Consider the following 72,089-nt stretch of genomic DNA (forward strand, 5'->3'; position numbering starts at 1 on the left):
AGGTTAAGGACCGTTCAACATTAAGCAAACGAAATTTGATAAGATGATCACTAGGAAAGTAAGTAAATGAGCTCAGAAATTCGAGAGTTAAAGCAGGGTAAGATAACTCGTGGAGCGTGAAAAGACCCTGTAACCCTATCTCATTAAACATGCCATACATAATGTCATCGATCTTCAATGTGCGCAAAATTTTCCTATCAACACATCGAGTGGCACTCATAGACTTAGTTAACAGATACTCAAACCTGTCCTTTTGTGCTTTGTCACGGAATTCGATGAATGGGTAATCGTCCAAAGGAGACAAATCATCCTCTGAAGACACAACCTCTTCGGGAATCACCTCGGGTTGTCGAACCGGGGCTCTCCTTTCTCTAACCCTCTTATTTCCTTGCCTAGAAGTCGAAATTATCTACATAAAAGCAAGTAGACAATTAAACTTCAACCTTAGCATAAAAACAGTCCCGTTTTTGGCATAAAGGGGTCTCAAAAATCAAGTTTTAAGACTCAAAATCATAATTAAATCATCCAAAAACTTAGGGGAACATGAGTATATATCAAATAATGAAGAATCCAAGCATAAGAACACAATTTCTAACCAATTTAATGCATAATTTCTACCCGGATTTTGAAGAACCCTAATTCCCAAATTAGCAAATTAGGCATGAATTTCAACAATTAAGGGGCTAGAAAGCAAGGAAATAGCAATTGTACCCTAGCAATGGAAGATTTAATACAATAAACTCAAGTTATAAGCAAGAAATTTCAGAATTTTGCGAGACAAATGAGACGAATTCGTGACTTACCTGAGCAATAAGAGCAAGGAATCGCAAAAATAAGCACAAGAAAGCGATGTAAACAAGTAGTAAGCAATTAAGCACAAGTAGTAAGTGAGATTTGATGATGATTTATGATGAATATAGAGAGAAAGAGTGATAGAGGAGGAAGAATGCAGGAATGGGTCACGATTAGAAGAAAGGAAGTTAAAGAAATTAGAGTAATTAGAGCATAAAACCGGCGGAATAAAAACGCGGAACCCGGTTCAATTTGGATCCTCGATCGAGTCGCAGCTAGCTCGATCGAGGAACCAATTTCAGGACTACCCAACTTTCGTTTTAAACTCTTTTAATTTCTTCACTGGTTCCTCGATCGAGTCGCAGCTGACTCGATCGAGCTGATAGGTTCCTCGATCGAGTCGCATCTGGCTCGATCGAGGAAGTAGGCTGTGGCTTCTTCTTTCGTCATTTGTTACTCATAGCTTCAAATCCCGTCAAAATTCCTGCAAAAGATACTTGAAATCACATCAAGCACCCTCTCCTCACCTGTCAAAGTTCAAGGAAACATAAAAACAAAGACAAAACTTGAATTTAAAATCCTAATTACAAACTAATAATTTACAAAATCCGAGCTGCCTCTCGGTAGCGCTGGTTTTTGCGGTCCCGCACGACCGTAATTCTTCATCAGTAAGAAGAATCAATGGGGAAGAGGTCAAGAGCCTCTATTACTCCCACAAAAGCACCTTCATAGTATGTTTTCAAGCGTTGCCCATTTGTTGGGGTTGGTGTCCTTAACAGTTAGTGCAAGGACTTATAAACCTCTAAAAGGATCAAAGGGCATACTTTTGGTATTATTATCAGTTGATCCACGTTTATCAATAACGGTTGGCTTGCTAGATAAGTTTGACGTTATTGTCATACAGATGGCGGTGATCAACTGGTCCCTAAAAGTCACACCTATAGGATACGTTCGAGAGACGTGACGGTATGAAAATACAGTCATGTAGATGCCAAAATTGACTAACCAGTTAGTCCGAGTTATTTGACTAGTAATTAGTCAAATATGTGATGTTGAGATATTATATTTAATACGGATTAAATATCATGGGCTAAGGCGAATTAACCAGTTAATTCGTAAAATTAAATATACGTGATTTATATTTAATTAAATGTATATTAAAAATAATTATACAATACTGTTTTGTCGGACACGTATTAATAATTCAGCTAACCCGTATTATTAGCTGATGCCTTAATTTCCGATAACCGATAACAGTTTATAATACAAACCCGTCATATACATTTTAGTATTTAACGAACCGGACCTCGAGTTAAAACCAAGAGGAAGTGGAAGCCCACTTCCCCTTGTGGGTCACGGTTTTGGCCGAAATAGGAGAACAAAAGGAGACCTCCTCCTTCTGTTAAACCTAATGATCATTTGAAACAAAATTAGGGTTTTGAAGAGTATTCTCCTCTGAAAAACCTGAGATCTCTCATCTCGACAAAACTCACATCAGTTCTCCCTATATTGCAAGGCAATCGGAGAACACTGTTCTAGCACAAGGGCATATCTCGGACAAAGTCTTGGGTGTAACGATTAGGAGGAAATCGCTTTGATTTGTTCTTTACGCCGCAATTTAAAGGACCCGAGGTTATTTCTTGTTCCTTATCGTTTTTATCGTTTTTATGTTTTATGACTATATTCACATGTAAATTTTACGTTATAGTCCTACAATTAAAGGGGTAGTATACGGATATTCACCCACAAGTGGTATCAGAGCGAGGCCACGTAAAATTTTATATGTGTTTTTCATCAAACGATTGTTGAAACGATGAATTATGGTTAAAAAATGTCACGGCTCACATTTTTTTTCACTAAGCACCCATTTTTTTTACTCGGCAGAAATTTTTTAATTTCTTTGCGTTTTTTTTGGTTGCATTGGGGACCGTGTCTTGTTTACACGATTGCTCTTGTTGTTGTTTTGTCTCGAAAACCAAACCGTGCCATGTTTTACACGGCTGTTTTGTTTCAAATTACATGTTGTTTTTACATGTTGTTATTTTATACAGAGATTATAGCAACATGTCATGTTTTTGTCAATTGTTAAATTTTGTTTTGATGCGTTTTTGATCAAAATTGCAATTGATTTTGTCTTGACAAACTGTTTCACGAGGGTTTTGAAGTTTCAGCCATATAAGCATTCGATCGAGCGTATTTCTACTCGATCGAGTGCTGTTCTGTCTTGTTTTTGCTCGATCGAGTCCCCTGTTGTACTCGATCGACCTTTTAAAACCTTTTGCTCGATCGAGTCCCCGTTGTACTCGATCGACCGCTTTCAAAACCCCCGCTTCGATCGAGTTGTCCTCGTACTCGATCGAGTAGATTTGTCGATATAAGCTCGATCGACCCCCGTTTAGTCGATCGAGTGCTCCTCGATTAGCATACCCCTCGATCGACTTGCAGTTGATCGATCGACCCTTTTAGTTCCTCGATCGAGCACTCATGTCCTCGGATCGAGGGATTTCGTCTTTAAAAGCTTTGGAAATTTGTTTCTTTTGATTTAAATTTTCTTTTGGCTTCAATATGTACTTTATACGGATATAGTACACTCGCTTAATAGTGAATCAGTTCACTCACGTACCATATAGTTGTTTTAAAGCGTCTTTAAAATGACGGATTATAATGGATTAAAATTAAATGATAGAAGCGGTTTTATCACATGAATTTTAATCATTAAAAGGTGGTTTGGATAAATTTAACATAATTACGGAATTATGTCACGAATGAATTTTTTTAGTTGATGCATTTTTATTTATCGTTAATTTATGAATGCCGTGAATGCCTTTTAATTACGTATTTATTTTTACAAACGGTTGTAACTTAGTGTGGCCTTAGTAGAACGTGTTACCGTAATGATGGAACACGGTCTTGGTTGTATTTTGAGATCTTGTATCTCCGTTTTGGATTTTTCACTTGTAATTACAGTTTTAATTAGAATGTAAATAGGTTTATATTTTGTAATTATAAATTTGTAATTTTTGAGAAGACCAAAGATGGAGACCAGATGCTCACTCCCGCTACTTGGATCAAGATGGAACATCAAGACAAGCTTTTCGGGTCCAACGGTGGATTCCAAAGTTGTATTATGTTTTTTACTAGGTTAGGCCACACTAGGAAATTTTTTATTTACGTATTGAATTACTTTATTTATTCATTGTTACGATAATTTGCATCATATTCCGCCTAAAAACCAAACCACCTAATTATGACATGAAAACTGACACATATAGAGGTCACGAGTTAGTTTTCTTTGACATTCGTATGTCACACGATCATGTTAAGCCATCACCCAAATTAATTCATTCACGCAGACGCTAGTTATTCGTTCACTTAAAATGAATTATAATTTAGTTGATGGGATCTTCCTCGTATAAACAAAAATTGAGAACAGTCTTTATAGGTCAAACTCCAATGAGTCCCTTCTTCGTCGGTAGGCATACTATGACCCCTTCTACGTCGGGTAAGTTGGAACCGATTGACCTATTTTATCTCAACACTATGGTCACTCGTACGATCCTGTGACTATGGTGGACTATAGATAGGATTTACGGAAATCTATCGACCAAGAGTTCTTCCGGAAGAATTAGCTAAACAGTTGGCTTATCGTTTACGAAATTGAGTCTTGGGATCACTTGTATCATTCTTGAGGGAGATCAATTATGCAAGTGGGAGAGTCTACATGTTTAAAATGAATTTTAAAATAGACTTAAATCACCTCGATGAGTTGCTTATTTCGTTTTGTTTTTCTTCTTTTTCAGTGTAGATCACGTATTAAACTGCTAAACAACAAATGGCTGGTTCAAGTGATAACCCAATGCCAAGTGCCACATTGGACCGTGAGTCCTGGCTTAGGATCTTCATGAGTCGGGATGAATCAGTCTACTCGATGAAGAATGACGGATCCAACTTCGCGGATCGGGAGGCAAAGATTACGGAATGCTGCCGCTGGCGACGGAAGCTCGGATATCCGCTTGAGCCCATGCCGTTAAACCCAGGCCCCACTACTGGAATTAACGAAATCAACGAGTATAACGATTTCGCTTTAGAAGCGGGTGCGGTAAAGAACGTACTTATTTTTGCAATGGAACCCAATTTGCAGAAACGCTTCATAGCCCAAGGTGCAAACAAGATTTTCACCACGCTCACTAAGGAATTCTCGAAAGCACCGAGAATCGTGACCTATGAGCATACCACTCGCTTCTTTGATGCGAGACTCCAGAAGGGCCAACCGGTTAGCCCACACATTCTCAGCATGATTGAGAATGTCGAGAAACCGGAGACCTTTAATCGTAACATCGAGAATATTGTTATCGACCGTATTCTTCACTCACTCCACGATGGTTATTCGCAATTCAGAGCGAATTACTATATGAATGATTTGAAGAAAACTCCCCATGAATTGCACTCCCTCCTCGTACATGCACCGAGAAGGACATGAAGTTCAGTGGGAGTTCGAAACAGGATGTTCTCGTTGTGTCAAACAAAGGGAAAGGTAAGGGCAAAGCTCCGGCAAACCTAACGTGAGAGGTAAGGCGAAGTTCAAGAAGTCGGGTTCAGGGAAGAGTGGTCCTGGTGAGGCGAGTAACTCATCGGGCATGACAAAGAGCAAGAGTGAAAACATGGAATGCCATCATTGCCACAAGATTGGGCATTGGAGACGCACATGTCCTGTTTATCATGAGGACTTAAAGGCAGGTCGTGTTAAACCCGTTGGTATGTCTTCTCTCTCTTCTACTTTTATTCACATGATTGAGATTAACCACGCAAGTTACGGAACTTGGGTACTTGATATTGGTTGTGGTTCTCATCTGTGTAATCATGTGCAGGGGCTCCGAAACATCGAACCCCTCGTAAAGGGTGAGGTGGACTTGCGTGTTGGGAATGGAGCAAGAGTAGCTGCCATCTCCAAGGGGACATATGTAATCCGACTTCCAAGCGGATTTGAGTTGTCATTATATGATCGCTATTATGTACCTAGTCTTTCCAAAAACATTATTTCGGTTTCTGCGCTTGATAAACTTGGTTTTTCATTTGTAATAGAAAACAATGCTTGCATTTTCTCATTACACGATATGATTTCTAAAGGCGTTTCCATGAACGGAATTTATGTTTTAGATCGACCTCGGAAATATTACACATAATGAATAAAAAGTTAAAGGTTGGTGACAAAGATCAAACGTATCTATGGCACTGCCGTATGGGACACATTAATGAGAAACGCGTAAAACAGCTCATCAAACATGGAGCTATCTCGGCCTTTGATTTTCAATCATTTGGCACGTGTGAATTATGTCTCATCGGTAAGATGACTCGGATTTCCTTCAAAGGTGTTGGAATGCGCGCTGCTGACCTATTAGGGCTCATACACACGGATGTATGTGGTCCTATGTCAATCACCGCACGAGAAGGCCATAGGTATTTCATCACTTTCACGGACGATTTGAGTAGATATGGCTATGTCTACTTAATGAAGCACAAAAGTGAATCCTTTGAGAAATTCAAGGAATACCAAAATAGGGTACAAAACCTATTAGGTAGAAAGATTAAAACACTGCGTTCAGATCGTGGTGGCGAGTATCTTTCTCACGAGTTTGATCAACACCTAAAGGACTGTGGGATTGCCCTACAGTTAACTCCACCTGGAACACCTCAATTGAATGGTGTGTCCGAACGGAGAAATCGAACACTACTTGATATGGTTCGATCCATGATGAGTCACACGGTTTTACCTGATTCATTATGGGGTTATGCTCTATTGTCAGCCGCTCTAATACTTAACCGAAGTTCGTCTAAAGCTGTTGACAAGACTCCATATGAACTATGGAAGGGAACGGTCCCTAACTTGTCCTTTATACGGGTTTGGGGCTGCGAGGCTTATGTCAAGTGGAGACTCGAGGATAAGCTCGGCCCGCGATCGGTCAAGACATACTTTATAGGTTATCCTAAAGGATCACGTGGTCATTACTTCTATTCGCCAACCGAACAACGTGTTTTTGTTGCGGCTAGTGCGACATTCTTAGAGAAGGAATTTCTCGAGAGTGCAAAGAGTGATAGAACCTTCGACCTGTCGGAGATTCCAGAACCAAACACCGAGCAACCATTGGAGGAACCTATTCCTTCAATCCCGCTGCATGTGAACATTCCGAGGAACCTAGGAGGTCGGGAAGAGTCTCTATTCCTCCGGACAGATACATTGGTATGGTCGAGGAACATGACATAGATGACGTTCTACTCTTAACGAGTAGTGAACCCGCAACCTATAAAGGTGCCATGACCGATTCGACTCAAAGCTATGGCTTGAGGCCATGCAATCCGAGATGGACTCCATGTATGAGAACAACGTGTGGGATCTTGTTGACTTACTTGCTAAGGTTCGTCCCCTTCAATGCAAATGGCTTTACAAGATAAAGCATTCTGTGGAAGGTCAACAAGATATCTACAAAGCACGACTAGTTGCTAAAGGTTTCACCCAAGTGCCAGGTTTGCACTACGATGAGATTTTTGCACCCGTAGTCATGCTGCGTTCCATTCGGATTATCTTAGCGATCGCCGCTTTTCATGACTATGAAATTTGGCAAATGGATGTGAAAACCGCCTTCTTAAACGGCTTTTTGGAGGAAGAGTTGTACATGGTACAACCCGAAGGTTTCATCGATCCCGAACATCCTAAGAAAGTATGCAAGCTTAAGCGTTCCATTTATGGACTTAAGCAAGCATCACGGAGTTGGAATCATCGCTTCGACCAAGTGATAAAAGAAAATGGATTTACTCGATCGGTCGAGGAACCATGTCTATATATCAAGTCGAGTGGGAGCAAGATTGTCTTCCTAATATTGTATGTTGACGACATACTCCTGATTGGGAATGACATACCTCTCTTAACTTCGGTGAAAGTATGGTTGAAAAACCATTTCCAGATGAAAGATCTGGGAGAGGCACAAAGAATTCTAGGCATCCGTATCTATCGAGATAGATCACGACGGATGTTATCTCTCGATCAGGAATCTTACATAGACAAAGTCCTAGAGAGATTCAAGATGACTAACTCCAAGAAGGGGTTCCTTCCCATGGCTCCAGGGGTGCATTTGAGCAAGTCTCGGCACCGAGACACCGGAAGAGAAAGAGCGCATGACACGGATTCCTTATGCTTCGGCTATAGGATCAATCATGTATGCCATGATATGCACACGTCCGGACGTGGCATATGCATTGAGTATGACAAGTCGATTCCAAAAAGAACCAGGTGAACCACATTGGTTGGCTGTCAAGAACATTCTTAAGTACCTCCGGAGGACTAAAGATTGGGCATTGACTTATGGAGGCTCTCAAACGCTATGCGCAACCGATTCTGCAGATGCTAGCTTCCAAACGGATCGTGATGACTCGAAATCTCGTCGGGATTCGTTTTTACTCTTAATGGCGCTGCAGATCACTGGAAGAGTTCGAAACAAACTGTTATAAAGCAGATTCTACGATCGAGTCCGAGTACTATGCCGCGTCCGAAGCTACAAAGGAAGCGATATGGATGCGTCAATTCTTACATGGGCTATCCGTAGTGCCTAGTTCGAATGACCCGATCACCATCTATTGCGACAATAGTGGTGCCATCTTCCAAGCTAAGGAGCCTAAGTCTAGCAACAAGTCTAGACATGTACAACGGAAAGCTCATCTAATCCAGGATTACGTGGAGCAAAAAAGATGAGTGATAGAAAAGATTGCTACGAGATGACAACATAGCAGATCCTCTCACTAAAGCATTACGACAAGATAAGCATGAAGGGCACGTTAATTCCATGGGAATTAAACGTGTTCCTAAGTTGTAGTACTCTTTTATGGATCGGATTCATTCTCTCTTGTACTCTATACGACATCATCGTTTTGATATTTTATATATATATTTTGTTTTTCATGTGGAATTGTACGACGATTTTGAACACCACAAAGTGAATCGAACAAACATCATATCTTGTTAGTCCTTAATTGCCCACATGAGCTGATAACTCGGCAATTATTTTGTGACGTTGGTTGATGGTGGGTTCAACGAGCCATAAGTCAACCGGTTGGCTGACCAATCACAGAGGCGATTTATACGGATATTTCGTAGGACACCATTGTGACATCGACGTGGAGTCCTAAATGTTTTATAACATTCGTTGCCCGGTCGTGGATAGGACTTCCATGGTGATCCTTAGAGTCGAATCTCTTGACTATCGACTGTCTCTTGAGACTACGGCAGATTTTGGGTGACTTTGGTTTCTTTCTCACGGTCATCCGTAACTGGGGGCCAAGTAGATTTTTTTCTGGGTCATTTCATGCTTGCTTAGATCGGAAGGAGTCGAGTTGAAGGAAATATTCAGCCTTTATCAGTTACTCGATATTTCTCAGGGCCACTCGAGGAGTCAGAATCGAAATGCATGGCCATGCTCGGATACGGATTCGTTTTATCGGTTAAGTTACTCTCTAGTCGGGGAAACCACTCTAGATACGGATCGATTGTAAAATACGACCTTTGTGGATCCAGATCTGCAAATTGTTTTACATTGAGTGGGAGAAATTTTTAAATGAATATGAGAATCGGTTATCGCACATACACTTGTACGGACAAGTGGGAGTTTGTTGGAGCTTGTGTCCTCCAGTTAGTGCGGATAACGTCATTGCACATACACTTGTACGGACAAGTGGGAGCTTGTTGGGGTTGGTGTCCTTAACAGTTAGTGCAAGGACTTATAAACCTCTAAAAGGATCAAAGGGCATACTTTTGGTATTATTATCAGTTGATCCACGTTTATCAATAACGGTTGGCTTGCTAGATAAGTTTGACGTTATTGTCATACAGATGGCGGTGATCAACTGGTCCCTAAAAGTCACACCTATAGGATACGTTCGAGAGACGTGACGGTATGAAAATACAGTCATGTAGATGCCAAAATTGACTAACCAGTTAGTCCGAGTTATTTGACTAGTAATTAGTCAAATATGTGATGTTGAGATATTATATTTAATACGGATTAAATATCATGGGCTAAGGCGAATTAACCAGTTAATTCGTAAAATTAAATATACGTGATTTATATTTAATTAAATGTATATTAAAAATAATTATACAATACTGTTTTGTCGGACACGTATTAATAATTGACTAACCCGTATTATTAGCCGATGCCTTAATTTCCGATAACCGATAACGATTTATAATACAAACCCGTCATATACATTTTAGTATTTTAACGAACCAGGACCTCGAGTTAAAACCAAGAGGAAGTGGAAGCCCACTTCCCCTTGTGGGTCACGGTTTTGGCCGAAATAGGAGAACAAAAGGAGACCTCCTCCTTCTGTTAAACCTAATGATCATTTGAAATAAAATTAGGGTTTTGAAGAGTATTCTCCTCTGAAAAACCTGAGATCTCTCATCTCGACAAAACTCACATCAGTTCTCCCTATATTGCAAGGCAATCGGAGAACACTGTTCTAGCACAAGGGCATATCTCGGACAAAGTCTTGGGTGTAACGATTAGGAGGAAATCGCTTTGATTTCATTTCTTTACGCCGCAATTTAAAGGACCCGAGGTTATTTCTTGTTCCTTATCGTTTTTATCGTTTTTATGTTTTATGACTATATTCACATGTAAATTTTACGTTATAGTCCTACAATTAAAGGGGTAGTATACGGATATTCACCCACACCATTCACTTTGAAGGTCTTTTCTGTGTCAGAATGCAGTGTAACTGACCCAAATTTGTTCACATCAGTAACAGTGAACGGTCCAGACCATCTACTCTTCAATTTACCTGGAAACAAGCGCAAACGAGAGTTAAATAAGAGAACTTTCTCACCAACATGAAATTCTCTTTGCAAGATATGCTTGTCATGCCACTTCTTCGTTCGCTCCTTGTATACTTGAGCACTATCATAGGCATGCAGTCGAAATTCATCTAGCTCATTCAACTGCATCAGTCGTTTCTCACCCGTCAGTGAGGGATCCATATTCAGCTCTTTTATGGCCCACGTAGCCTTGTACTCAAGCTCCACAGGTAAATGACAGGACTTGCCATAGACGAGACGGTAAGGTGAGGTTCCAATCGGCGTTTTGAAAGCAGTACGGTAAGCCCACAAAGTATCATCGAGCTTCCGACTCCAATCCTTTCTGTTCTTGCTTACTACCTTTTCCAAGATCTGTTTCAGCTCTCTGTTGGAAATCTCCACTTGTCTACTGGTTTGAGGATGATAAGCCAATCCTCTTCGGTGTGTAACGCCATATTTCTTCAAGAGAGAATTAAGATGACGCTCATTGAAATGCTTGCCTCCATCACTGATCACTGCGCGAGGCACTCCAAACCGTGGAAAGATAGTCTTCTGAAACGACTTAACAATGATTTAGCATCACAAGTGGGGGCGGCAATTGCCTCCACCCATTTAGAAACATAATCTACAGCTACTAATATGTATTGGTTCCCAAAAGATGTAGGGAACGACCCTTGGTAATCAATGCCCCAAACATCAAAAATCTCCACTTCGGAGATCCCAGTTTGAGGCATCTCATGCCTTTGCGAGATGTTGCCAGTTCTTTGACAAGCATCACAAGAACGGACAAAGTTAGTAGCATCCTTAAGGATAGTAGGCCAATAAAAACCCGATTGCATTACCTTAGCAAATGTCCGAGAAGGACCATGATGACCACCATATGAAGAAGAGTGACAATGAGAAAGGATGGCACGTACCTCACCCTCTGGGATACATCGTCTGTATATACCATCGGCACACTCTCGGAACAGATAGGGATCGTCCCAGAAGTACCTCTTCACATCATGCATAAATCTCTTCTTCTGCTGATAAGATAAGTCAAGAGGAAGTGTACCTCCTACCAAATAATTGGCATAATCTGCAAACCATGGGGTATTTGCAGCTACAGCTAGAAGATGGTCGTCTGGAAAAGAATCATCGATGGGCAAAATCTCTCTTCCTGAGAATCTCAATCTGGACAAATGATCTGCAACAACATTTTCAGCACCAGACTTATCACGGATTTCTAAATCAAATTCTTGTAACAATAAAATCCATCTAATGAGTCTAGGTTTAGCCTCTTGTTTGGTTAAAAGATACTTTAAAGCTGCATGGTCAGTGTGAACAATAACTTTAGAACCAACAAGATAAGCTCTAAATTTGTCTAAAGAATAGACAACTGCAAGAAGCTTCTTCTCTGTAGTGGCATAGTTGATTTGTGCATCGTCGAGAGTCTTGCTTGCATAGTAAATGGCATGTAACACCTTGTCCTTTCCCTGCCCCAAAACAGATCCAACTGCATAGTCACTGGCATCGCACATAATCTCAAAAGGAAGGCTCCAATCCGGAGATCGGATAATAGGAGCTGAGATAAGTGCTTGTTTGATCCTGTCAAAGGCTTGAATACACTTGTCAGTAAACACAAAAGTAGTATCCTTATGAAGAAGCTGAGTTAGAGGTTGAGCAATTTTAGAAAAATCCTTAATAAAGCGGCGATAGAATCCTGCATGACCAAGAAAACTACACACACTTTTAACATTAACCGGGTACGGGAGTTGCTCAATTACCTCAACCTTAGCTCTATCCACTTGAATGCCCTTACCTGACACCAAATGACCGAGTACCACCCCTTCAGTAACCATGAAGTGGCACTTCTCCCAGTTGAGAACAAGGTTGCTCTCCTCACAGCGCTGCAAAACCTTAGTCAAGTTTCTCAAACAAATATCAAAATCAGTACCATATACACTGAAATCATCCATAAACACCTCCATGATAGACTCTATGTAATCAGAAAATATGGCCATCATACAACGCTGAAAGGTAGCAGGAGCGTTACATAAACCAAAGGGCATCCTCCTATAAGCAAATACACCATATGGACAAGTGAAAGTGGTCTTTTCCTGATCCTCAGGATGAATGGGTATCTGAAATAAACCGGAGTAGCCATCTAGGTAACAGAAATAACTATGACATGCTAATCTCTCTAACATTTGGTCAATGTAAGGAAGTGGGAAGTGGTCCTTTTTAGTGGTCGTGTTCAACTTCCTATAGTCTATGCACATCCTCCATCCTGTAACAAGTCTAGTAGCAATCAATTCATTCTTATCATTTTTTACTACTGTAGTACCTCCCTTCTTAGGTACAACTTGGACAGGACTGACCCATTTAGAATCACAAATAGAGAAAATAATACCAGCATCAAGTAATTTCTGTACCTTTCTTACCACCTCCTGCATTGGAGGATTTAGTCGTCTCTGACCTTGCGCAGAGGGCTTGTGGCCCTCTTCCAAATGAATTCTATGCATACAAAAGTCAGGACTAATACCTTCGAGATCATCAATGCTATACCCAATTGCCTTTTTATGAGTTCTCAAAACAGTCAACAAAGCGGATAGTTGACCTTGATTAGGCTAGCATTGACGATCATCGGGTTCATTTCACATTCATCAAGAAATTCATATTTGAGATGAGAGGGAAGAGGTTTTAATTCGGTTTCTTTACCTCGTTACCTTAGGTGTGACACCCAAATCGTATACCTTCCGATGTAGGCATTCTCTCCAGTTAGAAGCCTCTCAACTCGATGAACTTCTAGACTCCATGAACTCGTCGATCACTGGATCCGTGACAAGGGCAATCTCTAGAGGATCCCTGTCCAAACACATAGGAAGACACTCATCAATAGTAAAATCAACAACATCTATACTATGACAAGTTTCTTCTATCATGGGGTTTTTCAATGCTTTTTCCAAGTTAAAAACAATCATATCATCCCCCACAGCTAAGGTCAATCTCCCTTGCCTAACATCTATAACCGCCCCGAGTATGTAAGAACGGTCTCGCCCAAGATGATAGGGATTTGGTTGTCTTCAGCCATGTCCATGACAACAAAATCAACGGGGATGAAAAACTTCCCAATTCGAACGGGAACGTCCTCTAACACCCCCAATGGGTGTTTAACAGTTCTATCGGCCATCTGCAGTGTCATATTAGTAACTGTCAACGGACCCATATTCAAATAGAATACGACATGACGCTAACACTAGCTCCTAAATCACAAAGAGCTTTACTAATAGAAAGATGACCAATTTGACAAGGGATAGAAAAACTTCCTGGATCCTTTAATTTCGGTGGTGAGTTAATTGGCAACATGGCACTGCACTTCTGAGTGTAAGCAATAGTTTCCACCGCGTCAAAGGATCTCTTCCTTGTCAAAATCTACTTCATGAATTTTGCATAAGCCGGCACTTGAGTAATTAATTCAGTAAAAGGGACACTTACCTGTAGATTCTTCACGACCTCCATAAACTTACCGAACTGCTTATCCAGCTTGGATTTTTGTTGTCGATGAGGAAAAGGTAGTGAAATAGTTATGGGCTCGGCTTGCTTATCCTTAGAAACAACTTTTGAAACACCGTCAGCTGTCGATTTTGGATCCTCGATCGAGCCAGGGGTGACTCGATCGAGCTGGCTGGATCCTCGATCGAGTCGCCTCTGACTCGATCAAGGAATCTTTACAGGTTCAGCTTCTTCGTCTTTTTTACTTTTATCGTCAGCTCGTGTTTCAACTTCGTCAGGTTCTTTCTCATCATCACTAAGCTCCAAATTACCCAATCCTTTGGGATGCATATAGGGGACCTCATCAACAATAATGGGCACGTCTTTCTCAAGGCTTTGTAGGTCAGGATTCACATAAGAAGTACCACTCCTCAGTTGAATAACATTAGCTTGCTCATGAGCTTGTTTACCTTGAGGAGGAAGACCTATGGCCTGTTTTGATGGGTTTTGAAGTGCCATCTGAGCCACTTGATTATCTAGCATCTTGTTATGGGCAATCAGCTCAGAAATTTGAGCCGTCTGCTTCTGCTGCATCGACAAAGTTTGTTGCAAAAGATTGCGCAACTCTGCCATCTCATTATTTGGAGCTTGTTGAGGAATTTGTTGAGGAGTTTGCTGAGGAGGCTGTTGATATTGGTTGTTAAACTGCTGGCCTCCTTGATTCTGCCTTTGACATCCCCCTTGTTGTTGATTACCCCGATTGTTGGGAGGGATATAAGTATTCTTTTGCGGTTGTGACTGCTGCGGGTTTTGCACATTCTGACTAGACCATTGAAGGAACGGATGTTCCTTCGTTCTTTCATTGTAAAAGTTGGAGAAAGGTGTACCTTGTGCACCTTGTCTGTAAGCCTGAAAGGCATTAACCTGCTCCAATGTGCTCATACAATCAGCTGCACCGTGACCATCCAAACCGCATCTAGCACAAGACTCCTCTACTTGCTGACTCATAGCATGGACTCTCTCTTTACTACCCAATGATTGGGTAGTCTTTATCTCAGCAATCTGGGCAGAAATAGTCTCGGTGTGCGCAGAGCACTATCAACTCCGATTACCTCGCGTGCTTCCCTAGGGATTTCCATACCTGGCGGTATGGGTAGCAATCGATCAATCAACTTCCACGCGTCACCATCATTGGTGTTATCTTGAAACCTCCCATTAGCAGATGAATCCAAAAGGGCACGATGATCGTCAAACAACCCGTTATAAAAATGGTTGCAAAGGAACCACTTTGGGAAACCATGATGGGGAACTGATCGAACTAAACGCTTGAAGCGAGTCCAAGCTTCATTCAAATCTTCAGTAGCTCCTTACTTGAAACTAGTAATTTGATTCCTCAAAGCATTAGTCTTCTGAGGTGGGAAGTACCTCTTGTAGAAAGCAAGAGCCAAGGAATTCCGATCAGAACTCCTTCAAGATATCCATATCCATATCTCTCAACCACTCACTCCATCTTTCAGGGGAGAAAGGAAAGAGCACCGCTAACTGATCTTGTGTCACTCCAGCTGTTAATGGAATAGAACAGCAGTAAGTGACAAATTTCTCCATATGCGTCGCAGGATCCTCAGCAGCTGTCCCTCCAAACATATTTCGTTCCACCAAATTGATATAAGATGGCCGAATCTCGAATGTTCCATTGGTAGTAGTGGGTAGCTTAAATCCTTGTGGGATAGAGTCTAAAGTCGGCTCAGAGTGACTGGTTAAAGTAGGCATGATGGGGGCTTTGGGAATTTTAGTGATAACTGGAATTTCAGGAATAGGAATTTTTCCTCTTCCTCTTCGTAGGACCGATCATTTGTCTCGGTTGAGCTCGCCGTTTCGACGTCAAGTATACTCAAGTCTTCTACTTGACCCACTTCTTGATTAAATTTCCGTCTGTAGCGAAAAGTGTTTTCAGGTTCAGGATCAAAAGGAATAATCTCGGACCTATTAGACCTGGGCATAAACGGAACTAACAAGAAAGTGTGAGAACGGTCTCAAGGAACTGGGTTCCCGAGACAAAAAGACAAAATAAACACAAAAGACTAAACAATTGTTGCCTCCCCGGCAACGGCGCCAAATTTGATGTGGCTAAAGTCGTATCACCAAACCAAAGTAAATCTATCTCGGGACTAACAAGAAAAGCTAGTAGTAAGATAGGTATCGAATCCACAGGGAGGCGGTAAAAGCTAGGTCTGCAAATATTTAAGCTGTCTAAAGTAACCAATTTCGGGAGGTTTGTTTTGTGTTGATTCTAATAAACTAATTGCAAGTAATTAAATGAAGGTTTTAACGATATTATTAAAAGTCTAGGATTTACGGTTCACTAGGTCAATCAGTCGGGGATTATCAATCAATTGCTAAATCTATCAAGTTGTTTAAGGTCATAAGATCGGTCGACTCAATTATGCCCTTTAGATCGATTCTAACATGCGGTCGCTATGATTAGATACTCTCTATTTGATTATCGCAGCCTATATCAATTCTAACCCTATTTGGCGATAGGATCAATTCGCTACACTAATTAATAACTCAGGCCTCAAGTTGATTAACTAGAAGAATTACAATAATCAAACAACAACTTTAATGATATCAATAGCAACTAATTGATTTACCCTTTTAATTAACCTAGATCCCCTTCATCCTAGATGATGGGATTAGCTACTCATAATTATAATAACAACAACAATGATGATTAAAGATGAACACATGATTGAAAGTATAAAACAAGAATTAATGAACATAAAACAATCAACGATTAATTGATGAGGAAAGATTAGTACCATACAAGGGAAAGATTAGGGTTCTAAGAGAGTTTTCCAGCAGTATCCAAGCAAAATATAACGTAGTCCAACAATAAAACACGAGTTTCTAATTTATAACAAAAGATAATCGTTTTAGGAAATTCTGGAAATTAGTCTGCTAGAGAGGATCCTCGATCGAGCGCAGGTGACTCGATCGAGATACCGCCGATCGAGTCGATGGTGACTCGATCGAGGAACCCGCTTCACGACGGTTTCTTCTCTTCTTTCACTTCTAGTCTTCATACTTCCTCGTTTCCCGTGCCATGCTTCGTGTATTCTACTGTGCCGTCTCCGCCATGCTAATCTTAGCTTGATCATACTCATATTGAGTCATTTCTGCATCAAAACACAAAATAGCGGCAGTATCGACAATTCATTGAAATAAAGCATATAAATGATATAATAGGCACGAAACGGATTGTAAAATGGTATAAAGGGAGCTAGAAAAGTATATATGAAAGTGGTACATCAATACTCAATATTAATTTATAATTTCTTGTGAAGATAAAATGGTAATTTAGTTTATAATATTCTAATGATAATCTTTAAAAACATAAAATTCGGTCCATTTGGTCCGGACCTATAATATCCGGGTTTGGTCCGGACCGGACCGAAGACCGAAAACTCAAAAAATGAGGACCGGGGACCGGACCTAAAAAATTCGGTCCGAGTTTGGTCCAGACCAAATGGTCCGTTCTATTTTTCCGGTCCGGACCTAAACTTGCTCACCCCTAATGGTGAATACGGAGCAATACCTTGAAGCCCAATGCAATGATGTGGGTTAGTTTGTTGTGTTGATAGATGTGTTATTGGACTAGACAGGCAAATGGACCCGATTTGAATGATTTGGTCCAATATCTGAACTGAGAAGCTGAGCTTGACTTAAAATTCGAGTTGACCCGATTTGAAAAAAAAATTGATATTTATTGTATACGAAAGTGTTATGGATATGTGAAGTTGAGGAAGAAGGAGTGTGGACGGGGTGTAGTACGAAAGATGGTAATGGGATTATGTAGTAGGACTATAAGGAACTATTAGATTAGCATGTGAGTAGAAAGCTATTAGGGATTTGCAAGATGGAGTTAGAAAGAAATTTGGAAAATTAAAGGGTTTAACATGGGGAGATAAATATGTGACGTTGGAACGATTCTAGTTAATGGTGGTAGTTGAATAGATGATCAACTAGATAACCTATTAAAGGAAAGTTTGTATTCTATGTTTATGGAATGTGAGAGAAGTAATGGAATTTGAAATGCTCGGTAGTGGTTAGATTGTTATTTAGGGTTTATTTATGGCATTTAAGGATATTTTGAGGTAAGGTGAAACTTTGGTAATAAGTTAAGTGGCGAAATGTGTAAGGAATTTTATGGCTTTTGACGGATGTATTTATTAGTATGGTAAGGTGTTATCCTAATGGTTCTACGGTTTGTGATTATCATTAGAATGGATTAGATGGCATAATATCCACATATGTAGTTGAAAAAAAAATGTTGAGGTACGTAATATTGACGGTAGTTATGATGGGATTCGTTGTTGAACGTATGAATTGAATGGAAGGGGATAAAGTTATATTTAAAGGTGAGAGTGTGGGAGTAATACGATGAATAGTAGTTGTGTTAAATTAATTAAGCTTTTATAAGAGTATAAGTCATGAGTGGACTGAATAAGTTGAAGGAGAGTTCCATTGTTTATTTGAAAGTGATTGATGATAAGGTATATAGCTTAAAGATCTGGTTGTTGTTGGGTTTATTATTCGCGGTGGCAAGAGGATATGAGATGTTGTAGTAGTAGTCCCAAGTTGATGAGTTGTTGAACCATGAAACTTTAGAGTTATTGATTTAAGAGGTGTGGGCAAGTGATTTTGACGTAGTAAGGATGACATGAATTTGTTGATGTATTAGTGGTGTATAAAAGTTATCTTGTTGTTAAAAGTATGCTAGTATTTAAAGGAATAAAGTGATATGGATTGGTTAGGTATGCATGAGGTTATGATTAAGATTGACGAGTGAAAAGTCTATCGATCCGAAATACTCAAGAGAGGGGGGGGGGGGGGGGTGAATTGAGGATTAAAAACTTAGCCCACTTTTTAAACGATTTGTTTAAGTGTAAGGATTGATTACTTATTTAAAGTTTTTTTTATTAAACTTTAACCAAGTAATTGATCGAATTGAAGAAACACGAAATAAACGAAAGAGAAGGAGAGACACACAGATTTTTGAAGTGGTTCAGTTTCACAAATCGAAACCTACGTCCACTATTCTCGATTAATAAATTTAGAACCTTTCTACGGATTACAAATTTACTAACCCAACTCGTACAACTAACCCTAGTTGTAACTCAAGTGAGTACCGTTAAATACTCGAGTGACAAACTTACGCTAATAAGAAAGCACTAATGATTCTACTAAAAGTTCACGTTAATGAACGAGTAAGAAATCAATTAAAGCATTATTATCTTATAACGATAACAATAAGAATGAATGCACACGTTAATAAAATACACGACCTTCTTCGAAAAATAACAAAACGGTTTTCTTGCTTTAAAACACGGTTTTTGCTTTTTTAAATAAATCAAAGTTATGCTCAAAGGTCTTACTTTCAAATGTAGCAAAGAGTAAAGTATTTATATATAGTAAAAGAGGAGCAAGGGTGAGAGGAGTTTCGGTCTCCTTGAAACCCTAATATGGCCGAAATAATATGATAATAGAATCATATCTTATTATTTTTATCCATAAAATCTTAGGAAAAGATATAAGTTGTTAATAGATTATCTTATAATATATTCACCTAATATTCTTTCCTTAATGCCCTAGATATGCCGAATGAAAATAAGGAAAAATCATAACAACTTTCCTTATTTTATTTAGCAATCTCTTAGAAAAGATATAGGATAATCATAAGATAATCCAATCAAATATATACATAATATATTTTCCTTAAACCCCTAGATTTGAGATTTTTATCAACAAAATATCTTGTCATATATACTAACCAAATTATGCTAATTATAAAAGATATGTTAAGATAATTTATAGAATAAAATCTTAACAATACTTATCTTATAGTAGTATGCTTACACGAGAACAACACGACCCATATGCCTTATTATCTCGAGCGTGAAACCCTAGCATATTATTAGGTTAGATTTAGGGTTTTAGAGTATGTAGTATTAGAAACCCTAATTAGTAACATGACTCAACTCATAAGTTGATTCAATACAATTACTAATTATAAGCTTATCATAAAACCATCCTCAATAAGAATATAAGCTTCCTTGTAAAATAAATACTTCTACTAAAAACATTTAAAAGAATAAAAACAGTTTTCTAAAAACAATTTAAAAACTAATTTTGTCGTGTATTATATAAACTTCACATCTCAATGTTATAGTAGAACAATGTTATAGTAGAAGATCTATAACATTGAGCTCTTATATAAGCAAAGTTATAGCTGTGAGGCTATAACTTTACCAATCTAAGAAGTGCATTCTTACGTTACCATTACGAGATAACCACCTACACTATTCTAATCTTCTTAGGAGATTTTCGAATGTAGGCTTCTTCATTATTCAAGCTTGATTAATCTTTAAATGAACTTCATCTTCTCATGAATGCTTGAATAATACTTCAATAGCTTGTAATATCTTGATCCTTGATTGAAAGCTTGATCATGATACAAACGCATCATACTTCCATCACAATTCCTTCATACTTGCAATTAGTAAGTCCAATCTAAAAGACTAAACAAACAATTGCGCGCAACGAGTATATAAAATATCAAGTACTCTTGATATCATCAAAACATAAACATATATTAATATGGTCCAACAAATTCCCCCTTTTTGATGATGGCAAGTCTCCTAAAATTGTAACTAAGTATATAGTTCCCCCTCAATATAATACCGTCATCTTTATAGATAAAGATTAACGCAAGATCAAAACAATTATGTTCAAGACCAGAGGCTTTAAGGACTTTAAGAGGCAATAGGTCTTGACAAGGAGCAATCTTAGGCAAATACTAAATCATGGTCATTTCTTCCCCCTCTTGACATCATCGAAAAGACGAGAACAGACATAAAACGACTAGAATGATATCAACCGAGGCAAGAAATATATATTTAATCAAAGCGCATATTATAGAATAAGAACGACTTCAACATAAGCAAGCCCTACATATAAAGTGTGTAATACAAACCAAGTTGAGTACAGATTGTGTAGGAGAGAAGGAAAGTAGTCACTCACCTAACTACGACCTACAGAAGCATGCATGCAATCTAACATGATAGATATCTCTAGCTACCGTACATATACACTCCAACCAAGCGAGGTCCAAAACACATGCCAAGGACTTACATATATATGAATGTGAGAAGAGGTAATTGGGTAAGAAGGGGCAAAATAATTTGGATATGTGGAGGTAAAAGCCAAGCCAGCACCGATCACAACCAAAAGTAACCATATTCCACTTTCCAACCCAACATGAAAGATGATGCACCATGCCAAGTATGGCACAAATACACTCATATCAACAAGTACTTCTCCTCAAGTAATATGGAAATGATAAGAATAGGAGTAATAAGAGATTCTTGCTTTTCCATCTTTTATAGTATCATTTTTCTCCTTTTTTTTTTTTTATATATTTGTATTTTTTTTTGTTTCAGTCCATCTTTTTCTTCTTCCTTCCAATATCCATTAAAAAAGCAACAAAATTGACCACAACAAGACTTCCAAACTTACCCACAAGACTAGCTTGACAAGGGTAGGCCATATGGAATGTAGTAGAATAAATAGGTCAAAACAAGGCAAATTTGGCTAATGTGAGGTTAGTAGGTAAAACGTAAAGGAATGGTCGCCTCTCCATATGTATCACCACCACAAACCCGAGTGTATACAGGTAATAAGAGATAAATTTCATGCTTATACAATTTGATGTTACATGCCATGTAAGGAGTACTACTCACATCCTAAATGAAACCAATCATGAATGCCAGTGGTTTATGAAGCTCTTAACCTTAGAATGTATATGTGATGAACAAGAGTTATGGTTTGTATACAACACAAAATATAATAGACTAGCAAACGGAATATTCTCATAAAATAATAAAATACTATATAAGAGTGTATTTGCAACGGAAAATACGAACATAGACATACAATCTCGTCAAATCTAGTCAGTCATATGGGAAATAAAATATTTATGACAAGTTTAGTTGCCACCAATTATACCAATTTTCAACCGTAAAGTCTCAAAACGTCCTCTAGCTAAAGGCTTTGTCAAAATGTCTGCCCGTTGTTTTTCAGTACTACAAAATTCGAGTTTTATATTCCCTTTTTCAACATGGTCACGTATAAAATGGTGTCTAATTTCAATGTGCTTAGTACGCGAGTCCTGAGCGGGATTTTTGGAATTATAATAGCACTCGTATTATCGCATAAAATAGGAATACAACCTACGTTAACACCATAATCACATAACTATTGCTTAAGCCATAATAATTGAGTACATACCAGTCCTGCTGCAATATATTTGGCTTCTGATGTTGAAAGAGTAACTGAATTCTGCTTCTTTCAACCCCAAGTGATAATACAAGGTCCAACAAATGTGGCAACACCTGACGTACTTTTCCTGTCTAAAGAACATCATGCGTAATCGGCATCAGTTTATCCGGCAAGATCGAAATGGCATTCCATAGGATACCATAGATATAGTTTGGACGTCTCAATAAGATATCGTAACATTCTTTTTACGACCGTCATATGCGATTCTTTGGGAGATGATTGATATCTCGCACAAACGCATACATTAAACATGATATCCAGTCTACTTGCAGTTAAATATAGCAATGATTCAATCATTCCTCGGTAAGTTGTTTCATCAACAGACTTGCCGTCTTCATCTAAAGTCAATTTCTTATCTACGACCATTGGAGTAGACATAACATGAGAATTTTCCATTCCAAACTTTCTAATTAATTCCTTAATTTATTTATGTTGATGAATCTTGATGCCTTCCTCAGTTTGTTGAATTTGTAGACCTAGGAAGAATTTCAATTCTCCCATCATACTCATCTCAAATTCAGAAGTCATCAACTCCAAAAAATACTCGCATAGATTACGGTTAGTTGACCCAAAAAAATATCGTCAACGTAGACTTGAACAACCAAAAGATCAGTTTCCTCGGTTTTTAGGAATAATGTCTTATCTACAGATCCTCTCTTAAATCCACTGTCAAGTAGAAATTTCGATAATCTGTCATACCAGGCCCTTGGTGCTTGCTTCAATCCATACAAGGCCTTATCTAATTTAAAGACTTGATCTTTAAATTTGTTATCCATAAATCCACGAGGTTATTCTATGAAGACTTCTTCTTGTAGGTACCCATTTAGAAACGCTGTCTTGACATTCATTTGGAAGAGCTTCATTCCTTTATAAGCTGCAAATGCTATCAGAAGTCTAATAGCTTCAAGACGAGCCACAGGTGCAAAGGTCTCGTCATAATCTATTCCTTCTTGTTGATTATAACCTTGTACCACCAATCTTGCCTTATTTCGAACTATGACCCCGACATCATCTAGTTTATTTCTAAACACCCATCTGGTTCCAATTACAGATCGATCCTTGGGTCTAGGAACTAGGTGCCACACTTTGTTCCGTTCGAATTGTTGAATCTCTTCTTGCATAGCTATAATCTAATCTGATTTTGCGAGAGCTTCCTTAATATTCGTTGGTTCAATTGTTGATAGAAACGAATAGAAAGAGCAGAAATTATTCAAGGATCGTCGCGTTTAAACACCCTTTTTAATATTACCAAGTATGATTTCCATAGGATGTGAACTCTTATATTTCCATTTTGTTGAAGTACTTGGTTCTTCAGCATTTGAACTTGATCGAACTTCATTTGTCTTAGAGTTTAAGGACTTTCCCCCTGAATCCAATCCTAGTGTTGTGGTTGAGTCAGGTATGACTTCAGACTCATTACTTTGATTTGGATTCAATGTTATAGTAGCATCAGCTATAACATTGGGTTGAGATCCCTTATCTTGAGACAAAGTTATAGTATCATCAACTATACACTACTACAATTCTAGACTAAGAGGACGCTTCTTAGAGTACGGTTGGGAACAGAACCGTCTTGCATCAACCAATTAATTTTGGCGCCTCTAGTGGTCACATGTTTAGCACGGTTACAAAAAGACCCGTCCTCTTAGAAAGAACAACAAGGACGGTTGGTCAATTTAACCGTCTTCTTTACTATATTCAAGACGGTTAAGTCATTGAACCGTCATCCATATTTTTTTATCAAAAAATTGAAATTCTCAATCAAACAAACAAGCCCTAAACCGGATGAGCATAATCGTCTCTCATCACCTCCGCATTCTCCTTCTTCATCGCCCCAACGCAACACCACTGCCCTCATCAACACCACCGCTCTAGTGCAGTACCGATGCCCTCCGTCATCTCCCTGATTGCAAACAATCGCCTTTATTAATCGTAATTAGTAATTGCCCTAACGTCACCGCATCACTACGTTTCCACTCAGTCCGCCTCCGCACGCCTCCACTCCGGTACGCCGTAGATTCTTGTATGTATTTCACTTTTCAGTCTTTTAATTTTATGATTAGTTTTGATTTGTCCTTGACATGCTAATATTACCATTAATTAAGAACACCGTTGCAGAACTAAGTCTGCAAAATAATCACAAGAACTACGATTTAGATCTGGTTTCTTAGTGTGCTTAGTCATTCTTCTCCAATCATGAAGCTATTGTTGTGTAGCATTGTGTCCATCTATGTTGTGTCATGGTTTTGTCGATTGATATTTGAGGAGATGATAGCATAATTCATTGAGTGACAGATTACTCTTGCTTTCATTGCATTCTTTAATTTTATCAAGTCCTTTTACATATTATTTGCAGAATTTGATTTGTCAAAATGTGGCTGAAAAGTGCTTGATAGAAACTTTGAGACAAAACACATGTGACTTGAATTAAAATACTTTGTTTATTTGTTAGTTGCTCTTCATTTTTTCGTATTATGACTGTGTATTTCGCTCTTCACATATAGTCATCATTATGATACTAATTGGAATTACTTAGTCATCTTTATATCTACCCACTTGCCATGCGTGCCATTCACACACCCTTTGTTTGGATTGTTTATTACTAGCGGTCCTGAACTAGTCTTCGCTATCAACTACGAGTATAATGTTAAATGAAAATGCAGCTATGGTTGGAATTGGTAGTGGGACTATGCTAATATAAAGAGCAGATTAATATATCTTCTCTCAATTTTTGGCTTTGTAAGACACCGATATTTTAGTATGGAGCACTTGGTTTTTACTTATACAACACTTACAATGATAATGCTGCACTTGTTTACTGAAACAGAAAGCTGGCCTTACTCTTTTCCTGCTTCAGAGGATTTTCCAACATTGGATCAATAAGGAAATCTCTCTGGTAGATTACTGATTTACGATAGGTTGGTACAATGGATAATTAATATATCCTTGTTCCTTTTCTCGAAATTATGTTCTAAACAAAAAAAATTGGCTTTGTTAACCTGAAAGTCTAATAGTTTTGATATTGTGTAGTTACTCTGATAAAGATTATACTCCAGCTGAAGGTGCATATGTTGGGCTAGCTTCCTTAACTGAAGTGAACTCATGGCAATTACAAAGCAAGGTATTACAATTAAGGAACCTGAGCTTAAAATGTTCTCGTTGTGTACTTATGAGGAAGCATAGTAGCTAAAATTAATGCTCAGTTATCGTAGACCTTATATTAGTTTCTCTACTCGAATCTCATCCGTTGTGGTCGTTTACCAGGAACGTAGTGCAACACATGATACTAATTCTTCAATCTTATGTTTGTCAATGATTCTACGAGTTTAAAAGACAACATCCCTATATAGTAGTAGTATAGTAGAACTGAATCAATGAGGAAGGTATCAATATCTAAAAAGCTTCATAAGTGGTTACTAAGCCGTAGTGATTAGAAATCATGTGATTCATTAAAAATCAAGAATAACTAGGAAAACTCTCAAACAATGGTTCAAGAAATCGTAAGAGTAATATACTTGAGAGTTGAGACCCTGTCTTATGTGGAATCTTCCTGATATCGAGCTCTCTTTATCCAACTGCACTCTAGGATGATCCAACGTCGAACACACTCTTCTGTTCTGAGCTCAACATCAATAGGAGTATAGTTTTCAGTAACCTTACACCAGCATTGCTAAACCTGGTGACTTTATGAAACATTGAGAAACAGCTCCGTAACCAATGCTAACATAAATTTCTGACAATTTTGAGGAACTGATGATATTAATGCGCTAATTAGAGGAATTGATGCAGATTACTTCAACATGCCGCAGCTAAATCATGTATATTATTTGTGGTATTTAAGGAAATCTCGACATATTAAGCATATGCAACTTTTGTTTGAAATGCTTTGGGTACTTAGGGAAATCTCATTATCTATATTATTTGTGGTAGGAGGTAAGGATTATTGCCGCTGGTTCAAAGGGTGCACTGAAAAACCAAGGCGAACTGAAAGATGATATAAATGTTGCACGTGAAGAAAAGCAGGTGAGAATGATTCTTTCCAACTTTTTATATGTAATAACCATTTCATTGTTTGGGTATGGAAGAAAGATGTATTGGGAGGGGAAAAGGGTGGAGGGCAGGGTACGAGTCTTGTGCTTTCATCCAAATATGTCCTATGATAGAGTTATATAAATTTGGCCTTGAACAAAGTTAGACATGTCGACCCAGGACGAGCAACCTAAGTTCAGTGTCATAGTCTAAGCCACCTAAGTTCAGTGTCACAGTCTAAGTGCCATAGTCTAAGCCTATAGCCCTAACCCCTGAGCTATGCACAATTTAGCAAATCTAATGTCATCTAGCTAGCCAATTCCTCTCTTGTTTGGCTACTGTCTAGTGTCTTTGTATCTGAACTAGCTTGCCAATCCCCCGCCCGTTTGCTTGATCATACTTGTATTCATTCTTAGACAATGATTACTAATATCCTCTAAGTCTGTAATCGCAATCATAAAATAAATAAATATTGATGATATTCAGGGACATTGCATCAAATTTCACATCTTGTATCCATAAGGAATCTCATCCTTTCTAATCCATGTTTATTTTATTGTTGTGGGTTTATTTTTTATACATTGTAGTTGGCATGATTTCGATTTGAGTTTCCTACGCAGCCCTTTCCAAGTGTACACCCTTTCATTTGTTTATTTTGTTTCAATTTTAACTTTATTTTATATAAATTACACGTGTTGATATGTAAATAATTGTAATTGTGTTTTTTGGTTACTTTGTATGTAGTTCATGATTAAAGCCAAAGGACATACTCGGTTGAGAAAATTGATGAGGTGCGGTCAATTTGGGCTAAATATGCATTGGAGTTTAAGGCGCAAGTATTTGATGGCAATGTCTGAAGTATTTAGGCTCAACTAATGTTAGTGCTTGTTAAAAAATCAATTCTTGATAGTTTGTATTTTGGTGGTTCAAACCTTATTCCGTCTTGTTTGGTTTGATTTAGAGTATAAATGTAAGAATTGTTGTAATGTAGCCGGATATAATATTTAAGCTATACGACTATTGTCGTATAGGGTATGAATAAAAAAATTTCCATTTCAAAAATCTAGTTGTCAAGAAGCATGGATGCGAGCAACAATTGTGAGGGAAATATTCATAAATTCGCACTAATTTCATTTCAAAAAAATTTGTGTAGAAGACGGTTCAAAAAGAAAGCGTGCTAAAGTTGGCGCAAAGTTTAAGCGCGCCATGAATTTAATGCAAGACGGTTAAGCGGCGCAACCGTCTTCTTTGTAAATGAAAAGAAGACGGTTCAAATCCACAACCGTCCTCTTTTGAAAACCAAAAGAGGACGGTTTGACTTCACACTAACCGTCCTCTTAGGCAACGAGGACGGGTGATTTTAGGACGGTTGTTTTAAGATTTAAGGACGGTTTTGAACCATCCTCTTTGTCTGTTTTTGTAGTAGTGATAACTTTAGTTTTCTTCTCTTTGTCATTTGAAGAATGATCAAGCTCATCATTTGTTCCTTCAATCTCCTTGTCCTCAATTTCCAATTCTGGAGGATCATTTCTGGAAAGACGAAAGTCAGGTTCATCCTTGTCTTCTTCCTCATCCTGTAAGGGCTTATCAAACACAATTATCTTCATCAAAAATAACATGAATACTTTCTTCAATACAAAGTTTTCTTTTATTGAAGACCTTATAAGCCTTGCTATGATCCGAATAACCTATAAAAATAGCCTCATCACTTCTAGGTTCAAACTTACTTCACATATTTTTACCATTGATATGAACAAAACACTTACTCCCAAAACAACGAAGATGAGAGATATTAGGCTTACGACCTCTTAGAAGTTCATAAGGGGTTTTCTTTAGGATAGGTCTTATCATAGCACGGTTATGAATATAACATGAAGTACTAATGGCTTCAGCCCAAAAATTACGAGGATACCACTGCACAAAAGCATTGTACGAGCCATATCTTCTAGTGTTCTATTCATACGTTCAACAACACCGTTTTGTTGAGGAGTTCGAGGTGCAGAAAAGTTATATCCTACACCATTAACTCTACTGATGGGGCATATTCTGCACCGCTGACCAAGTCAACACACTGAGCAAGGTCAAAGATATCCACAGCAAGTCAACGACTTAGACTGCCTAGCCGATGCAGCCCATCGGCCTGCTAGCCAGGTATCGGCATGGCAACCCGCCAAACCGGGGCACATATCCGCGTACTCACATCCAAGACCCTACTGCCCGCCGTAGGACAATCGGCCGAGGGTAGAACGGTCTTTCCACCTGATAAGCCACTTGGCCACTTGGCCACTACGTGACAAAAGGTGAAAGCCTATAAATACTCCTCAACCTTCATTGAGGAAAGGATCCCACAACTTAACCTAAAATACACTATTCATCTGGTAATATCTCCCTTATCTCTCTACAATACATTCCTAGCCAATTAGTATACAACTTATACCTCTAAGTTCACTGACTTGGGCGTCGGAGTGAGTACGCTTGGCACAAAGCCAAGCCCTCAGTTCGTTCATTGTTGCAGGAAAGGCCGAGAGAGGCGATAGGAGCGGGAAGGGTTCAACCAAAGACATTATTCTACAAGCCACGGGTGGTAACGATACTTGCTCTGGAATTACACCCGGAACAATTGGCGCCGTCTGTGGGAAAAGACACTAGAAGCTAGTCACATTCATTCCCAAACAAACAAAAAAAAAAAAAAAAAAAACCCACCCAAAAAGCTAAGAAAATGTCTAAACAACAAGATGCAGTCGTAACCGACGAAACTGCATTTTACCAAGATGATACTTTCAACACCGAGTGATCTGACCCTCCACCGGTGGAGTAATCCAACCGGAGTTCGGGATGCCATCAATACCCGACACACGCCATTGCCGACCAACCAGGTCACCATCATGGGACATATGGTTGACGAGCTGCCGAAAATGCTCCTAGACCTAATTAGTAACACGCTGCTCACACCGTCACGCCGACAAGAGCAGCGTGAAACCGCTCCCAGAGACCGGGGCCCAAAACGTGACTCCGAGAAACTTGAACGGAGCACTAGGAGAAGCCGACCCAGCCAAGTCGCCTGGGAGCCCAAAGTGGGCGCGGTAGACCTAAGTCCTTCCCGCACTCGTGGGAGGACAGAGTCCCCGCCGCACGAACGAGGCTCACCCCGAAGGAGCCAGAGGAGTCCGACTCAGCAGAGTTGGAGAAGAAGTCCGAGCCGAAGAAGGAGCCCCTCCCGCTACGGGGGGAGGAGCCAGGTTAGGGACGCAAGGAGCCGATCGCCGCGTGTCGTTCAAGCACGTGGTCGCGCCCCTTAACGCCTACGCCCGGAAGTCCGGTGCCAAATAAGCTCAGCCGCCACCCCGTCATACAAGGGGGATGGTGATCCGATCGACCACGCCGAGGCCTTCGAGCCTTACATGTCGGTATGGGAGCGACCCGATGAGGTCCGGTGCCGAATTTTCCCAACAACTTTGCATGGGATGGCTCGTAGTCGGTATAAAGGGCTTCCCGATGGCTCGGTGTACTACTACGCCGACCTGAAGGGCGCCTTCCTAGCCCGATACTCTCGCAATAAAGAAGGGCCGTAGAGACGTCGACCTCCCGACTCATCGACGGAGGGGGCGAGTCTCTCCGGAGCTACGTGAAGAGGTTTGATGAAAAGGTCCAGCAGATTCGAGAAATCAATCCCAATCGGCGGCCTTCGGCGATGAAGGGCCTCCCGAAGGGAGATTTAAAAATGAGCTCATCAAGTGCGGAGGCCGAGCATGGACGCCGCTGTGCGGTTGGCCGACCAAGCCATCAAGGTAGAGGACTATCACAAGCCTCGGGTAGGCCCAAATGGCCAAGCCGAGCACCCAGGGGAAAGACGCCGTGGCGACAACAGGTCACGGTCCGACGAAAGACGCCGTAAGAATGATAGGTCGCGGTTAGACAAGCCGCTCGGAAACAAAGCCCGGCGGATACCCGGGGAGCTCGGGAACGTACTACAAAAAAACAAGACGAAAATCACACCCTCTCGGTTGTATCGGCCGCCGAAGTTTTCGCTTTGAGCAAGAACGAGGGCCAGAAATGGGAAAGACCCCAGCCGCCGAGGAGTGACGGTGACACGAGCCGATCGCAAGTACCACGGCCACACCGGACACCTTACCAACGATTGCCGACACCTGAAGGATGCCATTGAGGAACTGATCCAAAAGGGGAACCTCGGCAAATATGTTGCCAAAGGCCGAAACCGATACCTCGGCGGATCGACCGGCAAGTCCACCGCCGAGCGGTTAGAGTAGTCAATGTCGTCATCGAACAAAGAAAAAAAAGTGGGTCCGCTCATGAGCACAAACGGCCCCAGGATGAGCCTCATCCGGCCATCAACTTTGTGCCCAACACAAAGAACCCCGCTCCCAAAGATCCCGGACATGACCATTGGACAAGAAGACTACGATGGAGTCGCCGCTTTTCATAGCAACCCACTTACATCCGCCGGACATAGCCAACCACTTAGTGAAGCGATGCCCGATTGACACGGGCGCCTACACAAACGTTATGTACAGAGAATGCTTTCGGCCTCTGACCGAGGATCGAAGATCTCGAATCCTCGCACCGACCCATTGTACGGACTTTTTTCGGGGACGGCTGGTACCCCGGGGTCGGTTAAATTGCCGGTGAGGTTTGGCGAGGGGAATACTGACCAAGAGTGTTATGTCCGAATTCATAGTCATCGACGGCGTGTCCGCCCACAACGTTCTCGTAGGCCGGGTCACTTTGAGCGAGATCGACGCCGTGGTATCCATCGGGCCCCGACACGATATATGTCTCGCAGGGGAGGCGCGAAGCTCACCTCGGAAAACGAAGACCCGATTTATGGGAGGTTTACGCTAATAGCTCGAAGGCCGACATCGTTATTATCAGCCCAAACGGAGACGTGTTTGAGCACGCCTTGAAGCTTACCTCATTGGCCTCAAGCAATGAATCCAAATACGAGGCGGTAATAACCGGAGTCGAACTAGCTAAAGCCGCCGGAGCAGAGCGTATCATGGTAACGACGGACTCACTCCTAGCGGCCAACCAGATCAAAGGGGAGTGCGAAGCCCGGGACTACGGGACGATAAGGTATCTAGTGAGGGTGAGGGCGTCGCTTCGTAACTAAAATCCTTCCGGATCAGTACACCCCGCACCGGGAACGATCGGACCATCGGCATGGTCGAAGGAGCGAGAGACCGAGGAGGTAGAGATTGACCCGAGCCGCACCGTAACCATCGGTGTCAACTCGGAACCAAAATTGAGCCGACCTCCTGGACCCGCCGAGGAAAAATAAAGATGTTTTTGCATACTCGGCGGCCGAGATGCAGTGTGAACCGGAGGTGATTGTTCACAAGGTGAACGTACTCACCACCGCTCGCCTGATCAAGCAGAGAATGAGGAACTCCTCCGCCGAGAAGGACGAGGCCATCAAAGCCGAAGTAGACAAATTACTAGCGGCGGGTTTTATCATGCCTTGCACTTACCCCGAGTGGTTAGCCAATGTTGTAATGGTGAAGAAGTCATCGGGGCATGGAGAATGTGTGTAGACTTTACCAACCTTAATAAAGCATGCCCCAAAGATTGCTACCCCTTGCCTCGAATAGATAGTTTGATCGACGCCACGGCAGCTACACCATCTCGAGCTGTTTGCCGGACGCCTTCTCGGGGTATCACCAAGTGTTCATGGTCGAAGAAGACATGCCTAAATGCGCATTTATTACCGCCAACGGCACATACATGTACAAAATGATGCCGTTTGGTTTGAAGAACGCCGGAGCAACGTACACGAGGCTGGTGGACAAAGTGTTCCAAAACCAAAAAGGGCGAAACATTGAGGCTTACGTCGACGATGCTATTGTAAAAAGCAAATCCGACAGCGAGCATCTGGCCGACTTACACGAAACATTTTGTTCACTAAGGAAATACAAGATGAAGCTCAACCCAATGAAATGCAACTTCGGTGTCGGGCGGGTAAATTCCTAGGCGTACTTGTCGGTGCAGGGGCATAGATGCCAATCCAGACAAGGTCCGAGCAATCCTAGACCTACCGGAACCAAGGAATCGGAAAGAGGTTATGATGCTGACCGGGAGAATGGCGGCTCTTGCTCGTTTCATCTCTCGGTCAGCCGACAAAAGCACCCCATTTTTCAAAGTGTTGAAAGGAAATAAAGACTTGGTGGGGGGAGGAACAGAGCACGGCTTTCAAACAACTAAAAGCTCACCTTCAGACTCTCCCAACTCTGTCGGTGCCGATCGGGGGAGACACTATACCTATACATAGCAGATTACCTCGGCCACGGTCAGTTTTGTGATCATCGGGGAAGAAGACAAGCAAAGAACACCCAATCTCGCCGTCGACACCATACACTGTTGCCGCCGAGAAAAATTACCCACTAATTGAGAAAGCGCCTTCGCCGTTGTCGTTGCCACAAGGAAGTTAAAACCCTACTTCGATGCACACCCCGTGACGGTCCTAACCGATCAGCCGTTGGAGAAAGCTTTAGAAAAATTCGAGCAATCCGGAGCTCATCAAATGGGCGGTGGAACTCTCCGGTTTCGGCATTCAGTACAAACCAAGGCCTTCGATAAAGGGGCAAGCGCTTGCAGATTTCCTGGCCGAATGCACATATCAGGAAGAGCCAAACCCAGGCATATGGGAGGTCTACACCGACGGCTCCTCCACGACGAATAGCTCAGGAGCCGGCATCCTTATCATCAGCCCAAACGGAGACGAGTTTGAGTACGCCCTGAAATTCACCTTCTCGGCCTCGAACAATGAGTCCGAATACGAGGCGGTGGTAACCGGAGTCGAGCTAGCTAGGGTGCGGAGCGAACACATCGTGTTGAAGATCGACTCATTTGTTGGTTACCAACCAAATCGAGAGGGGAGTATGAGGCTCGGGACGACGGAATGGTAAGGTACCTGGAGAGGGTAAAAGCCGACGTAGCAAAATTAAAATCCTTCCAAATCCAGTGTGTTCCCGGCATCCGAGAACAACCGGGCCGACGCTCTCTAAGTGGCCGGCTCAACCATCAAGAATGTCACCAAACGTCTTTGGTAGATATCGTGAATGCGAAAAGCATCACCGAGACCGTCGGCATGGTGGGTAACATAGAGACCGAGACAACGTGGATGACTCCTATAATGAGATACAAGCTTACGGGTGAATTACAGGAGGGCCGCAATCCCTCGGCCAAAATAAAAGGATCGCCGCCGGTACCTGGTATTCGAAGGGGAACCGTATAGGAGATCCGTAATAAGACCACTCTTGAAGTGTGTCGGTCCGGCCGACGCGTAACGCAGAACTAATCTTGTGTAAATTCACGAGGGCATCTGTGGACATCACATGGGGGCAAGAACACTAGCCCACAAAGCTCTCCGAGCTGGCTACTTCTGGCCCACCATGCTTCAAGATTCCGTAACGAAGACCAAGAAGTGCACGAACGCGCGGATGCACGCCCGGTGATACACGCTCCCTCCAGAGACCTACACGGTGCTCGGTCCCCTTCCTTTCGCGCAATGGGGATGGACATGCTAGGGCCGTTCCCGACAGACCTCCGGAGGAAGGAAATTCTTAATCGTCGCCGTTGACTACTTCACCAAATGGGTTGAGGCCGTAGCGATGCACCAGCAAAGACCCACGGCCGGCGTCGAAAGGTAACTGGGAAAACGTTATAACCCGCTTCGGATTGCCCCAAGTTATGGTATTTGACCACGGTCGAGAATTTTGGAGCGACCTAATAATGAACTGGTTAGAGGAGCTGGGCATCAAGTTTGCGTACTCCTCCGTCCGCCATCCGCAGTAACGGGCAGCGGAGGCGACCCAACAAAACCATCCTCAACGGCTTAAAGAAGACAAAGTCGAAGACCTTAAGGGAAGGTGGGCGACGAGCTACCCGGCGTCCTATGGTCCCTTCGAACCACCGAGAAAGAAGCAACGGGATACACCCCCTTCCACCTAGTCTACGGCTCCGGCGCCCCGCCGATCGAAGCGACGATGCCGACATTCGAACGACCACCTTTGACCCATTGAAAACGAGGAGGGCCTAAGGGCTTCCCCGGATCCGGTCGAAGAGAGCCGAGACACGGCACGCCCGAACTTGGCCGTATATCGAACCGGATGAAGAGAGCCTACAACCGAAGAGTCCACAAAAGGGACTTAAAAATAGGGGACCTAGTCCTAAGGAAGTCGGCTGCCACCAACAAAGGAAATATTCATGGCAAACCGACGGCCAATCGGGAAGGTCCCTACAGAGTAGGCCGAGGAGATGAGGCGGGTACATACCGGCCGCAGACATGGGAGGTGTGCCCTTGATGAGCCATTGGAACACCGACAACTTGAGAAAATACTTTGTATAGCGGCGGAGGTATCCAAACCCATTGTGGACACCCCAGCGCACAATCATAACATATGAATGAAACGCCCGTGTTCCCCATCAAAGTGTCTCGTCCCCTCCGAAATTTGCCACCAAACGAGGAAAGAACGCTATCGAAGCCGCAACCCCGATTACCTCGGTCAAAACCGAGAGCGACGGGGAACACGACGGCCGATACGCTAAAAAGATAGACGTATACTCAGCGCAATTGAGACGCCAATCTAGCGGTCAATATGCCTACACGATTCTACGGACGCTATCGAAGCCGCAACCCCGATTACCTCGGTCAAAACCGAGAGCGACGGGGAACACGACGGCCGATACGCTAAAAGATAGACGTATACTCAGCGCAATTGAGACGCCAATCTAGCGGTCAATATGCCTACACAGCGATTCGGACGCTTATCGAAGCCGCAACCCCGATTACCTCGGTCAAAACCGAGAGCGACGGGGAACACGACGGCCGATACGCTAAAAGATAGACGTATACTCAGCGCAATTGAGACGCCAATCTAGCGGTCAATAGCCACGATTCTGGGACGCTTATCGAAGCCGCAACCCCGATTACCTCGGTCAAAACCGAGAGCGACGGGGAACACGACGGCCGATACGCTAAAAAGAAACGTATACTCAGCGCAATTGAGACGCCAATCTAGCGGTCAATATGCCTACGCAGTTACGGACGCTAAAGACGTTGAACACATTGACGTGCATTCAAACCGCCTCGGTCATGCCAAGTGCAAGAGCAAACGCACTCAATTAGTAACGCGAAAGAATAAACGAAAAGCGTGATCAAAGCCCCGGCCAAGCCAAAGGCCGACAAAATAACTTTATTAGGATGATCGAAAGGAGAGTACAAACGACGGCCGTCCCCGTGGGGGGTAGCCTAAACTCTACCTACCAAAGCATTACAAAAAAACGAAAAAACAAAAGGAAAAGCAAAAGATTGCAGACTTGGGATTTGAAGCGCCAAAAGGATGGCGAGGGGAGAGAAGGCTCAATAATTGGCCCCGAAGCAGTGAAGCTATCCGAGACGCCGGTGAGTCGGTGACGACCGCCCGTCTCCCTATGCTGTTGTTGCCCTCCATCGTAGCAACAACATCTTCGGTGGCCGGCTTTGAGGAAGGCGACCACCTCAAGCAACTCCTTGGCCTCATTGCACCACCGAGCCACCTTCGCTGCCTCCGCCTTCTCCGCAGCCTCAGCTATCTCATCCATGAACTGGTCATACTTTTCCCACGGGAAGGAGCCTTCGGGGACAGACCTTCTGATTGCCTCCCTGGCCGCCTCCTCGGCCCGGCCCCGGAATCTGGCGCACATTCTAGGGAGGAGATCATCTTGGAGCATCGCAATATCCTTCTCTTTTTGAGCAAGGACTGCGCATGTCACTAAGCGCCTCCGCCGCTTGTGGAATCGATCCTCCCACTCGTCCCTCTTGGCAACCACAGTGTCGTAGGCGCCTTTATACCGGTCCCGCTCCTCCATCATTTTGGCCGTGGCGCCATCAGCATTCTCAACTTTGGCTCTCTCGGCCCTCAGCAGCTTCTCAGCCTCCTCCGCACGCCTCACCGCAGCATGAAGATCCGGCTTAGCCTTCCCGGCTTCCCCCTTCGCAGCGAAAAGGTCAAGCTTGAGCCTTGCAATCGCCGCCCGGACCGGGCCGTGGCCTTTTTCTTGCTCCACGATGAAAGAGGCCGCGGACGACTCCATCTCCCCAACCTCTTATATATTTCCTCGCCTTCCGCCACGAGCTCGGCGGGAGTAACCCTTCGGGAGAGGAGTCCACGACGACGTTCGACCATGACCTTCTCGATCGCCTTCACAGTCGCTTCCCTACTTGCGTTCGGTGAGAGAACGACGATTTGGCGGTGGATCTACAAAAAGTTTACACAGAGCATCCATGTCACCTTGCGTTGACACGTCGAAAGCTTTGTCGTCGGGAATGTCCAACGAGCCGGCCAAATCCGAACCACAAGTTAAGTCCGTACCAGTTCGAACCCTCTTAGTCGGAGGGCTGGTGAGAGCGGTGCTCCTCCGCGGCCACGGTAGAAGCGGACGGTGGGTCTTTCCTCTTCTTCGGTGAAGGGGCCTTAGCAACGGTCACCTCCCCTCGAAATGTTGATCACCTCCACATGAACCTTTTCGCCACCTAGGGGTCGAAGAGGAGTTGCCATTGATCTGACCCTCCGACTTGGACGCTGCCTTCTTTGTTCTCTTGGCACGACGCCAAGAACCCGTGCTCGAGCCGTCTCGGATCCAACGCCTCGTCTGTTTGTCCATGAGTTCGTTAGGGGATAGTCGGCGATCCTTCGTTTCAGCCGTAGGGTGACGGATAAGAACCTTCCCGTCCTTATCAAGCCCCTGACCTCTTGAGTCCTTCTCGGACAGATCCCGACCAAACCGTCTGCAAGAAACCGAACAAGAGTTAAATAAAAAAAGAGTAAGAACAAAGCTCAGAAAAAAGGAACATAACGAGCAAAGGTGGGCCTCACACCGACCCCACTCACCCCAGATTGAGGGCGGTATGAGGCCGACGCGGCATAGCGGCTCGTCTTGAAGAATAACTGGTCTGGGGGGCAGCCATCCCTCCTCAAAGCATCAAATAGCTGCATTGCCCGCCTCTCATCCGCAGTAAGAGGGACAAAAGAAGCGTCCATCTTAACCTTGCTGCCCCGGGTGACGTATTTGTCGTACTCGTCCCGGGTCTCACACCGTAAGTGAACGGGGCCCTGAAAAGACCGAGGCAACGGGTAATCCTCCGGCACTCGGACATACACCCATCGCTCCTGTCAGTCTTTGCAGGAAGTAAGCTTGTTTACGGAGACATATCCCGGCTCCATCTGCACGCTGTACCACCCCACCCTTCGGGCGAATGAGGGCCGAAGACTATGAAGTCGGCGGAATAAGTCGACCGTAGGGACCTCCCCTTTAAAGAGACAGAGCCACACAAAGCCAATTATCGTCCTCATGGCCAACGGATGCAGTTGGGCCACGGCAAGATTCATAGCTCTGATGATGGCCACGACGTGTTCGTTCAAAGGAAACCGGAGCCCGTACTCCAAATGCCTGATGTATACGCCGATGTGACCCGGGGGAGGACAGCAGACCGCCTGACCCTCCCGAGGGAGGACAATTTTATACCCCTCACCAAGGAAGAAGTGATCTCCGAAAAGAGTTTCTCCGGAGCTGCTTGCGAACTTATTTGTCCAGGTACGGTCAAGGCCAGTCGTGCAGGCCTCACCATGGTCTGGAATAGGCCTCCTCCCACCACCGACGGGAGCCCCCTCACCACGACCCGGAGTAGTAATCCTCCCATCATCACCAGGAGCCTTCTCATCTTCATCCTCATCTTCCAACTCCTCCAGGAGGGGCATATCAGCTACGGGGGAAGGAGACCTAGGGCCCCCAAACCTTAGCGGGATGGCCTCCAGCACCTCCTCCTCATCAAGACGCGACGGGGAACCCCCCGGCGCAGAAGTACCAATCCCAGCATCAGAGGACATGGTTCACAACAAATTACTAACAAGAAAAAAAAATAAAAGTTTGCTTGTTTACCTTAAAGAAAAATACTCGCCGGATCGAATACTCCGAAGATTAAGAAGAAGAAAACCCTTGAAAGTTTGGAAAGATGAAGATTTTGGAGAAAATTTTCGAAAATGAAATGGGGGCCAAAATCACGGAATAACTGCCCTATTTATAGGAAAAGCCCATGAAGAAGGACCAATCAGGGCACAGCCCATGAAGCGTCAACCAATCAGCGAACACACACGTGTCAAGCATGCAACCGCGGGATGTCAATCGTCGCAACAGTTGAATGTCAATCAATGCAACAGTGACCAAGCGTCTTCAACACGCCTATTCACATCTTTTCGACTGTTCATCTCCTTCAAACAAATTCCTAGGTACCTAGTCTCCGCCGGCTACCAATCAACCAAGCCAGGAAGCACCGGCCGGGGGCAATCAAATTCAACCGGCGCTCTCGGCCCGGTCTCGCCATCGTCTTGTTCTTTTCCACATCGGATACCCTTCACGCATCCATGTGGAGGGGGGATATGGTATATGGTACGGCCTAGCAAGAGCCACGCCGATACACAAGGAGACACCGATACTGAAAGATTTTCGAAATTTACTTCAGAATATGCGCTCAGCATACATCGGAGCCCATACCACGGCATAGACTACGCGGGGGGCAAATTGATGGGGCATATTACGCACCCGACCAAGTCAACACACTGAGCAAGGTCAAAGATATCCACAGCAAGTCAACGACTTAGACTGCCTAGCCGATGCAGCCCATCGGCCTGCTAGCCAGGGTATCGGCATGGCAACCCGCCAGCCGGGGCACATATCCGCGTACTCACATCCAAGACCCTCGGCCGGCCTGCCGTAGGACAATCGGCCGAGGGTAGAACGGTCTTTCCACCTGATAAGCCACTTGGCCACTTGGCCACTACGTGACAAAAGGTGAAAGCCTATAAATACTCCTCAACCTTCATTGAGGAAAGGATCCCACAACTTAACCTAAAATACACTATTCATCTGGTAATATCTCCCTTATCTCTCTACAATACATTCCTAGCCAATTAGTATACAACTTATACCTCTAAGTTCACTGACTTGGGCGTCGGAGTGAGTACGCTTGGCACAAAGCCAAGCCCTCAGTTCGTTCATTGTTGCAGGAAAGGCCGAGAGAGGCGATAGGAGCGGGAAGGGTTCAACCAAAGACATTATTCTACAAGCCACGGGTGGTAACGATACTTGCTCTGGAATTACACCCGGAACATCTACAATATTCTATAAAGGCTTGATTATCAAATTCGGTGCCGTGATACGTACCAATAGAGACAAGGTTAGTCTTATATTTATTTTGAACAAGTTTCATAAGACAAACAAACTCATCAAAAGTCTCACCTTTTGAATGAATAAAGATAGGCCATACATACCTTGAGTAGTCATCTACAAGGACAAAGACGTACCTGGATCCTCCTCTACTCCTTACCTTCATGGGACCACATAAGTCCATGTGTATCAATTCCAAGACTTGATTCGTGCTTACCACTCTTTTAGGTTTGAATGATGACCTTACATGCTTGCAACGGGCACAAATGTCACACATCTTTTCTTGATCGAACCTGATTTAGGTAGTCCCTCAACCAAGTCCCATCTCTTGAGTTTATTCAAAATAGCTGAACTAATGTGACCAAAATGTTTGTGTAACAAGCAAGGATCATCAAGTGTTACTTTCATGCATGAAAACGAATTAGTAGGCACACCATTTAAATCAACCATATAAATGTTTCTTTTCCTATGGTCTTCAAGAATGACACTACTAGTACCTTCAATTATAATGCGACAAACATCTGAGTGAAACACAACCTTGTTACCTTTGTCGCATAGTTGTGATATGCTAAGTAGATTATGTTTGAGACCATCCACTAGATAAACATCACTGATTATATGGGATTTTGAGATTCCAATTTTGCCCACACCAATCACTTTACCCTTCTTCTTGTCCCTAAAAGTCACCTTTCCTTCATTGAATGGTTTGAGTGAAAGAAAAAAATTCTCCTCTCCAGTCATGTGTCTTGAACAACCACTGTCAAGATACCATTGGTTGTTTTCTTTCACTATAACCTGCAAAAAGATTAGATACAGTTTTTAGGTACCCAAGCTAAGTTGGGTTCTTTACGGTTAGTTACTCTATATACCATATCCTTTCGTACCCAAACTTGTCTAACAATTGTACTTTTTAACTTTGGGTAGTTTTATCTAGGAGGAGTTCTAGGTCTAGGGGACTCGTTGGGTCTCACATATCTAGTCTCCTTGTGTTTAGGTCTACTTTGTTTAGGTTGACAAGGAGTTTGTGAGGTACTAGGCCTTTTAGTGTAGTTAAAGGCCATGTTGTATGTAGAACCAACGAAAGTTGTTATTCCTTTCTTCGTTAGGTTCATTTATAAAGGATTCATCATCCTCAACTACTGCGTCAACCGTTTTAACAAATTCAGTATTCTTTCACATATCTTGCGCACGTTTGACATAATTGTCTTGGATGTGACCCGTATGACCACAATAATTGCGAATAAGGTATTTAGGAAGATCAGCATATTTTGTTTTTCTGAAATCATGATCAGAAGGTGTTGATTTGCATTTAGAGTGATCTATACGGCTGTAGCACTCATGTCCTAAACCCATCTTCATATTATTGTCAGATTGTTCGGTTAGGGAGTTTAGGACTTTGGTGCTACCTTCCCATTTGTCATGGACTTTCCTTGCGTGTAGGAGTAAGTCCTTTAGGGTTTTAATTTCCTCAAGACATTTCGTGTGATCTACGTCATTATCCTTCTTGAAATTGTCACGAAAGTCTTGGAACCTTTTGTTGAGAATAAATACAACATCCAAATGTTGCTTCTTAACATTGATCATGTCAGTTTTAGATTCTTTCAATTACTTTGTGAGAGAATCTATGTAACAACCCGGATTATAAAACAAAGAATATAACTTATTATAAATAAATATCAGAGTATAATACTGATAAAAGGGTCAAGGTGGCGGAAATACCAAGCCCAAATCCGGATCGATACTAAATCCAAACCAAACTAATGCATTATTCAAGGGTTCTCTAAACATGAAAACAAACTCCTAATTTATTATTAAGCTCGCTTCGCACATTCCCCAAGCAAGCATCATCCAAACAGCAACCATCTGAACAACCTGAGAAAGGGGGGTCGACAATCAGTCGGGAGTAACTAGATGCTCTCCCAGTCATGTTTACAACAATTGAATGTAATCAACAATCATCAACAATTGAAATGCACAATTAGTAAACATGTGAGACCATCTATACTCATGAAGACTCATCATCAACATACCATCAAACAAGAACATATTAGGGTAACCACCTAATTAATTCCAAAATTAAACCACATGAGACGACGCATGACAACAACCCATGTTATGACACCAAGTAGAGACTTAGGACAATCAAACTCGGCGTAACCATAACCTAACCGATCTACCCTCAGAGCATATAACGAACTGCCTCTGTAATACCCCGTATTTTAATAATAATTTATAAGAATAATTTATGTAATTTAATAATTAGTTAAAGGCATTTCTAATAGTAATTACAAGTAAGACGATAATTAATTAATAAATTAATAATCCAAGTCGTGAATTGGGCTTAGCTAATAATCGAGTGTGGGTTGTGTGCCATTGATTAATTGGGCCGAAATTTATTAAATTGGTATGAATATAATTGGGATTTATATCGGGAATTAATAATAATATAATACGGAAATAATAATATATAAAAGTAATAATAATTATATCAATAATAATAATAATAATAATTTATGGCAATAATAAATTAGTAAATATTGTATGAGGGAATCCTATTTATGGTAAGATTAACATATTGTATAATAATAATAATAATATGATAATTACATAGTTTCCTAATTGCTTCCTTATACCCTATGACCTAATTATATAAATAGACTCATTCATGAATAAAAGACAAACAATTCACATAAGAGAAGGAAGAACTAGCTAGAGATCGTCACAAGGTAATTTTCTAATCGTCTCATAACATACTCGTCTTAAGACTAATATAACTCGTTAAATAGACAACCGTTGACCAACCCGAGACCATCACCTTGACCGTGGGACATCATGGATTTACCAGACCCACTATTGACCACCTTTGACCGACGATAAGGGGTTGTTTTCTGGGTGTTTTCGAGGGTGGTTTGAAAGGGTTGTAATATGGGTTTACATGGTTTAAAACCTTGGCCTTGACTTATCTGACCTAGACCTGAGTTGGGGTTGGTTCAGGGTGGTTAGTCGACACCAGTGGGTGGTAGCAGGTGGTCAATGCTGGTGTTTTGCATGGTGGTTGCCGGAATTACGACCTAGGGCAGAATCGTTGTATAAACACGTTAGAACCATTTATATACTTGTTGCCTTGACCTGGGGAAGGTGTGGATAGAACCTGGTGGTTGTGTCGACAAGTTTGGTGGGTTTTGGGTTGGTAAAGGTCGTGGTTTGTGGTGGTGGTGACCGGTGATTCGCAGAACAGGGGAGTGTTGGTGTTGTGGTTGTTGTCGATGTCGTGGGTGTGGTGTTAGGGCACGATGGGGTTGGCCGTGACTGGTGGGCTATTTTAGGTTAGTGTCGTGGCTAGGGTGGTAGAGAGAGTGGCAGGTGGAGGTTAGTGGTGTGTGGTGGTGGACTTGGTTGCGTTTGGGGTATGTAAACCGTGAGCTTGTACGGGATTGTCGAGTTGGTTGTTATTGGTATTTGTGTGCTTAGTTGGTTGATCAGAGAACCACCGTGGCTGGGTAAGGTGTGGTGGTGACCACGGTGGTGAGTTAGGTACTGGGCTGCCGTGGCTAGGAGGGTTAGTTTTGGATGTCGGGTTTTCGGTTGCTGTATGTGTGGCATCGATGTTGATCTCATGGATTGTGGTCGTTAGAGTAAGATTGTGGGGTGTTGCTGCCGGTGGTAGGAGCGTTTCTGGGTGGTGCTGTCGGTGGCTCACAGTAAGGGCTGGGACGGTAGTAGTTGTTGTGCTCACTGGTGGTTGTTTGGGGGCAAATACGGGTGACCACGGGTATGAATGAGTGTATCACACGTGTGCATGGGTTAGAGTGTATCACTAATATAATTAACAAATAATTATTATAAATTGATGTATAAATAGTTTATAATTAATTAATGATGTAGTAAGTAATTATAGTTATTGCTTGTCTTAGGTGACGGTTTTGTTGAAGCGTGCTTTTAAATAAATTGCTTGGATTGCGTAATTGGATTTGCTGAAAAGGTAGGAATTTCCAACTCAACTCGGGTTTTATTGTTAAGTGAATGAATATTTAATTGTTACGGTTGATGAGATTAATGTTAATATTGTGATTTATTATTGGAGACGGAGTATATATGTGTAGTTGTTGATAGAGCTGTATGACGGGATTGTTATTGAGTTTTTGTTGTTGGTTATATTTGATTGTTGGAGAGTTGATTATTCAGTTGAGCATAACACGGAGGGTGTTACTGCCAGTTGTGCATAGCGAGTAATCATTACTGCCAGTTGTGCATAGTAAGTAATTACTACTGCCAGTGATAGTTGTGCATAGTTGTGGACAGCGGGCCGCCCACGGGGGCGCTTGGTGAAGGGGCTCGAAAACAAGCGTTTGCATTTTGTATGGAGTTGCCACCAATTTTTATGGGAAATTGGAACCGTTCGAATACCTCGTGTCATGTCAAGACACAAAGTAGTGACATGAACACTAAGCAATCGTTACCCTTAGCATTCTATGTCTAGAATGACTCTCGTGGATGCCAATAAACACGGGTGCTCACGGAGATCTGGAGTAAGGGGTGAGGGTACGTATTAGGAAGCTCTTTTGATCGAACACCTAATCCCGCCCGCCTCGATAGCGGCCTCTACTAATGATTAGGGAAGTTATTCGTACTTGATATACCGTCGGCTATATGCATGCAATGCAACATCCATAGATTAATCCTAGCATGTGAGAATTAGACTAAGTCGGTTGACATGTAATTAGCAAACAATTGGGTCGAAGTTGAGATTTAATGCTCATTTACATGTGAAAGCATACAAATGATGAAAGAAATACAATGATAAATATAAATTACAATAATGAAAATTACATTAATTACATTGGATAGGCGATTTATGTCGAAAATACCGCTAAAACGGATAATTTGAGAAAAAGAAATAATAAAACACGATGATCGAAGGTGATAATATCAGATATTAGTTGATTAATACGTAGCTAATTAAACTAGGTCAAGGCATAAAAGGAGTTCAGGGGACAGAATTCACCTGGAACAGCGCAGCGAGCATCTGCGCCCTTTGGAAGAGCGCGGCGATTCTTTGCGTCTGTTCAAGGGTGAGTTCTGGGCTAGTAAGCGCAAACCGTTAATGTTATTTGTTAATTTTAAGGATTGATTACGATATTAGACTCGGATGAAAGTGATTAATGAATTATTTACATATGATTGAGGTCATAGAACAGTAAAACATGGATGAGACGGAAATAAACGGATTAATTATGTGAAGGGTCGATGTTAATGAATGATTAATTAAACTAACTGAACGAATTATTAACTAAACATGATGAATTGACGATGAATTAATGAACAAACAGGTGAAAATATATCAACAATGAATCCCAGAAACTCAATATGAACGAATTGAATTCCTAAAACTCGAATTGAATTTAATGACGAAAAACCCGCAAATATTGATTATTAGGGATTTGAGTCGGATTTATGACGATTTAAACATGTTAATGATGATGGTTAATATACATATGAATTATTAAACTATCATGTGAACGAATTAACAGACGAACAAAACAAAAGAAATAAATTTGACACGAATTACAGAGGACGGAGGAAGAAGAAAAGAAGCAGGAACTGCGGCAGCCTCACGAAGAGGCGCAGCAGGTGCTGCGCTCCTTCGAAGAGGCGCAGCGGTTGCTGCGTCTTTTCTCGACGTCTGTCTACTGGAAATCCGCAAAAAAAGGTTTTAAAGACGGTTTTAGAAATCGGTTTTAATGGTGTACTTTCGACATAAACCTTACAATTGTTATACAATAATAAAACACAATAAATAAAAGGAATTAATACACCCTCAGACTTACATGTTGACGGAACGAGAAGAACTAAGAAGATCGATTAGTGAATGCTCGACGCGAATGCAAGGAAAGAGTGCCCTCGTAAGAGGAAAACGATTTAACAAGTTGATTAGATTGATTGAGTGTAGTGGTCAAATTGGTCGGTCATGCAACGGAGAGGCTGGTACCCGGAAAGATCCGAGCTTACGTGGTCGGAAGTCCAAGCACGTAGGCGCCAATTAGTAAGAACGAAGTCTAGAATGCAAAGGGAGAAGAGAAGGGCGGACACTCGCGTGAGAAATATGAGGAACGAAAGCTCCTATTTATACTAATCACGTGAAGGAATAGGGTTTCGGAGACTCTTTAGAAGTGAATCTCGGAAAGATATAAAAAAGATACGTAAATCATGCAAAGAAGGGCTGGGAAGAGCGCGCGACCATGCGTCTGTTGGAAGAGGCGCAGCACTCTTGCGTCTATTCCCGGGAGGTTTCCTCCGCTTAAGAAAGATTTCCGTGTTTAAGTTATGGTAGGACGGAAATAATTCGATTATCTTATGAATATTACGGGATATTATTTGCCAAAAGATAAAATTTGAGAAATATGGAATAGAAATATCGGAACATTCGAACATTTCGACTCGGGATTTAACGATTATCGAGAAAATGGAGACGGTTTTTGACCGGACTCCGAATGTACTCTAATTACTGCCAAAACGACCGTATCGGCACGTAGATGACAACTAAGAGGTTGACATTAATATTTGAGCAATCACTTGACGATAATCTTACGAATCGTCACAAATCGTTCCGCGTATCAAACATGAGGCCCAATCATCACCGGGTGGTTTGCGAGGGGTGCAGAAACGAGGTGTCTCTGAGCCCCCACTTTGACCGAGGCTTGGACAAGGCGAAAGTCAAAGTATAGCCATCAGGTCAATCGAAGATTACAACCTGACGACTATGGCGACGCGAGGTGGCTCAAGGGGTCTGAGCCAAGGACCTGTCGTCGGGAACATTTTAGAGTATGTCGACTATCGGGGAGGGTCGTTTAAAGTCCATTAGACTACGTAAGGAAGCTCGCCAGCCATAAGAAGAGATCATACCTGAGATTTAATCGGACTTCGCGGGGGAACAAGAGATATTGACAACAGCAGGACGTCGGTAGAAACTGCTGGGGATCCGCTTGCGTCGGTCTCAAGCGAACTCTGGCGAAATTTGGAGGTTGAATCTGCTTGCGTCGATCTCAAGCGGACTCTAGGTTGGAGAATATACCGACGACTAGGAACATCTTGATCGTCGTAGGGGAAACCTTGAGTGAGCAGTACTGCGAAATACTACTGCGCTGGGGACGGACGACCAGGAACATCTTGATCGTCGTAGAGGGAAAGTCTTGAGTGAGCAGTACTGCAAAATACTACTGCGCTGGATAAAGCGTGGGCCGGAACGAAAGAAAATCGTCGAAATGGACCAAAATGATAAAACGTCATCGAGGAAGAGGCGCACCAAAGATGGGCCCGCGAATAACGAACTCATAACGGATTTTTGAAAATCCATATGGAGGGAAACAAAGGAAGAGGCGCAGCAAGAGCTGCGTCTCTTGGAAGAGGCGCAACACCTGCTGCGTCTGTTCCCCAATTTGGTGGTCGCGTAAAAACGCGAAAGTCAGAAGGTTTATGTTCATTTTATTCGAAACATAAATCACTCCATTCTCTCTCAAATCTTCACCATTTTCGTCGAGGTTGGATTCAAAAGCTTGCTTAAAATATGACTAATCGAGGTATGTGCTTTAATCTTGCATTAATCTTCCATATTTGTTGAATTTTGAGCCGCGAACATTAGGGTTTTCGACCCTTTTGATCGAAAATTTGGGGCTTTTCCCCCAAATGGATTTGTCTTGCCAAATTGATGCTAGGAATGGATAATAGGTGATGTTAGGAACATAACCATGTATTTGCCTCGAATTTTCATCGAGTTTTGAGCCCTTGAGCGAATCTTGAGACGGTTTCACAGCTAGATCGTAAATTGCTTCGAAAATGGCCTTAGGATTGCCCATTTGTGATGAAACTTGATATTTGGGATCCTTGGATGATGGGTAAACTTTCTACCATCTTGGAATTTTGGTTTGTGACAACTTTTTCAGGACACTTTTCTAGGGCATAACCGCCATTATAGCGAAATGCTGCCGAATTTTCGGCTCGAACCCGAGACTAGGCCTTGACTTTGTCTTGACTTGACTCAATTCATCACATGAGTGATTGAATTGGTGGGAATATGGCCAAGGATGGCCAGAAATGGGGAATTTCGGGGCCTTGAAGGCTCGAACACTTCTTAACAAAGGCTTGTCGTCATGGGACGCGGCCTGAATTTGCTTTAATGTTTGCAGGTGACGATGCTTCTACTTCTGGGAGAGATCCCATGGACATAGACGCCGCTGTTGTTGAGGAGGCGCTAGAGCAGGCCTTCGCCGCTGCGGTGATGGCTGCTGCGGACGAGGTTCCCGAGGAGGAGGCTGCTGAGGAGGAGGAGATTCCGAGACGGGCCCACCTCGGACGAGGAGGTCGTCAGCTGAGAGGTGCTCCTGCATGGGCCGAGACCTGGGAGAGTAGGCACCTCGTGTGGGCTGCAGAGGGTCACTTGTCCTACAGGACGGTGAAGAGCTTGGTAAATAGGAATTCCCTAACTCATTACCTATCCTTTTCTATTTTTGTTCAAATTTCTTTTAAATTCATTCAAAACTAAAGATAACTTTGTTTCAAATCATAATAGGAGGCCGGGAACATCCGGTCGTTCTCGGGGTACACGACGGCGATGGAGCACTACGAGCGGCTGTCGGCGGAGGAGAGGGCCATGATCGAGCGTGGAGCGTTCGGTCCTCTGGTTCAGGTCTGGAGGGATATCGTGAAGAGGAAGTTGCGGGCCAACCTTAGCCTGGTCCGCGCTTTCTTGGATCGATTTTGGGATACGACTTCCACGTTTCACCTGCCTTTTGGTGAGGTGGGAGTCACCTTGGAGGACTACGGCATGGTTTCCAGTGCCGTGCGGATCGAGGAGATGGTGTGGCCGGAGAGGCGGCATGAGGGCGGATTCGGCCGAGGCGAGGAGGTTGATCGGTGGAACCCGTCGCCGAAGGTGTTGCGTGTCGGGTTTGGTACCCAGTTCCTACGTTCGAGATTACTTTGCGGGGAAGACCCGGAGTCGGGTGACGATCGATGGGAGGGAGACGGCTCCTCCTCCATCAGCCCGAGCAGAGGGCTCGTCGTGGCTTTGGTGGTTCTTGTCTTCGATTTACCTCGGAGACAAGGGTGAGAGGTTGTCGACGAAGCTTCTCCCCTTTCTTTCGACCGAGTTCCCTAGGGCGTTGGGGACCGGGTCATCTGCTGGTTTGCGGTCCTCATCCGCTTTTTGAGGGCCATGGTTCGTCCGGAGTTGATGGAGAAGGGGACTTCTCCGGTATTTGTCGGACTGGGCTCTTGTTGAAGGTATGAACCTTCCTTTAGACCAAAGTAAATTCCTTTCTTTTATCAAAGATCGAAAGATCGTCATTGACTATTATTTTTACAGCGTGGGTGTACTCTTACTTTAGGGCCTCGCGCCCAAGAGGACGGAGCCGTTGGAGAGGCCTACCCGTGGTGAGGATTGGGTCATGTGCGGACGAAGAGCAAGCGTTCTTCTCACAATGTCTACCGGCGGGATGTGAACGCTCTTGGTGAGCGGCGTGAGTATCCCATTTGTATTCATTCACACCTTCTTATACTTTGTTTTAAATTGATCATAGGAATGACCTTTGCCTTTATATTGTCGCAGTGGGTGCCCAGACCTTGGGCGGAGTACACTGGAGCGCCTCCTTTGTCGGCCGAGGTCCTTCGACCTAGGAGCTCGAGTCATTTCTTTGTTGTGGACGTCGATGGGTCTGTGTGGTATCCGGGCGAGCGGTTAGCTCGTCGGTGCTTTCGGGCGCGTTGACGGTTCCGTCGATCCTCCTAGACGATGTTTAGGGAGCCTTACGAGGCCGAGAGGGAGGCGGACTTGGGCGGTGCTAGTGGCGACGACCTTCTTCTCCCCCGACGAGGATTACTCGGCGTTCCTTTACGGGAGGTTGGCGTATTGGCCGGTAGTGGTGAGTATCTTTTGTTTCTTGTTGGACCTTGATTTTCGAGAATTGCGACGAAAGATCATCGATTAACGAGAGCCATTTTGCAGGAGGTTGAGGCGGCGGGCATCGAGCCCCAGTACCCCGAGACCCTTGAGTACACCGACGCTCGGGAGGACGACGATCTCGAGCTGCGTGACTTTGACGTAGCTGTGACGGATGCTGGCCTGGATGACTGGCAGCATCTGATTCGGAGGGTGAGTTCCCATTTTGCATAGTTTTCGTGTAAGAACACATTTGATTGAACTTGTTCAGTTTACTGAGAATTGTTTTGAAATGCAGGTTGCGCCATCTCGGTTTGTGGCACTATGGAGGGTGGCCAACCGGCTACGAGCTACGGCCATCGAGGCACTCGTCGGTGGTCGAGGTCGTCAGGTATGAACCTTATTTGTTTTTCCTTGATCTTTGGTTTTTCAGTTTTGTTTGAATTGATTGACATGAGCCAATTTCTTGTTGTTTGCAGGGTGACCGCGAGCTGGAGCGAGAGTTGACCCAGTCTCGGGAGGAGACGGCTCGTTTGTCGAGGGAGCTCGAGTTTCGGGACGCCGAGATTGCCGCTCTTATGGCGAGGGTTGCCGAGCTGGAGGGTGCCCAGCAGTAGTCTGCGTGGTTTTGTAGACTTGATTTTGAACATTTTTGGACTTTGTTTGGGGCGCAAGCCCCTAGTTTACTCGGACTTTTGGAATTATTTGGGGCGAAGCCCCCAGTTTACTTGCACATTTGGACCTGTTTGGGGCGAAGCCCCCAGTTTGCTTGTACATTTGCTTTTTTTTTGTTGTATATACGACGGCCTGAGTGCCTTTTGCTGATGTGTGGTGTTGTTTGTACCTGCGGGTTAGCTTTTGAACAGGTTTGGTAGACAACGGTTTATGCCGTCATGCTGCCGGAATTTACATAGAAAATCACGTAACACATTTTATATACACATAGGGCCTTTAATTAGTGCAAAATGAGACTCGAAAGGACGTGAAAATGCAAAAATTTTGTCGGAAATGACCGGACGGTAGGGAGGGTTACCCCCGAAAAAAAAAGAAAAAGAGAAATCTATAAGTTAGAAAATGGAAGAAATAGAAATTAAGAAAATGAAATGACTAAGTAAATGTTGAAATAAAAAGAATTAAAATGAAAACTAAATATAAAAGTGTGAGAAAAATGGCGGAAAATGTCGATGTCGCCTCGAAATGCGCGTCCGCGGATTAAGGAAACCTGAAGCATGGTAAATTTCTCGGATTTACCAAAATAAAATCCCGTAGGAATAGGAAATTATTCGTTTATAGAATTAGGAAAGATCCAAACGCGGAAATCACGAAGTGAGGTGGGAAGAGCGCGCAGCATGAGTGCGTCCCTTTGAAGAGGCGCAGCAGTGTGCGCGCCTGTTCCCAAGCGGGTCGGTTCTGACGGATTTTTGGAAACAGCAATTAGTATAAATAGAAGCGTCGACGAAGCTTTAAATCATATAATTCTTCCGTCTCTTCTTCGTCGATTCACATAAAATTCTCAAAACATATTTTCAAGAGAAAATTATCATCATGAATACTTTGGAGATCCGCTTGAAGGAATGGACCAATGAGTTCTCGAACATCGAGAAGCACGATATGGGTGCTTATAACCTTGGGTCTTTGTTGAGTTTGAAACTCATTAAGGTGGTAAAACCGTTCTTGGATGCTTGCCTTGATTATTGGGACCCAAATTATCATGTTTTTGCGTTCCCAGGAGGTGATATTTGTCCTTTTCCGGAGGAAATTGTTGCTATTGGCGGGTGGGACCTGAACATTTACCCGCCATCCCTTCTCTTTGCTCAAGGGTATAAGAGTAAGTTCGGAGATTTGCTTGGACTTACTAGACTCGAGGTAGATCGTCTCGTTACTCCGAAGGGCGTGAGGATGCTAGATTTTATAGACCGATTCATCAACAGGGCCGACCCTACTGTTTCTTATGTTGCCAGGAGGAGGGCGTTTGGCTTCTGTTTGCTTCATGTTTATGTCTTTCAGGGACATGTTGATGAAGAAGCTGCGAGGTGATCCCCGTCTATTGGGTCTTATTGAGCAAATGGAGTCGCGCAGAGCTTGACTTGTCTATGCTTAGGGGAGATTATCTTGGGCTTGGATAATAGGAAATCCAACCGCGATCTTCCATTTTTTGGGAGTCCCGTTGTCCTACGGGTAAAAGACACCTTTCTTTTTTTTTTTTTTCGTTTTTTTTTTTTTTTTTTTTTTTTTTTTTTTTTTTTTTTTTTTTTTTTTTTTTTTTTTTTTTTTTTTCGGGTGTCTAATACCTGTTTTTTGGTAGGTTTGGCTTATGGAACGGCTCCGATTGCTCGAGCCCCAGTTTCATGCACTTTCCTATTATGCCCGTATGATTTCGATGAGGACACGGCTGTACATGGTGGACTTCACCCGGATCTGCGACTATTGGAAGAACAAGTGAAGACCGATGATGGCCCGCCGATCGGGTGGGTCGTTCGTGGTGGCACCTCCATCACATCTTGGAGTGTCTTCTTTAGATCCCACTAGGTCCGTGCGCATTCTCGGATTGGAGTTTATGGTATGCATCTTCCCTGAGAGATTGATGAGGCAAGTTGGGTTGAAGCAGATGATTCCTAGGCTTGACACCGTTCCGCAAACTGCTATGGCGCTTACTACAGAGAGCCGAAGAGAGTGGGCTATGAAATGGGCCCAAAGAAACATGTGGTTCTTGAACTTCTCCTCCAATGCCTTGTGGGTGTCGGACTCTTATCTGAGGTGGAGAAAGGCTGCAACTTCGGAAGAGCGTGAAAAACTGAGGAAGCGCGAGCCCGTTGATTACAAGGTGCGCGAGGGAGATAAAGAGAAGGAGAAGCATCTGACTGAAGGGGAAGAAGAAGCCGGGTTCCAAGTCATTCATCCTTCGAAGAAATCGAAGACTACTCCTGTCGCAGAGATGGTGGTTGGCAAGAATGGAAGAGTCAGGCCTCGAGAAAGACCGTTGGTGATTAGGTCTGAAGTGGTGCAAGGGCGCCCGACTCGAGGTCGTGACAAGAAATATGACAAGAATGACAAGGGCAAGGGAAAGATGGAGGAATAGCCCAAGTCTTATTTATTATTTAATTATTATTATTATTGTTGTAATAAGAAAGGAGGGATTTTTAGAATCCTAGCCTAATCTATTTTTATTATTTGTCGTACTATTATTATTAGAAATTGAATGAAATAAAAAAGGTTAAGTGGTTATGAAACCGTTGGTATTTTCTATAATTATTCTTGTCGAATTTCATATGCAATGCAAATGTCCTTCTATTTACATTTTAAATATAATGGTGGGTTGAATCCCGTGAAGGATTGCCTACGTATTCACTTAGAGAAAGCGAAATCAAACCCTTGCGCGTAGTTCGAGTAAATGTAAAAGAATAGTTGTTCGAAGCAAGAGCTTGTAATGAACATAGAAAATAAGCATGAGCCTTTGCTTACTCTGGAGGTGCGAATTTTAGTTTGTTTGACGATATGAGGATGACAAGTTTGCCAAGATGCAAGAGCATAGTGACATTCAAATGGGCCAGGGGCCGTTTATTTAGTGCCACAAGAGCGACACTTAGGTTTACGCGAGGCGCGTTTTTATTCTATTCTAGGCATAGTATCGTTTCAGTTGGTCGAGATTTGTGGGGTTTGAAAACTCATTCCCATCTAGGTCTGTGATTCTAACCGCGCCTCCTGGGAGTATGGATTTGACTAGATATGGTCCGGCCCAATTAGGTTTGAATTTTCCCCTTGGGTCGACAGGTAAAAGAGCTCTAACCGATTTGAGTACTAAGTCTCCTTCTTTGATGTTTCTTGGCCTAACCCTTTTGTTGAAAGCTCGTTTGATACGTGCTTGATATGTTTGGACATTATGTAAGGCACGTAGCCTACGTTCATCCAGAAGGATGAGTTCTTCGTATCTATCTTTCTTCCAATCGGCCTCCGGGATTTGACTTTCTAGTAGGATGCGCAGGGATGGTATTTCTAGCTCGACTGGTTGTACGGCTTCCATGCCGTAAGTCAAATAGAAAGGAGTAGCCCCAGTGGGCGTCCTAACTGATGTACGGTACCCCCACAAAGCGAAGGGTATTTTGCTTGGCCAATCTCTATAATTGTCAGTCATTTTCTTGAGGATCGTGACTACATTCTTGTTAGCCGCCTCTACCGCGCCGTTAGTCTGTGGTCGATAGGGCGAGGAGTGATGATGCTTGATCTTGTACTTGGCTAGCAATTGTTCGGTTTCGGCTTGGAAGTGGGACCCATTATCGCTAATGATCTCATGTGGGCAACCATATCGGCAGATGATGTTATTTTGTATGAATTTTGCCACATTTTTGGCCGTAAGAGCGGTGTAGGAAGCCGCTTCTACCCACTTGGTAAAGTAGTCGATTGCCACTAGGATGAAACAGTGACCTCCTGTTCCGGCTGGGGTTATTTTCCCGATTATGTCAATTCCCCATGCGGAGAATGGCCAAGGAGATGTCATTGTGTATAGTAACGAAGGAGGGACATGTTTATGCGTTCGAAGATTTGTGATTGTGGCAATGTCTCACATATTTGATGCAATCGATTCCATTGTGGTCCAATAGTACCCTAGACGTGTGATTTTCTTTGCCATCATAGGTCCACTCATGTGAGGACCGCATTCTCCGTCGTGGACTTCTTCCATCACTTTTCGTGCACCGTGAATGATCAAGGCAACGAGGACTACACCAAGAGGTGTTCTTTTGTACAATTCTCCCTGCATTAGGATGTATTGGGAAGCTAGTAGGCGTATAGCGCGTTGTCCCCTTTTGTCCATATCTGGTGGATAGGTACCATTGAGCTTGAAATTTAGGATTGCTTGGAACCAGGGTTCCTGTGCGATTTCTTCGTCATTGGTAATTTGATGGACATAAGCCGGCTCCGACCGTCGTTCGATACACAAAGGCATTTCCATCATGTAATCTGGCATGTTTATCAAAGATGCAAGTTTCGCAAGAGCGTCTGCAAATTGATTTTCTTCTCGAGGTAGGTGTAAGTAGGTTACGTGATCAAAGAATTGAGCGACTTGGTCTATCCTAGCCTGATAGGGTGCTAGGCTTTCACTTCGGATTTTCCAGGATCCCGTAACTTGGTTGATGATCAGTGACGAATCTCCATGCACTCGGAGGTTTTTGATGCCTAAGCTTACTGCCGCTTGTAGTCCAATTAGACAAGCCTCATACTCTGCGGCGTTATGTATTGCAAATCATCGTAAGTTTCGATATGAATCGACTTATGTATTGCACTTTTCCCAGGAATCCCCTGACTTCCTTTTCTGTTTGAGGTTGTGGCATTTCGATCAGAGCTTTGATTTTGGAAGGATCTATTTCTATGCCTCGTTGGCTAACGACGTATCCTAGGAGTTTGCCAGATGTCACCCCAAATGTGCACTTTTGAGGGTTGAGTCTCATGTTGTACTTCCGTAGCCTTGCGAAGAACTTGCGAAGGTTCGCAATATGTCCCTCTCTTTCCTTGGATTTGACGATCATGTCATCTACATATACCTCGACTTCTTTATGCATCATGTCATGTAGGAGTGTAGTCGCGGTGCGTTGGTATGTAGCTCCGGCGTTGATCAATCCGAACGGCATTACTGTATAGCAATAGGTTCCCCATTGGGTGACGAACGCGGTCTTATGCATGTCTTCCATGGCCATTTTGATTTGGTTATAACCCGCATATCCATCCATGAAGGATAGTAATGCGTGGTCTGCGAGATTGTCCACTAATATGTCGATGTGAGGTAGAGGAAGTCATCTTTTGGACTCGCTTTGTTCAAGTCCCTAAAGTCAACACAAACTCGGATTCTCCCATCCTTTTTGGGTACGGGTACTATGTTAGCTACCCGGTCAGAATACTCGGAAACTTTGATGAACCCGGCTTTGAATTGTTTGTCAACTTCTTCCTTAATCTTTAGGGCCCACTCTGTTCTCATTCGTCGAAGCTTACGTTTCACGGGTTTGAAACCTGGCTTAATCGGAATCCTATGTTCGGCGATATCCTGTCGATCCTGGCATGTCTTTGTAGGACCAAGCGAAGACGTCTTTGAATTCATTTAGGAGGTCTATGAGGTCGGCTCGTTCGGTAGAGCTCAAGGTAGTCCCTATCCTAAGTTCTTTGGGTTCTAGTTCGGTTCCTACATTGATGGGTTCGGTGTCCTCAATTATAGGTCCCCCTTCCCCTTCCTGTAGTATTTCTTTGGCTACGTAGGGAGGTATTTCGGTCAAGTCCGGGTCTTGGTCATCCTCAGTATCATCATAAACAGAATTGCACTCAAGATAACGCAAAGAGTAAGCGAACCCGATTTATTCATATTAAAATTCGAGTAAAGTTGAAACAAAGAAGCCAACTGATCCATGGTCGGTGGCGGTGGGGTAAAGGGACGATAATGGTGGGGCATTTCCCGAACTACGTGGCTACTTGAAAGCAAGCTAGGAGAAACGAAGGGAGTGGGGATGACGACAGGAGTAGACTCTCTAATGACTCCTCTAGACTCGACTCGACTCCGACTCCGACTCGATTCCGATTCGAACTCGTCGTCTTCGGTTCTTCTTTGAACATCTCTCCTTCTCGGTGGTGAGCTTGAAGAGTCTTCCCGATTGTTGGTCCATTTGATTGACTTTCTCCATCCTTTCACGCTTTGTGTCGAAACGTGATCAATGCGGTGGGGTTGAAGCGATCGTCTTGAAGTATCGTAGTAATGATCTTATTCTGCGCGGCCTTAAAAAATCGGTCCTCTCCAAACAGGAGGCTCACAGCTTGCTCGTCTAAGCAAGGTGCTTGACGGGTTTTGACGGTAGGAACCGTTTCTGGAGGGATGAAGTAGCAATCGTGAAAGATCTCGATTCGGCTAACTTCCTCTCGAGGTAATGCAAGGTTCGGGAAATCCATGAAAGAGTTCCGAACTTCCTTCTTGAACGAAGTATCCATTTAAGGTGGGGAGATATGGCCTCATTTGGACTCCTACATACTTGCGATTTTGGACTTGGGCAAGCATTTCGAGAACTTCTTCTGTTGTGGGTTTGTATCCTAGTCCAAGTGGTATTTTCGATGAGTTGCCTTTCTTGTATGGCGCGAAGGTGTTCTTCCGAATCGGGTTCAAAGGCATTCCAGGGAAGTATCCCTGATTTTTGAGTATGTGGTTGACCACTAAGTTAGAGTATGGATTATAGTATAAGGGTGCCAATTCACTTTCTATGACATTTACACTTTGGAAGCCCCCAAGTTCGTATATGGGATCCGCAAGGACTTGATTATTTGATTGCTTCTCGATTATGGCCTTGATGGGTGACGAAGTGATCGTCACAACTTTGCCATTTAGTGGGATCTTGATCTTTTGATGAAGGGTGGATGTTACTGCTTTGGAAGCATGAATCCAAGGCCTTCCCAGTATGTTGAATGAAGCTTGATGTCCACTATTTGGAAGTTAACCTTTCGTTCGATTGGTCCCGTTGCTATGGTTAGGTTAGCAAGTCCTACCACTTTTCGTCGTGTACCGTCATATGCACGTACACCTTGATTTGTAGGGGTCCAGTCCGACTCTTTCATGCCTAGTTTGTATGCCGTTTTGAGGGGTATGCGTTGCCGCGGAGCCATCATCTACCAAGGTCATTGGCACATTTTTCTTTAGACGGATGACGAGTGATGTATAGAGCAAGGTTGTGATGGCGCCGAAAGGTGGCAAGTCTTCGTCGAGAAAGTAATAGGATTACTTAGCTTGGGTGATTCTTGGAAGACCAAGTTGACTACATCTTCGGGAGTAGAGTTATGCGCTACATTCAATTTGGCCAAAGCTTGCAGTAAAGCTTGGCGATGCGGAAATGAGCTTGCCACTAGTTGCCAGACTGAAAGATCAGCCTTGGTTTTCTGTAATTGCTTGAGCAAATGATCAGTGGGGTCGTCTTCGTTGTCATTTGGTGTGATGACGTTGGTTGGACCGTTTTGAGTAGTGCTTTGGTATGGGCGACCCGAACGAGTTAGGTGGTCCACATCTTGGTCTTCACCATTTTGGACTATTTCCTTTACCAAAGAGTTTTCAATGAGATATTCGTCTTCATCGTCATCGGCCCAAACTCCATTGATTGCAGCTAGTTCCTTCATCCTCATGATGTCACTTTCTAGTTGTATGATTTGATCGACTAGCTTGTCGACCACGGCGACTACTTCTTGCATAGTGGCATTTTGAGAGAAGGTCAATGGTACGCGTTCTTTAGGCGTTGCATTGGGATTGCGCAAGATCATTACCATGTTTTCTAGTTCCCAACCTTGCCTATCTACACTCCTTGCCCATGCGATGAAGTCGGAAATGGTAGGGGAGATGGTAGAGTAGAGTCTTTCTTTCTCAATTGCATGAATTTCATTTTCGGTGGGAGAAATGAGATGTGAGCAATCTAAGGTAGATTCGTCACTTGTAATCACTAGAACTCCAAGAGGATTCTGAGTGTTGTTGGGCTTACCTCCTGGTGGAATTGGAAGTCGACCATCTTCAATCATATCCTGAAGCACGTGTTTCAACTTGTAGCATTTTTCTGTGTCGTGCCCTTTGCCCCTATGGTATTCACAGTAGGAATTTTCATCCCAAAACTTGGACTTCCTTTCGGGTTCGGGAGTAGGTCCAATGGGTTGGAGTTTGCCTTGCTTCATTAGCCTTTTTAGAGCATTGGAGTATGTATCCCCAAGGTTTGTGAACTTCCTTGGTGGGCTAGTTTTCTTGGAAGGCTCGAGAAGGTTAACTTCGTTGGTCTTGCTAGTAGAGCCGTATGAACGACTCGTGGACCCTTGATATCCTCGACCTACCGTTTTGGACAAGAGTCCTTTACGGATGTCGTCTTCAATTCGTGTCCCTAGTACAGTTAATTCCTTGAAGGTCTTGATGTTTTGATATCTCAAATGGTTGGCATATATGGGCTTGAGATTGTCCACAAACTTCTCCACAAGAGTGGCCTCATCCGGGCGTTCAACTAGTTGAGTACTAGTCTTCCTCCACCTACTTAGGAAGTCGGTGAATCCTTCTTTGTCATTTTGGGTAAGAACCTCTAGAGTGCGCATGTTGACTTGGATCTCGGCATTATCCGCGTATTGTTTCGAGAACTCGATGGCGGCGTCCTCCCAAGTAGCGACCTTTTTGTGATCTAAAGTGTAGAACCATTGCTTTGGGATGGTGTCAAGAGATGAAGGAAAGATCCTTAAGAACATCTCAGGTTTGATGCCTTTGATAGACATGTAGTCCTTGAAAGCTCGGATGTGGTTTAAAGGGTTCTCGTGCCCCTTGAACTTAGGGATATCCGTCATGCTAAAGTTAGTTGGCAACTTGGAATTGACGGCTTCATACTTGCGATTGTTTTCCCTATAAATGTCATCCCCCTTAAGGTACATCAATTGCTCCTCTAGGTATTGGAGTCTTTTCTCAGCTGCGGTTGTTCCTAGGACAGGATTCTCATCTTTAGACTCGTCATCGGAAAATTGTAGCACTCCACCTTTGGGGGGAGGTAGCTTTCCCTCTACATCAAAGATACGGCCTTCGATAAGCTCAAGGCGGTCATAGGTTTGTTCTTGGGTAATTTGCATTTGGGCTATCGCGGCTAGGATTCGATCATTACTTTCTTGAATTTGCTGGAGGTTCGTATCATCACTTGACCCAGGCATCTTGGAAACTGGATAAGAGATCGGCGACGAATCAAAACACGATCGACCATTCCATCACACTTGCTAAAAGAGGAAAAGACTTGACTCGTGAAGTGGGTGTGTGCCACTTGTGTTGAGTGAGTTTTGAAGAAAGACAAGGTCTTTGAAAATGTGTGTCCTAGTCAACTGTAGTGTAGTTGTAGGAGTGGACTCGAGGTGAGGTTTGAAATGGGCTTGTGGCCCGAATTTTGACACGACAAACGGACGGAGTTTTGACCGGATTTTGTGCTAATTAAAGGCCCTATTTCGAAATTCTTGATTGAAATTGGGTTTTGATTTTTGAGAATTCGTCATGATTTGTTTTGAAATGGTGATCATGTAAGGTTTACACATTTATACAAGCATTATAACGGGATGCTGTGTGCGTTTAGAAGGGTTTTGGTTTAAAGGGTGGGTTGCCATACCGAACCATCAAACCCGAAGTCTGTGGAGAGGCTCGTGCCAAACAAGAGTAAGGCCGATTCCTAGTCCATTTCCTCAAGTAGTGAAGGCCCTTGATACAAACAAGAGTAAGCATCATGGTATGGATGACGTCAATCGCTATCCATCCTTAGGCCCAAATAAGAATTAGGACCGTTTAGACGGGACGATTGGTCGAATGGTTTGGGTTGGGCCTAGGAAGGCCAATTTAAACGGTCTAGGAAGACCGAGTTATGAAAACCGACAATTGTCTCGTACAAACTTATTCCCTAACCTTGTTCAAGTTTCACCCTTAGCTACACGTAAGTGTATTTCCCAATGAGTCGCCAAAGCGTGGACACGGGGCCGCACGGGGGCGCTTGGTGAAGGGGCTCGAAAACAAGCGTTTGCATTTTGTATGGAGTCGCCACCAATTTTATGGGAAATTGGAACCGTTCGAATACCTCGTGTCATGTCAAGACACAAAGTAGTGACATGAACACTAAGCAATCGTTACCCTTAGCATTCTATGTCTAGAATGACTCTCGTGGATGCCAATGAACACGGGTGCTCACGGAGATCTGGAGTAAGGGGTGAGGGTACGTATTAGGAAGCTCTTTTGATCGAACACCTAATCCCGCCCGCCTCGATAGCGGCCTCTACTAATGATTAGGGAAGTTATTCGTACTTGATATACCGTCGGCTATATGCATGCAATGCAACATCCATAGATTAATCCTAGCATGTGAGAATTAGACTAAGTCGGTTGACATGTAATTAGCAAACAATTGGGTCGAAGTTGAGATTTAATGCTCATTTACATGTGAAAGCATACAAATGATGAAAGAAATACAATGATAAATATAAATTACAATAATGAAAATTACATTAATTACATTGGATAGGCGATTTATGTCGAAAATACCGCTAAAACGGATAATTTGAGAAAAAGAAATAATAAAACACGACAGATCAGAAGGTGATAATACAGATATTAGTTGATTAATACGTAGCTAATTAAACTAGGTCAAGGCAGAAAAGGAGTTCAGGGACAGAATTCACCCTGGAACAGCGCAAAGAAAGATCGCGCCCTTTGGAAAGCGCGGCGATTCTTTGTCTGTTCAAGGGTGAGTCTGGCATTGGTTTAACGGAAGCGCAAACCGTTAATGTTATTTGTTAATTTTAAGGATTGATTACGATATTAGACTCGGATGAAAGTGATTAATGAATTATTTACATATGATTGAGGTCATAGAACAGTAAAACATGGATGAGACGGAAATAAACGGATTAATTATGTGAAGGGTCGATGTTAATGAATGATTAATTAAACTAACTGAACGAATTATTAACTAAACATGATGAATTGACGATGAATTAATGAACAAACAGGTGAAAATATATCAACAATGAATCCTTAAACTCAATATGAACAATTGAATTCCTAAAACTCGAATTGAATTTAATGACGAAAAACCCGCAAATATTGATTATTAGGGATTTGAGTCGGATTTATGACGATTTAAACATGTTAATGATGATGGTTAATATACATATGAATTATTAAACTATCATGTGAACGAATTAACAGACGAACAAAACAAAAGAAATAAATTTGACACGAATTACAGAGGACGGAGGAAGAAGAAAAGAAGCAGGCTCGCGGCCCTCACAAGAGGCGCAGCAGTGCCGCGCTCCTTCAAGAGGCGCAATGTTGCTGCGTCTTTTCTCGACGTCTGTCTACTGGAAATCCGCAAAAAAAGGTTTTAAAGACGGTTTTAGAAATCGGTTTTAATGGTGTACTTTCGACATAAACCTTACAATTGTTATACAATAATAAAACACAATAAATAAAAGGAATTAATACACCCTCAGACTTACATGTTGACGGAACGAGAAGAACTAAGAAGATCGATTAGTGAATGCTCGACGCGAATGCAAGGAAAGAGTGCCCTCGTAAGAGGAAAACGATTTAACAAGTTGATTAGATTGATTGAGTGTAGTGGTCAAATTGGTCGGTCATGCAACGGAGAGGCTGGTACCCGGAAAGATCCGAGCTTACGTGGTCGGAAGTCCAAGCACGTAGGCGCCAATTAGTAAGAACGAAGTCTAGAATGCAAAGGGAGAAGAGAAGGGCGGACACTCGCGTGAGAAATATGAGGAACGAAAGCTCCTATTTATACTAATCACGTGAAGGAATAGGGTTTCGGAGACTCTTTGGAAGTGAATCTCGGAAAGATATAAAAAAGATACGTAAATCATGCAAAGAAGGGCCTGGGAAGAGCGCGCAGCAGCCACTTGCGTCTCTTGGAAGAGGCGCACACTTCGTCTATTCCCAGGAGGTTTCCTCCTGCTTAAGAAAGATTTCCGTGTTTAAGTTATGGTAGGACGGAAATAATTCGATTATCTTATGAATATTACGGGATATTATTTGCCAAAAGATAAAATTTGAGAAATATGGAATAGAAATATCCGGAACATTCCAGAACATTCTGACTCGGGATTTAACAGTTATCAGAAAATGGAGACGGTTTTTGACCCGGACTCCGAATGTACTCTAATTACTGCCAAAACGACCGTATCGGCACGTAGATGACAACTAAGAGGTTGACATTAATATTTGAGCAATCACTTGACGATAATCTTACGAACTGTCACTAATCGTTCCGCGTATCAAACATGCGGCCTAATCATCACCGGGTGGTTTGCGAGGGGTGCAGAAACGAGGTGTCTACAATAGTAAGTGATTACTACTGCCAGTTGTGCATAGTACGGAGAGTACTACTGCCAGTTGAGCATGGTATGAAAATACCACTGCCAGTTGAGTTGAGCATAGCACGGTGTTCAGGGGGTTGTGCTACTGCCAGTGATGTAAGTGAGTTGTACGGATGAAGTAATGAGAACTTGATGAATATATATTTTGGGTTGGATTATTATTGTTGTTTAGTTTATTCCTACTCAACCTCGCGGTTGACTGTGTATTCATGAACACCTACGGTGAACCATAATGGGGAGCAGATTTGACAGGTACTAAAGGATTAGCTGACTTTGGAGCATTGGGATGAGAGCTTGACTTGGACCATAGTTGAAGTCTAGATCACATAGAACAATTATGTCACTTTATTTATTTCCCCTGCGAGTTGTAATTATTTTATATTAAGTTTTAGTTAGTTAAATTTGTAATAAACATGTAATCGCTAAGTTTTAATTTAAAGTATTGGTATTGTTGTACTTTGTTATTCACTACCTCGGGAAACCGAGATCGTAATAGTCCTATTTATTTGGAAATGTCTAGCTAAAGGCTCCTGAATAAATGGGGGTGTTACAGCCTCTGACTAATGGAGCGTATAACGAACTGCCTCCAACTACTAGAGCGTATGACAAACTACCCTAGCAACAAACACAGTGTATAGAATGAATGCCGTTAGAGCGTATAACGAACTGCCTCTAACCACTAGAGCGTATAACGAACTGCCTCTAGATATGGAGCGTATAACGAACTGCCTCCATAGTCGGTATGGACCGTATAACGAACTGCATCCACTGTGAACTGTATAACGAACTGCATCCACACTATGTGTAGCGTATAACCAATGCCTACATGCCTAAGACCTGGCCAGACCTCTCGGTGAAACACAGAGCGTATAACAAACTGCCTCTGCTACACCGAACGACACTCGGGGAACAGAGCGTATAACGAACTGCCTCTGCTACCCCCCGACCATAAACCATAAGAATCCCCGAAGGGTAGTGTTTGTTCATTCCGATAGTATATAACTGATACTATCGTCATCTATACAACCAACCCAAATAACAAGTACACAGTATAACTAACAGTACCAACAAAGCATGAACAAACACCACGCCTCAAACCATAGAACAGTGTGACCGACTGTACTACATATCATGTGAATAGAGTAACCAAACACATAAGCTAAAACAATGCTATACTACAATTGGGTATAACTCTATATACAAAACAAATACTAATGATCAATGTTATAGTAACGTTAACCATAACATGAACTTTAGATGTGAGGCTATACTAACCTCGACTATAACTTCAACATATATAACTTGAAGTTATACTTACCTTAACTATAACCTTGACACGAAACTCAAAGTTATACTAGTTCCAACCATAACCTTGAGCCATAAATCTCAGGGTACGTTAGTTCCAGCTATAACCTTACCTCGTACTTCAATGTTATAGTAGCTTCAGCCATAACTAGAGTAACTACCCAAAGTTGTGCTAACTTCAGCTATAACCCTTGAATCATCATCAAGGTTATACTAGCTTTAGCTATAACTTCGGAGAGCACTCTTGGCCGCCTATCATGCCGCCATTAGGGTTCACTCGTAAACCCTAATTACGCTCATGACACCCATATTTAACACATAAGCAACATATGACATGTAATTAATGCATAAAAACGTATACAACAATGCGAAACACATTTAATCATGATAACAAATAATCAAACATGTACCAATCATGTAAAAAAATCATTAAATCATATTAATTACATCAATTGGCATAAACACAATTAAAAGAGAAACACCTAGTTACCTTATTAAGCAAATATTCCTAAAGATCGTCTTCCACGATATAGATGTCTTCTCCAGGTGCAGTTTCCACGCCTTTATAAAAATCATCCACGTGCCAAAGATAACGAATCTAATAAATATAATAACTATATATATATATATATATATATATATATATATATATATATATATATATATATATATATATATATATATATATATATATATATATATATATATATAAACTATAAAACTATGCGAAAACATAAAACTTACGAAGAAGATAGATAGATCCAAGAAGTAGGATCGATCTAAGCACGATGAACGATGAAGAACGAAGAAGAAGGGAGGATGGCACGAAACCCTAGGCGAGAAACGCGCGGTAAAAGGGAGGAAGAAGGAGGAGAGAAATTAGGTTTAGGGTTTTGAGAAAAGAGAAGCAATGGTTTGGTTTCCCTTCTTATTTATAGAGAAGCTCATGGGTTTATTTCAAGCTTAGGCCCAACATTCACCCATAAACACCAAAAATCACGTGAAACCCAAGGAAGGAACGGGTCTTCACCGTTTTCGAACTCGATGGGCTAAAAAGACAAGAGACAGATATTTTCCCGGAAAATAAAATATATGGGAAAATAAAATTAAAGAACTATATTATGGAAATTAGGGGTGTTACAATCTATTTCTTTCTTTTGATCTAAAATCACTTCTTCATTAGATGTGGCTTTAGACTCTAAAAGTTCTTTGGCTTTTCTAAGTTCTAAAGTTATAGTTTCATTAGCTATAACTTTGGCTTGAAGGTGCTTAATATTAAGCTTTAGGTCTGAGGTTATAGCTTCATTAGCTATAACTTTAGACTCTAGTTCCTTCTTCTCAGCATTAGCAGTATCTAATATTGTAGCTTTATCAGCTGTAACTTTAGATTTCAACTTCTTAGCTTTTGCCTTTAGAATATGATTCTCCTTAGCAATATCAAGAATCTGTTCTTTTAGATCCTTTAGTTCCATATCCTATTCATGACATTTGTCGAGGGATTGCTCAAAGAATTCAATTAGGGCATGACTATAAACCTGCAGAAAATGTTACTTGGACTTGGAAAAATATTTGTAAAGTTAAGGAAATCATGAAACTTGCTTACTCTGATGGAAAATGGATGCCTGATGCTCGGAGATATACTGTAAGTAGGGGATATAACTGGCTGAGACCTCACCAAACCAAACCAGTCTGGTATGAGACTGTATGGTGCAGCTAAAATATCCCTAAACACTCTTTGATCTCTTGGCTTATAAGGAATAATGGGATAAATACAAGAGAGAAACTATTCAGGATTGGTTGCTGCAATTCTGATAGTTGCTGTATCTGTGAAGCTGCACCAGAAACTCAGGAACACCTGTTCTTTGAGTGTGGGTATAGCAAGCTTATCTTGAGACAGATCAAGGGCTGGTGTAGATTGCAGATTTTATCAACAGGGGATGTAAGATCTGCAGGGTCAAAAGTACAAAAGAATGTGTACGCTCTTGTGTTGGCTACTAGCTACTACCATGTTTGGACACAGAGGAACAATACGAGGATGAATGTCATGCTTGATAGTCCAAAACGGGTTGTGCAGTTGATTAAGGACAATGTGAAGCATAGAATCAAATATAAACGGAATGATCACATGTCTAGTGCTGAGAAGAATTGGTTGTTAAGTCTAGAAATTTGATTTGTATGGTTGGCTCCTAGTGAGTTTCGAACCTAAAGCCTTGGGTCCTTTATGCTTGTAGTTATTATTCTTTTGATCTATAATATACATCTCACATTTTACCAAAAAAAAAAAATTCAATTAGGGCATTTCTAGATAGTTTCTTAACGCACTTTTTGAGTTCAAGATAACTAACCTCATCATCGTCATCTTCATCTGATTCTCCTAGAAAGCAGTAATTTGAGTGAGAACCCGTGCTATCATCGTCGCTGTCAGAGATTAGGTCAAGACTGACGTGGCTGAGATAAAGATTTGCTACTTCGTCATCTTCAGATCCTTCATCATCTTCTGAGTCAAGATCTCCCCAACACGAAGCCATCGTTACTTTCTTGAACTCCTTCTTTGTCTTCTCACGTTTTGTCTTGTATTTAATTTTCTCCCATGTGGGACAATCCTTGATCATATGATCAAATTCTCCACACTTGAAGCAACCTCTGTTGGCAAATGACGATTTAGACTCTGTTGCTTTTTTATTGAAAGACTTGTTGTTATTAGCAGTAGACTTTGTTTGCTTGTTTCGAAATATTCTATTTTTAAAACGACGAGCAAACAATACGATCTCATCTTCTATGTTGGAGCTGACATCCTCGCTTTTCAAGGCCATGTTTTTACCTCTACTCGATTCTGCTTCATCAGCATTTAGAGTGAGTTTATGGGCTATGAGGGCACCAATGAGTTCTTGATAGGATAGGTTCGCAAGATCTCTTGATTCCTCCATTGCAGTGACCTTGGCGTGCCACTTTTTAGTTAGGCTTCTAAGAACCTTTCTTGCAATGTCCTCAGTATCAAATTTTCTTCCTAGGTTTTTCAATTCGTTTATGAAGCTTGAAAAACGTGCAAACATACTATCCAAGGACTCATTTGGCTCCATACTGAATAGCTGATATTTCTATATTAACAGATCTATGCGGTGCTTCCTAACAATGTAAGTACCTTCATAAGCTAGTTTAAGGCCATCCCATATTTCCTTGGCCGTTGAGCAAGAGAAGAAGCGATCGAATTCTACAGTAGTCATGCCATTCTGCAATAGGCTTATTGCTTTAGAATTCTTTTCGGCCTTCTTGTAGTCAGCCTCGACATAATCCTCTTCCTTTTTCTCGTAGGTAGTGCCTTCAGTGGATGCAACCAGGCTTTTATGCGGTCCGTTTTGGATAATCCTCCAGCACTCCCAATCATGACCCTTCACATAGTGAGTCATCATGTTCTTCCATAAACCATAATTCTTCCCATCAAAGATGAGACACTTGAGGTATTTGGAATCCATTTATCACGTGATAGACAACGGAATATAAAATGATAAGATAAATAAAGATAGACAGATCAACCTCTTTGCGGTTAGGCAATCAAGAGCACGAGGCTCTAATACCAATTAAAGAGTCTATCGATCCGAAATACTCAAGAGGGGGGGTGAATTGAGGATTAAAAACTTAGCCCACTTTTTAAACGATTTGTTTAAGTGTAAGGATTGATTACTTATTTAAAGTTTATTGATTAAACTTTAACCAAGTAATTGATCGAATTGAAGAAACACGAAATAAACAAAAGAGAAGGAGAGACACACGGATTTTTGAAGTGGTTCAGTTTCACAAATCGAAACCTACGTCCACTATTCTCGATTAATAAATTTAGTACCTTTCTACGGATTACAAATTTACTAACCCAACTCGTACAACTAACCCTAGTTGTAACTCAAGTGAGTACCGTTAAATACTCGAGTGACTAACTTATGCTAATAAGAAAGCACTAATGATTCTACTAAAAGTTCACGTTAATGAATGAGTAAGAAATCAATTAAAGCACTATTATCTTATAGCGATAACAATAAGAATGAATGCACACGTTAATAAAATACACGACCTTCTTCGAAAAATAACAAAATGGTTTTCTTGCTTTAAAACACGGTTTTTGCTTTTTTAAATAAATCAAAGTTATGCTCAAAGGTCTTACTTTCAAATGTAGCAAAGAGTAAAGTATTTATATATAGTAAAAGAGGAGCAAGGGTGAGAGGAGTTTCGGTCTCCTTGAAACCCTAATATGGCCGAAATAATATGATATGAAAATAGAATTATATCTTATTATTTTTATCCATAAAATCTTAGGAAAAGATATAAGTTGTTAATAGATTATCTTATAATATATTCACCTAATATTCTTTCCTTAATGCCCTAGATATGCCGAATGAAAATAAGGAAAATCATAACAACTTTCCTTATTTTATTTAGCAATCTCTTAGAAAAGATATAGGATAATCATAAGATAATCCAATCAAATATATACATAATATATTTTCCTTAAACCCCTAGATATGAGATTTTTATCAACAAAATATCTTGTCATATATACTAACCATATTATGCTAATTATAAAAGATATGTTAAGATAATTGATACGTGCCTAATATATAGTCTTTTTGGCCTATTTCAGCACGTATTTCTATGCTTTTCTATACTATTTTTATGGTATTTTGCCCCGAATTGGTTACTTTGGTGTATTTTGTCCTTTTTGTAGGAATGATCGCGAAAGTAGTGGAACCATATTCTTTTCCGTCCTTTTTGCATGCATTTAGAGGAGACGGAGTTGTCCCAGAGTAGAGTACCGCGCTTGGAAGCATCATGGCACGCACTACGAGGCACTTCGGTGAATACGTGAGCTGAAATGATGACAAAATCACTCGATCGAACAGTTTTCTAGTCGATCGAGTGGTTTCTAGACTCCCTGATGCTCGATCGAGCTACCCTTCAGTCGATCGAGTAAGCTGCATTTGACCAAGTCCTCGATCGAGTAAGCAGTTGGTCGATCGAGGAGCTTCTGCTGAGATATTGGTCGATCGAGTGGTTTAACCCACTCGATCGAGAGGCTTTCGACATCATGGGCTTTAATCAGTCCATGTTTACTTATTTTCGCAAAGACTCTTAGTTGTTTTATCTATTTAACCTATGTTTTACTAGGTTATTAGGGACCTTTTTGATCTCTTTTTCCATCCAAGTTTTACATTAAGAAAACTACTGCTGCTTTCTACGTTGTTTTTACCTTCTACTGTTACTTTCATTTTGGGGATTTGCTTCACTCGGATTTCGAGCTCTTTACGCCGGAATTTGCTTGGATTGTAATTTCCTCTCTTCTCTTAATAATAATTAACCTTCTTGTTGCATTAATTCCTTGTTTGCTTTATTTATTCTTTGCCCTAGTTTATTTATTATTGCATTTTACTATTATTGCATTATGTCTTCTGCTGGGAATTTATTTGCTGTTAGATTAATTACGAACATGAGTAGCTAAACCCCTTCCATGTTGGGATTAGGGAATCTGCGGTAGAATAATGATGACGTAGTGAATGAATTGGACGAATTGATTAAGAGACTCTGTCACTATAGCAATTTAACTGTAATTCCCGACCTAGTTGAGTGCACGCTTCTATGTCACCCATTAAACTGGCTACAATTAATCCTGGATCGAAAGATTGGACTAAATAGGCCTGCTATAAACAGTAGACTACCCTAATGAGGACGAAAGTTAATTTAGTGGTATTTTAGGATAGGAAGTGGACCGAAAGGACCTTCTAACATCCGTCTCGCATTAGTTCGCCCCGAGTCATTTCTTTGCCGAGTTGTTAGACTATCGTAGTGAACCGAATTCCCGACATGACCCTCTCTTCTTGATAGTTAAATCGTAATTTACCGCTTTTATTACTCATAGTTTAGAATCAAATTTAATCAAACCCCCCATTTGTTACCATAGGATTAGAAATAGACAGCTTAGTTGCGTTACCTCCCTGTGGATTCGATACTCGACTGCCTCTACTACATTTTAGTTCAGACCGTTAGGTTTTATCTTTGATAGGGTTGCGATAGCCGTGTCAAATTTTGGCGCCGTTGTCGGGGAGGCAATTGTTCAATTTATTAGTTGTTTCGTTTTTAATCCTTTTTCGGTCTAAGGGACAAGCGTTCCTTGGACTATTCTCATTTTCTGCTGTAGTTTCTTCTTATGCGCAGTCGCGCAGGTGGTCCACTCTCGCCATTTGAACCAGAGATTGAGAGATCTCTGCACGTAAAGAGGAGACTATTTCAAGAGCAACAGTTGGAAGAAGAGTCCAGTTCTCGTTCCAACTTCTACGAGAACGAACTGTTCGAAGACAATCCACCATCTTCTCCAGTTTCCAATTCGTCGGTTGAATCCGTTATTTTTCCAGACACTCCAGAAATGGCCGAAGAAGCGACCATTGCCAGTTATTCTGAAGCTGATCTTTACAAAGGATTCGAGCTACCAGGGGAAGCTCGGAAATTCGAGCCGAAACCTTCTTACCTTAACATGGTTGAGAAGAATCAGTTCGGTGGGGCTGCGAACGAAGATGCGGCAAAGCACATGGAGACTTTCATTGATTACTGCTGCTCCATACCCCCACCTACCGGCGTGACAACTGATCAGATAAAGGAAACCTTGTTCATTTTCTCACTCCGCGATGCTGCGAGGGAGTGGTATAGGGATTTAGACCGAACTGCTGCTGGCATAACTGATTGGAATTCATTGGCTTTAGCGTTCTATAAGAAGTACTTCTCTGCATCGAGGACTATTGCCATTAGAGCTCAGATAACGAGCTTCAAACAAGGGCCTGACGAGAACTTTCACGAGGCATGGACTCGATTTAAGAAGCTAGTGCGAACCATACCGCACCATGGCTTCGAAAAGTGGAGTCTATGCAATCATTTCTATAATGGATTGTATGATGATCAGAGGGACATTTTGGATGCTGCAACTAATGGCCGGTTCGCTGAAAACTTGGGAGCTACCAAAGGGTGGAAGATCATAGAAGATTTGGCCATCCATAAGGCTGAATATGGGAACTCGAGAGGAAACCAAAGAAGAGCTGCTGAGTCTTCTTCTGTCGCTGCACTTGAAGCCCTCACTGCAAGGTTCGACAAGTATGAGCTAGGGGGAGTCTCCAAGGGGGGCATGTACCAGGTTAATGCTGTGACAGACGGTCCTTTCGTCTGTAGGAGATGCGGATCAGAGGGACATGTCTCAGATCATTGTCCCAGTCCTTTTGAGCAATGTGCTGCCTTTCAACATTACAGGCAGAACAACAGTTACTACGAACCAAACGTCCATCCCAATTTGAGGTGGACTAGCCAGAATGTACAAAATCCCACGGCCCCTCCAATGCAGCAACCATACATTCCTCCACACCAGAAGCAACAAGGCTATCAGAAGCCCCCATCCTTCAACCCTCCTAATCAAGGTGCATCATCCTCTAGTGGGGTGACTGAAATGGGTGAGCTTAAGTCCATGATGCAAGCCATTACAAAGCAGCTTCATGCAAGTGATCAACAAAGAAGTTCAAGTGATCAACAGAGAGATGCGTCCATAAAGGCACTTGAAACTCAAGTTGCCCAATTGGCCGCGAATCAGTCCACAAGAAAGCAGGGTCATTTACCGACTCAAAACGAGAAGAATCCGCATGAGACGGTAAATTTGATAGAATTGAGAAGCGGTCTTTCTTATGAGGGACCGGAAGTGCAGAAATCAGACCCGAGGGAAGCTCTCACTGATGATGAACAGTGTTCTGTCACAAGAAAAAGGGCTCACGACAAAACAACTACTCGATCGATCAAGGTGGTGTTCGATCGAGTGGAAATGGTGAGGAAAGCCCTCGATCGAGTAGTCTTCCTGCTCGATCGAGTGAACAGGAAGCTGAAGATGGTCGATCGAGTGGGAATGTTGCTCGATCGACTGAAGTTGCTGAAGAAACTGCTCGATCGAGTGAGGAAACTGGTCGATCAAACAGTATTGATGATGGGAAGCTTACACGAGAGCCTGCTAGTGCTCGTTTAAGCGAAGAATTACCGGAAAGACCTCGTTCGAGAGGTAAGAAGCGTTCAAAGGATACTGAACTTGCTCCGGAAGACACTTTGGAGGCGAGAAATAAGGGACTCGAGATACCAATCACGGTTCCCTTCCCGAGGCGGTTGCAGAATACCAAGGTTAATCAACAGTTCGGC

General features: G+C 42.4%; 1 long non-coding RNA gene across 2 annotated transcripts; it reads left to right on the plus strand.

Moving 5' to 3' along the window:
* Positions 1-24,229: 24,229 nt before the first annotated feature.
* On the plus strand, positions 24,230-27,598 carry LOC141653514 (uncharacterized). 2 transcript variants are annotated; one of them, XR_012547447.1, is made up of 5 exons: positions 24,230-24,530; positions 25,335-25,425; positions 25,538-25,628; positions 26,438-26,530; positions 27,281-27,598. It is a non-coding gene; the product is annotated as an uncharacterized LOC141653514 (long non-coding RNA). The 2 variants fall into 2 exon arrangements; XR_012547448.1 differs by having other exon boundaries at positions 24,230-24,513.
* Positions 27,599-72,089: the final 44,491 nt, after the last annotated feature.

Source organism: Silene latifolia, chromosome 4 (genome assembly GCF_048544455.1).
Source record: "Silene latifolia isolate original U9 population chromosome 4, ASM4854445v1, whole genome shotgun sequence".
In the NCBI taxonomy this organism is placed as follows: domain Eukaryota; kingdom Viridiplantae; phylum Streptophyta; class Magnoliopsida; order Caryophyllales; family Caryophyllaceae; genus Silene; species Silene latifolia.